The sequence below is a fragment of the Strongylocentrotus purpuratus genome, unplaced genomic scaffold (genome assembly GCF_000002235.5).
Source record: "Strongylocentrotus purpuratus isolate Spur 01 unplaced genomic scaffold, Spur_5.0 spur5_scaffold_20, whole genome shotgun sequence".
Lineage (NCBI taxonomy): Eukaryota > Metazoa > Echinodermata > Echinoidea > Camarodonta > Strongylocentrotidae > Strongylocentrotus > Strongylocentrotus purpuratus.
Window position 1 is genome coordinate 31,430,012 of NW_022145606.1, and position 72,089 is coordinate 31,502,100.

A 72,089-nucleotide genomic window follows, 5' to 3' on the forward strand; every position below is an offset into this window, starting at 1 on the left:
TATGGAAATAAATAAAGGCTTAATGGGAGTTGGTGCTAGATGGATGGAGTTGGTGCTAGGCTGGACGGGGTTGTTGCTAGGCTGGAACATAACCAACACGAAAATGCCAACAAAAAAGCCAACATCGGCATTGGCTGAAATACGACGTAAGAAGCGCTGTTTATTTTTTGTTTATATCGACTTTTTCAAATTATGTAATATTTGTGGTGGTACACAAGTATTATAAATCGGTATATTTATGGATATTTCATACTTTAAAGTCATATACAGTTCCTTATAATATGTTGGTATTATGCTGGTGCCATGGTGGCGCGAAAATAATGAAAGATAAATTTACGAAATGGCGCGTATTTACTTACGAAATTGATGAGTAAGTACATGTGGGACTGCTACATTAGTATAACTCCCACTGTCCATTGGTTTGCATTTGCGCCTTCATAAGTTTCCGTATGTATGGTTCTCTATGTACCGTGCAGGACGCAAAATGAGCTACATAATGAAATATTCGATTAAATAGCTAAACTAACAGATATTTAGCTTACCTGATAAAGCGAGACAGACTCCTACAGTTACTGGGTTTTTGAAGAAAGCGCTGGCAATAATACATGATCCACACAACACTCCGCCTAACATAGCGACAAGACGATGGTTGATCTTTTGCAGAACGAGTGTTACAAAAGGACCTAATATGTTCACAAATAAGGAGAAAGATACTTAATTAAAGTTACACATATGCAAACACATGAGGTAATTACGTGCAACAGTAAACACTGTTTTTAGAAACGTTTACGAATTCCCCATCATCCAAATGTCACAGTATTACTTACATGAAAAAAAATGATTATACCATATTGCTGCCCGAATATGAGGTGACGATTAAACAGATAAATAAGGAATTCCATTCAAGGTGGAGGAGAAGGATGACTACTAGGACGAAGAGCAAGAGGAATGGGGATGGGGTGGGTGGGCGTATATCCTACCTCTTGCATTGTCCCCGGTAATGTCCTTTGGCAAGATATCAATTTACATTTGCCACGTTCTACGCAGGTAATGTTAGTGGGTACCCTGTTAGGGAATTCGAACAAGTGCAATTCGTCATGCTTTGTCTTACTTGCAATCGCCATTTTAATTCATTATTACAGGCCTACCACTAATGTTCAACAAGAAGAGCAATAACAAGTAATAATACTTTTCACCAATAATAACGATGATGATTATCGTGATGACTGTTATTATCACGATAAATATTTAACTTGTTGATGTTGCTGTTAGTATTTTCATAGTTTGTTATCATTTTATTCTCCTAAATATCATCATCAATTTTATTATTATTATTATTGTTATTAATGGTAATAATACTATTTTAATTATGAAGATGATGATGATGGTGATGATGATGATGATCATCATACGTAGAAGTATTCTTATCGTTTCCATCATTACTTCTACATCTACTGCTACCTACCAATATCAACAGTTTGTACAAACACATTTTACTTACTTAAGAGGTACATAACTGTTCCAGGCAAGCTACATATCAATCCGACAGTAGCATAATCTGACTCCAGACGCTCGACCATTGTAGGAATAAAAACACCGAAAGACTTCGCGATGCCATTTTCAAGAAAAAGTACGACGAATTTGCAAACAACAATCCCATATCCCCAATACCACATACTGAAGCTTGATATTACTATTTGTACCCTAAATGCATAAGTATGATTAATCCAATCCAATCAAATCCAAAAAGTATTTGATTTGGGCCTGGCACCCCTTTTACGTCACGTTAACAAAGCGCTGCAAATGTCGATTCACATGATATGGTCACCAAAACAAGATTTCACTTAAAAACAGGGCCAATTAGGCCAAAAAAATCCGGTGTTGTATAGCAAACTAGATAGGATTTCAGAAATTCATTGAACTGGACAGTTGAAGCTGACTTCCAAACAGGTATAAAGCTCGTTTCACAACTTTTCAGCAAACGAGAGATCATTCTCCTGCGAACAAACGTCCGTCAAAGTTGCTTTTTGAGCCGATGATTATTTAAAAATTAGGTTCACGTTGAGTTTACGTTATTCAGTGTGTACAAAGAATAGTGACGCGTACGTTACTCTTTTGAAACAGCCATGAGCAGGGGAGAAGTCAAATAAGGTTATTCAGACGGTTCTTCTACTGTATTCTTACAGCACACCGTCTCGTGGCAAAGTGCAGGTTGTTCCTTAAAATTCCCATCAGCTTCTCTTCAAACAGGTTTTCATTAATGTGGATCTAAATGAACATTAGAAAATAGTCGTATACATATCAACAACTTGGGAGGAACCTAAACAAGAAACCGACATTTGGGCTACAATCGATTTTAAAGTTAAAAGCAGTAGGTCTGTATTGCGAAAATTGACGACGAACTTGCAATATCAACAACATGCAAATACAAGTCAATAGAAATAGGATGCATGAATGCCTATGGGACACATAATGCGTAGTCCTGGCTTCATCATTATCTATGTAAGGCCCCATCTATTCAAAGATCGTTTATATACGACTGCATTGCAATACAATCGAAAGAGTTATCGGAATTTTGAAGTTGCAGGAAACTAAATTACAGAAAACTACATTCGTTCTAAGATTAATCCTAAAGCATTTATCCCCCCCCCCCCCCAAAAAAAAAAAAAAAAAAACTTTGGCCGTGCCGTTCATAGCGTAGTATACAGTAGGACTGGCTTGTCGACAAACCTAGGTTTGTTATTTGTCACTGATGACAAGTTTTGTGAAACACCCCCATATGGCATCTCACGTAAGGTCGAATATTTGAGCTCATACTTGTCAGCTCTCAGCTCTAACAAATGGTGCCCTAAAAGGCGTCTCTCATTAAAAGTCATGGAATAATCTTTGAAGAAAAAAAAAACGTCTGGTTAAAGTTGATCGTAACAGACATGAACTTAGAACGTCATTTGCATAATGAAGAAGAATTCCCATAAACTTCGTGTTATTATAAAAATGTGCTTGTCTGCATGGTCATGACTAACATCTAAACGAAATGTGGGCGCAATTTGGTTGATTAGTTATTGAAATATGAAAATCCCGACGCACAACAGCGAATGACGGTGAACGCATACACACTTAAAATAGTTGGGCAAAAAAATGCCCAACTTTTAACCAACACTGAGCAACATACGGTCCACACAACTATTGGTTAAAATCTGCCCAACTGATGTTGGGTAATCAGTTTGCTATGTGGTTGGGCAAATTGAATTGCCCATCAGTTGGTGACCCATCATATTTTACCCAACTCTACAATTGCCTAACAGTTGGTTATATTTTCAGTTGGGTAATTTCTTGCCCAACCAATTTTACCCAGTTAGATATTGCCCAACCTTCTATTTGCCCAACTTTTGAGTAAGTTTAATGTTGGTTAATTAAATGCCCAACCAGTTTTTACCCAACTCCCAGTCTGCCCAACTATCAAAACACCCATCTATTGGGTAATAATTGCTCAACAATTTCTCTGCAACATCCATTTGCCCAACTCTCAAAACACCCATCTATTGAGTAATAATTGCTCAACAATTTCTCCACAATATCCATTTGCCCAACTATCAAAACACCCATCTATTGGGTAATAATTGCTCAACTATTTCTCCACAATATCCATTTGCCCAACTATCAAAACACCCATCTATTGGGTAATAATTGCTCAACTATTTCTCCACAATATCCATTTGCCCAACTCCCAAAACACCCATCTATTGGGTAATAATTGCTCAACAATTTCTTCGCAATATCCAGTTGCCCAACTCTCAAAACACCCATCTATTGGGTAATAATTGCTCAACAATTTCTCCGCAATATCCATTTGCCCAACTCTCAAAACACCCATCTATTGGGTAATAATTGCTCAACAATTTCTCCGCAATATCCATTTGCCCAACTCTCAAAACACCCATCTATTGGGTAATAATTGCTCAACTATTTCTCCACAATATCCATTTGCCCAACTCTCAAAACACCCATCTATTGGGTAATAATTGCTCAACTATTTCTCCACAATATCCATTTGCCCAACTATCAAAACACCCATCTATTGGGTAATAATTGCTCAACTATTTCTCCACAATATCCATTTGCCCAACTATCAAAACAACCATCTATTGGGTAATAATTGCTCAACTATTTCTCCACAATATCCATTTGCCCAACTCTTTAATTCGTCTGTTGGATAATCATTGCTCAACATTTTTTCCATAACATCTATTGGCTCAACTCTTTTTCTCATCTAAAGGGTAATAATTGCTTAACTGAAACACAAATAACATACACAGTAAACACATGTTGTTGTTTTCATCAGAAACGTAAAAACAAAACTTGTTAACATCAACTACAACATTACAATTTTTGGTGAAAAAAATACAACCTTTTAAAAAAAGTAAATGCAAATATAGCCCCTGTTTGGTGCAGCATGACAACTTTGATGTACACTGTATGTATTCCATGTACTCTGATTTCATACATGAATATGTGCATCATATATATTTTGTGGGTGTGGCATAGTGTTCATTTATCCTGACACACCAATACTCTGCCTTAGAGTGTTACACATGAACACATTTTTTTGAAGTAAAAAAAAAGAGGAAATAAATTCAAATCCCTCTAGATTATTTGACATGTGCAGAAGTACCACATGAAAGTTTGGCTATCTGTGATGGTGAACAGGTACTGATCAAATAACAAGGATACACACTGCCTACTATAACTTTTTGATTAGATTAAAGACAACAAAAATCAATTGACCCTACCTGCTATACTCAGTTTGATTGATTTTATTGATATTATCAATAATATCAATACAATTTTGCAAAATGTAGATAAAAATGTTGACTTCTCTACTTCTGCTTTGCGCGATGTAAATTAATGCATGCAGTCCATTCAGCAGAGAGTTCAGCGTAGGGTCAATGGACGATACACATTACATGAAAATTAATGGTATATGTAATTTACAATCATATACCCCACTTGCTTTTTTAAACGCAGAAAATATCATAGCTCATGTTTTATGAAGAAATATATCATTTTGATGTACGAGTTATGAAACAGTACTCTTGGGATTAAGACCAAACACGATAAGCATTTGTATACGCCAGTGCAAAAGATTTATAGCCAATAATATGTTTTGTATTTATACTTGGCATATATTCATTTGTTTTCTTAAACTTTCAAGGTGGGGATGTTAAGCAATGATTGGGATAAAACAATTAGGCCTTTATCATTTTTAAAATGTACACAAAGACTTCTGCTGTGTATAAATTCACTCTTTTTTTTAATATTATTCAGCGATCCTCACCCCACCCTCAAATCTTCAGTCTTACACAAACATGTCTAAATTATGTAAAATAATGTGCTGAATCCAACTCATAACAGTTTGTCTTTAAGGTTATTTTGTCCAAAATAATACTTTTTTCCAGTTTTTTTTCTCCCAAAATAAACTGGTTCAAGTAGCCAAAATGTGCTAAACGATGATGTGTCAGTTTCATCTGTAGGAAATATATCACCAGTAATCATCCTTGGCGTGAACACATCATGATGGCTTATGGCATGTTCATGAAGGCTCGGACCTCCCGCAGCTTTGGTGTAAGATGCTCCCCATCGGTAAACTGGAACACCACAATCTGGAGAAATTTCCAAACAGAACAGCTTTGCGGCTGATATTCGATATCCATCACATAAAGTGCCTTAAAGCACAAGTCGACTGCTTTAAGCAGTGTTGCGGCAGGAAGTATCCTCCTCTCTACTACGACGTACGCCTGTATTGGTGTGAGAATGTTCCCACGCACAACAACAAATGGCTGTGACCTGACTGCTTCATCAATGTTATCAACATAAGTCTGGATGTCGAGAACCTCCTGTAGTCCAAAGAGAAATCAAGAAGAAATCATTTGTAATTATATGGATTGATATATATATATTTGATGCTTGTCGAATGCTTCTGCTTATGAATCCACAATCACCTACAGGACACCCAAATTTGTTTATGCATGTTCATCCCTGTCCCATCAAAACATTACTGGGTATTCTTAAATATCCCTGCGGCAAAGGTCAACTGTACCCAAACTGGTCACGTTCAGAGCATTACATCAACTAAGCTGGAAGGCATATACAGCCTGTTAATATAAGCATGCATTTTTCACATGTCATTTGCAGGTTAAAGGACTTGCTTGCATTCATGAGTGAAATGCGATGTGATGACAAATCTGAGGCCATTTGTAGTTGTACCACAGATAATGACGAACTGACTTATTAAGATTAAAGCGCCTAGTGTTGCCCCTGCAGGGCCTCCTTGGGGACCAGCGTGCCCATTACTAGGAACTTGAAAATGGTTGCTTTTCAAGTTTTACACAAATAAAATGTTATGGCAATGCCTTATCTGGTAAGAACATAGGTATTGCATTTCAACCTCAATTTCATCAGTTGTCCTAGGTTTGAAACTCTTAACAAATTAACTATTGAATTTGTTTGTAATGAAATATGATTACTATGGCAAGATTTTAAACGCAAACCAAAATATATGCCTTACATGTCATTACTTTACCACCTCCCCAGCACATATACTTACTGGTTGAACGTCAATGAAGGACGACAATGTTTCTGCAGTGGTGTACGTTCCTCTCTTGGAATCTTTCCTTCCTCGGAACAAGACTGGGAGCATGTAGAATCCAAGATTGCTCTTTTCCTCTAAAAAGAGGGAAACAATGAAAGAGTTAAGTAATTAAGTCCCAATTACATATGAAGAAAAGGTGCAACAGCAAACAGGTCAATTATGGAACATCTTACAAAATGTACAGTTATATACAGCAAATTAAAAATAACGGTCGAATACAACAATTATTTTCTACAAATATGGGTAAAATCACTCAACGTAAATGTCAGTCAGTAATTTGGAGCTCAGCTTTCTGAGTAAAGAAAATCAAAATTGCACAAACTTCAGCATAGCCTTCCCAATGAGCTTTAAACCACCATCCCCACCCCAAAAAGCAAACAAACAAAACAAGCAAGTAAAAGTATGCTAAACCTTTGTCATGGAATCATGTTTTTATCATATGTTGTACATGTATTATATGTTTCAGAGCACTTTTATTTATTTCAGTTCAATTCCTTACAGGGGGGATATTAGACTCAATGTTTGGTCCTGGCCACAAAAATAAACATCATATAGTGTAATTGAAATAAATTCTTTTGACTTTCTCTCAAGTCATTTTCACTAATACTGTCAAATGTGTGTTCTGACACCACATACCAAGACTGAGTTTCCCAGGGTCATGAATGTTTTCGAATTCGGCTCTTGCACTTCTCCAGTTGCCAGTTTTCTCGGTGAAGTCCACTACTTTGTTACAGAATGTGGGCCACTTCTGGTACAGTGCGTTTGCTTTCTCTGGGAACAATTCTGCAAAATCTCCTTCAATCTGTAATTGTTAGGATAGTTATAGAAGCCAGATGAAAGGTAGGATATCTTTCATTTGCATCTTCTCTTTACCATTTTGCAAGGATTTGAATGGTACACACTAACAATTATCGGTTCAATAGGGATGCACGATTTCTGTAGGACCGTGTATCTCAGATTGTTAAACGATCCCTTTAAGGAGACTGCTAAAGTAAACCTGCCCATGCAACCAAAAAACAAAAAAGTTACTTCTCAAAACATGCGACTCTAGTTTAATTTAATGTCCTTTCTTGTCACATGCAGAAGAAAAATCAAGGTCCACATACCATTCCAGCATCGAGAAGTCTGGGATATGTGGTAAGAATGTTCTTCACACAACAGTCACTTCTCTTGATCCAGTCATGTCTTTTTGTTGCTGTTTGTTTCATGTAGTCCTTCACCATGTCCTCTGGCTCCTTGTTGTTACGCAGCCATTCTTCCATTGTCGTGATGTTATCATCGTTCACAGACTCAAGATCGGTATCTCCTGGATATAATGCAACAGAACAATCAACAATTAGCATGTATCAACAAGTTTTTGATGATTGTATTGGAAGGGGGGTTTTAGTTGGCATTGCTCATGCCCCACCAGTTTGTTATGGCACAGCATGACTTCATCAGACGGATCTGAATAACTCAAAACTTTAACTATATGAAAAAGTAGCCAGAATACCTTGCTTTTGAGACTCTGCCTCGTCTTCAGCTACTGGTACCCTCAGGGACTTCTCCTTTTTTCTGACATACCTCAGATGCTCCTCCAGGTAGCCTGTTGCTGGCCGTCCCTTGGCCCCCACGCAGTACCAGGCCTCCTGCTCAAATAAATTAAAATTCCTTCATAATTCAACTTCAAAAACAGTAATGCTCAACAACATTTGTTAAACATTAATAATAATCAAATAAAAGCACAATAAAATTCCAGTGTAAACTGTACATTTACATATTTTGTTACATATGTCAGTGTTTGCAATAACAAGGTTTGTCCTCTTAAGTACCTATTTCTAACTGCACACTGTTATATTCCAGCAATGTCATCAAGTCATTGCAAAAACAAAGTGAATGATGGATAATTCTGTGAATATCCATTACTCAATGGCATGCAGACAAAAGTCTAAATATTAAGAGATGTGTCATTACTGGATAATATAACTTATAAACAAGTGGTAAAAATAAACAAAAATATTGCACGATTTAGTGATTGATGCCATATTAGCTTTTCATTATTTGTAAGCTTTTCAGGCCTGTCTACTGTCAAATTTACTATTGCCAGAGATGCTCTTACAATGCTTGTGATAATGTGATACAACATGCAATTGATTGAGCATCTCCAATATAATAAATACAAGAATAACAAAATTGAGGAAGCTTCATAGCAAGTTACACAAAATAATATGATCCAGTATTCCAAAAGTTATTGCATAAACACATAATTTATTTGATTTAGACCTTAAAGTAGCTTATTGCTTCTGGCTCAAACAGAAACTTCTCATAAAATTTCACTTTCTTGTAAATGGGGTCTGTGGGGTAGGGACAGATGGAGGTATGGATGGACAACCTAAGAATTAAGGCACCTCCAAGTAATAAATGCCCGCTGTGGTAAGAATCAATCCATAAATCAGTCCAGAAAAAAGTGGTGATCTGAGCCATACCTGAGGTCACATTAAGGAAAGCAATTCATGGACAGGACTTACATAGCCAAGTGGAGATTCTGGATCTTTTAAGAAAGGAAAGCTTGTCACAATGGCATGGGCCATTGATGCCTTCACAAATGAGCTTGGCTTGGTACCATACTCCCGTATCAGGTACTGAGTCAACATATCCACAACAGTATGCCGGTCCCTTTTGCTGCAGAGATTTGTAGCATTGATGTTCCTTAATGCTGCTCTTCCCATGGTGGTCTCTCTCAATATACAAGCAATGTTCTGCAACAGATAAAGGATTTTTTGTTTAAAGATCAGTAAATTCAGAATAAACAAGTGAAATGTGACAGCATGCAGTCGGTGGGTATATCTCTGGCTGTCCGACCTCCTACAATAAGCCCATCATAAATCACTCACTGGGCATTCCTTGCAAACTTTGTTCTGATAAAAAATTTCAATGAAACCTTGAAACTGACCTTAGACTAGCTTAAAACCCATAACCCCAACCAAACATTTTCCATAACATTCCTTTATTCATTCATACCAAAATGTACCTACCAAATCATATCACTAGCCATTCTGCAGATGTAGAAATAAAATGGTATTTTTAGTAAAAACTTGAATAACCTTTGAACTGACCTTTCACCTTTGAGCCCTGCTGCTTGTCAGAAATACTGACAGACAGATAACTCCAAGACATAATGCCTCTGGCACCCTTATGTGTTGGAGGCATAAAAACTGATGAATGATGGTGACTCGACATGCCCACGCTTCAATTGTATCAGCCCACTATATACATAAACTTACGAAATGCACTTTCTTGACCCGTTTCAGGGGAGGATGTTGATCAGGACTCTTGGATTCTGGGGAGTCGTAAAGTGGCGTATCCAAACTGGGCTGGGAAGGGCTTTGTCTGGGACTCCACTCACTTCCTGTTACACAAGAGAGATCTGAGCAGTCATCTAAGGAGAACACTGATGGGCTTCTTGTCGACGTTGATGCTTGTTCCATGCTTTGTTGATTTGCAGCATGATACTACAATAAATAAATGAAAAATAATTGAACTTTCAATGTACATGTAAATGACTGATTATTCTTTACATTATTAATGACACAAACAGCCCCAGGTTAGACTTTAGTATCAAGTTTATTCCTTGAAGGGGAAAATCATTCTCACTGTTTCTGTACCCTTGTCCTATTTAAAGCAAACCCATAATTGAAAAGTGGTCACTCATGAGCCGAAGCTTCTTCAGTACATCTATAATATAATAATATCCAGTTAGGAACTTTCACTTTAGGCAGGAACATGCATTGGTAAAAAATAGCACATTTCCGGGGCCTCAATGAAGTACATATGCTAGAAAAACTTGGCATGAGTCATGGTACATTTAAGAAATTACAACATAATATGAATGAATGCAAATATAACAGACACATTTTCAGATACAGAAACAATGAAGTTAATAACGAGTTAAAAAATTCAAACCAGATATTTACTGTAAAAATTGTCATTGGAATAATCAAATTTGTTAGCAAGTCAGTACAGATCGATCAAGGTTAGCTTCTTAGCTATTTTTTCAATCAAAATGTGTAGAATGATACACTAAGAACTGATTCATAGATATAATTGTAATTGGAATAACAGTTTCTTTCTTTTGCTTTGTTTTGGTTCTGTTCTCTAAGACAAAATTTGCAAGTGCACCTGTAATGTCTAGTTGTAAAAATATATCACTTGCTTGCAACGGGTTGCCTACACGTACCTTCTTGTTCCTAGATGAATGAATGGTGCACCACAATATACAAGCAGCGCCCTCTTCCACTATAGGACTGGACAGCATTGACTGGCCTGTGATCAAACAGGTCACACCATTCAACAGCAGCTTGTGATTCCTCTCTGCCCACCTGTACTGCAAATGCTTCAACATGTCTGTTGAAGTACAAGGTCTGATACAGCCGAAGGAGCAGATACAACTTTTCTTGCACCACTACAATATGCTGAACACGTCCAAACGTGGGTCCATCATCATCAGTCCAATATAGAAGTACATCAACACCTGCCCGGAACTCATATCCATGAATGTCCACTTTCCCAGCAACTGTAACTTCGGTTCCCCTTCCACAGTTAATTTTTTTGCAAAGTGCCTCATCATCAAGTAGATCACCAAGCATTGCTGCAGCTTGCTGTGACACATTGATATCTTGGCTATCCAGTGACTGATTTGATACTGACCTGTAGCACCGTGCCATTTGGTATCTGTTAGCCAATGTTTTGACAATGTTTTGGTAGTTGCAAGATACACTGGCAATCTGCTTGAAAGGTCTGTGCATTGCTTCAAAACGCAATGCTGAATACTGGGTCAGTGGCCCAAGGTGTTTCAGTGCACGTGGGTAATGCACAAGAAAGTGCTGCTTCGGAGTTAGACTAGCTTCAGGGAAGAGCTGCATGAAGAGCCTGTGGTGATCATCAATCATTGCCTTCAGGACATAGATGGCAGACTTACTGATACTGGGACTCATAATGATTTTGAAGATGTCAATGATTGACAGTAAGAGTTCCCACTCATCACACATCTCATCAATCTTGTCTCCTAACATGAGAGGGATGTTGTATGCAAGGCACGTCATCTGTGCTGATGTCTGTCCACTGGCAGAATATGGATTCTTCAGTGATGCCTGCCTGATTGGGCTTGGTCTGTTTTTGCGGTCCACAAAGCCAAAATTGAATGAGGATATTCTACTGTTCACCTCATCCAGTGTTATGAAACCCTTCTGAACAAGTTTACTCAAAACAAGGTGCATTTCCAGGGGCAAGACTCCCTCTGTAAAATCATGCATTACATCTGGACATAAGTTTTGGGTGGAATGGTAGTAAGGCAATTCATTCAAAACTGTTGCATGCTTCAAGCCAGATTCTGACAAGGGCTTTTGAAGATCTGTATCATAGTTTATTTCATCACGGAGATATTGGGCATCCTCTTTTGGCTGTTTCTGAAGCAACGAGCGATGGCCTCTACAGAATCTACAGTAATAGTTGGCACGGAAACAGGTTGTACATCCCAGCATGGCATGAATGCCAAGATTGTCCCCTACAACTTGGAATAAGTAGGGTTTGACCCTACCCTCAAACTCTTTGCACTTGATAGTGAGTCCATCAGTCCACATCTGCTGCAGATCATCCTTGATTACCTTCAAAACTTCTGAGATGCCATATTTACTCAAAAGCGGAGATGTGATCATAGCTGTGAGCATGATATTTTCTAGCCTAGCCTGGTATTTCCTGGGAAGGGATAACACACTTGTATAAAAGGCACTTACCTTGTGTTTGCCGCGTTTTGACCCAAGCGGATTGGCTGTCTCAAACTCATCATTGTACAACAACAGAGGCACTAAGAATTCACAGTCTTGTCTAGCAGTAGCTTCCTGCCTTTTATAATAGTGACCATCTTTGAATGAATACAAAACATCATTATCTTTTGATCCTTTTTGAGACAGTATGGCGTTCATTACTCCTGGTCGCTCTAAGTATTGTTTAATAGTGTCAGCTAGTGGTATATATTGAAAGGTTTCTTTTTGTGTGCTTTGCAGTGGATCACCTGTCTTTTGATCAATTTTTGGTTTTAAGCAAGTTCCCAACAACACCTCACAAGGCTGAATGAAATCACCTTTCTCAGAGAAATATTTTTTCTGTTGAGTATCTGACATGAGCTCTGAAAATGGATTCTTTGAATTCTCGAATACATCTTGTATATCAGATCTCAGCTCACTGTTAGCTGCATATTGTGGCTCACTTAAGATATCCATCACATCCTGTTGCACAGTTTGTAACACAGAAATAACCAAATCTTGTGCGGTTTGAATGACCTTGTTGGTGTGTGAAGCAGGCACATTAGTCCTTGCCCTGAGTTCTGCTACAAACTTTGCTGCAATATCAGGTAGTCTCTCTGTTTGCGTTTCAAAAGAGACATCTTCCTGCTCACTGCTTTCTCCAACAAACAATGCCTTTTCCTGGTGCAGTTGTTCCAAATTCCCTTCAGTGTTGTTATTCTTTCCTAGAACAGATCCTTCATAACAGGTTTCACTTTGGTGATCTGGAACTGCTTTTGTAGTTGTGCTTGACGTCTTTATCCGTGCAGCGTGCTTTGAAATGAGATGTTTTCTATATCCCGATAATGTACGAAATGTTAGTCTACATGCCCCTTGCATGCATGTTATACTTACATTTTTCCCCCTGGTTGTTGTATGTGTGTATTTTAAATGATGGAATAGGCAAGAAATATCCCCCCTAATTAAATCAAGACACTGAAAGCATCTGTAACTATCCATAGTGAGATATTGTGCCACATCTAGGGCCTACCTCTGCACGCCACCCAGCGAGAAACTTCAATCGAGGTCCAATCTTGGGTATGAAGGATGTGATTATACTTTCACTTAGAAGGGGAAGGGTTTCCACATCAACTTCATTTTCTGGAGAAGAAGAGGGAGAGATTGATAAATAAGGCTTAGTGCAGCATAAACTGATTGTTTTCATATAATACCACAAACACACGTATGGTTGCGCAAATTAAACAAAAGTATATGTTTTAGATAATGATAAGCTGTAAACATTTGCTCATGTTCCAGCTAAAATATCTTCCATTTTGAATAAATCGCATAATCAATGTTTTTTGTTATTCCACAAGAGTCTATGAAAATCTGAATTTTCAAATGCGATTTTCTCGAAAATTTGGTCTTCGTATAGAAAACTTACTTTTAGATCATACTAGCGAATTGTATCAACTAATTGCTATTTATTTTCAGGTGATGTTACTAACATCCACACAATCAAATTAAGAATGGAAACCTTTTCTAAAGTCATACTAGTAATCACCTTAGTTTAGTCAAATTGTGCCTAATTTTTAACAATGTAGGGGCCTATTTAAAGTATAAAGATTAGTTGCATCAGCAATGAATTTGATTTCAAAGAAAGTCATTCAACTTACCAAATGAATCAGAATGATTTGAGAGTTAGCATAGCGGTCAATATATGCTGATTGGTTAATTAACATTACTAATTCATTGATAATCATATGTGTCTTCTCCATGTGCACTGTCATGCCTATTACTTCAACTTTAAACTGCCATACCGGTAATTGTTTTGTTCAACCTTTTGCGGCTGCCATGATATTGTCTGCATTAGTAGCCATGTTTCTCAGCTTTAGTATGACAAATAACCTAGCTTTATCTGACCAGGGTTTCTCAAAAAGTCTAGCACTCAAGCCTTTCACAGGCCACTTACAGTACCATACAACCATATATAAATTATAGTGTGTTACCTTGAATAGAGGCAACTGACAATTGTTTATCCTAGAAAAGATAATTTGTGGTGTTTAATAATTCTTTTGTACAGCTTATTGTTCAGTGGTGTGAAACATTAAAAAAAATGCATGTGCTGGAACATTTCACTGATATGAAGCAAAATAGGACAGTTAATCCTGTACTAACGAATGTCCTTCCTCCATGTGCACCTCCATCCCAAAATCGAATCAGTTCGTTGGCTTTGCAACTTGCAAGATACTGTACATGTACATGTCCCAAGTTTGGATGGTAATCCGTCCATCGGTTCTAATGATTTCATTGAAATCTGGACATGTAGTAAAATAGTGTACAATTTTGTGGGCATAATTTGGTGGCTTAAGCATCTGTAATTTTTCCATATTTAAAAATTATTTTCAGAAAAAGATTTTTTTAAATGAGAAAAAATGTACCCATGTTAAAAATTGTGCCCATTCGTGTACTACAGCGAGGTCACTGCAATTTCGAAAACCACCACAGCCTCTTGGTTTTGAATTAGGCTATTAATATGGGCTAAAATGTGGGTCAACTGCCTTTTAGTTATGACAAGGAATATCGCAATAGCACATAATTAATAGCCCCATTTAAAACCAAGAGGATGTAGAGTCTATGCTCTGTAAAACAAAGTTAGGCAGATGTTACTGGGCAAATCAAAGTTTGGCGCGTTTTTGTCAAATAATTTCTCCCAACCATTTACTGTATGAAGTTACCTAATAAAAGGTCAGAAATAAGTTGGGTAGGTGTTACTTGGTAAAACTGATGTTGGGCAAATTTTGTCCAACAATTGGGTTATTTTCTACCAACCATGTAGTTACCGATGAAATAATTGGGTAATATTTTTGGGCAAATTAAAGTTGGTCATTTTTGTCCAATAATTGGGTTATTTTCTACCAACCATGTTACTGATGAAATAATTTGCCCAACTAGTGTCGAATATACTACACATTATGGTGAGAATTGGGTGAATTTCCTATTGGGGTAAATTTTGTTGGTTAAAAGTTGGGTATTTTCTTTTCATCCAACACTGGGTAAATCATGCAAAATCTTTAATTTACCCAATAGTTAGTCGGACACATAAGTGCCCTCATGTTGGGTAAAAATTGGGCACTTGCCCAACATTTTTTTAGAGTGTTTGAATTTCAAAGTCCTGTAGAAAATGAAAGGGCAAAATCCTTAACATGGCAATGGGCAAGACAAATTGTCTCACTTTTTGAAATCTAGACTTCTAGATCTACAGGAAAATGAAAGATGATCTTCCACAAAATAATGTTCATAAAATTGTACATTATTTGACAACTTCAATTTTCTGATGAATCATTCAGTTCAGTGTTGATTATTAAATATAAGTAGGCCTAGATCTAGATCTAGACCTAGACTAGATCTAGTATAGTAGGTCTAATACCAATTTCAGATAACAGAGATAATTGTTCAAAATTACACCAGTCCCACGTACTGTATTACTATCTGGGTACACACCTACAAGTATGTGGTCCAATGTATTGGACCCACAGAACTCTTAAATACGTATTAAAGAGTTCTGTGATTGGACCCCATACAACCCATGATCCATAGAAAATGGAGGGTATTGTGTTATGTATGTATTGTAGCAGGTTTTGGCCTTTGGGTTTTGTAAAATCTTGAACAAAATATTTTTAAATATTCATTTGTGATCTAAAATTCATGGAAACAGTACAATTTGAATTTGATATCTAGACCTATATCAATCAAATATTAGTTTGGATTAGTAACACATGCATTAAAAGAGCAAATTTGAGGCAAAGTTTAATAGACCAATTGAATTGAAGCGTATTCATTAACCATTGCTGAGGCATATAGAACTAGTCTACATGTTGCTCATGTGTTATGGATATGGGAACAAGTCTACAGCAAGTACCTGTTGATCATGTTCTAAACTTCTAATCTCAATAAGATGTGAACGTACCTTCTAGTATCTTTAACACTGACGGACATCCCCACCTTTGAACGATTTTGGTGAGAGGGTCTATGAACCCATCTTCACTTGAACTATCTCCGCAGCAGTTGTCGAGCTCCATTTTTAGACCCTCAGGCTCTAGCATGCAAGACTCCGATATGATGCGTATATACGTACGTACGTACGTACAGTACAGGCTGCTAGTTACGTTGGTGCATCATATAGCTCGAGCTCCCGGGCCGGGACGGCCGCGCCGGCTATACCGAGTAAATAGAAATAGTACTGCGCATGGCATGCTGATCGCGAGCGACCAGGCCATGTGCGCGCTACCCCAAGACCAATACCAGGCAAACTTTACCCAAGTCTGGTTAAACGTAAGTCTAGTCCCCATCGAAGGTTTCCACTGCCATTTACGCATGCGCGTAATTGACGATGATAGCGTGTACGTTCCATGATCATTACTTACGTAGATTATGTAACTCTATAGGCCTACATGGTTAAGATGGCTCAGTTTTCACAAAAGATAAATCTTGGACTCTTTCAGCATCAAACTCGCACAAATTCATCGTCGCTTCAACACTCTGTTATTATAATTTTAAAATAGTCTAGAAGTAAATGGTTACAATTACAGGAGAGATAATTTCAATTTTTCATAGCAATATTTACACAGCATATTGTGAGCTAAAGAAAATTGAGCTAAATATATTTGGTAAAAGGCGGTGGTCAATTACTACCCTATATAAGCAAACAAAAAAAGGCGCAAAGTGAAATTGGGTAAGTGGTGATGGGTAATTATTACTCAGCATATGAGCAAACACAAATATGGGCAAAATAAATTGGGTAAGGGGCGGTGGTCAAATAGTACTCAATGTATGAGCAAACAAAAATTGAGCAAAGTAAAATTCGGTAAGTGGTGATGGGTAATTATTACTCAGCATATGAGCAAACACAAATATGGGCAAAATAAATTGGGTAAGGGGCGGTGGTCAATTATTACCCAATTATGAGCAAACAAAAATTTGAGCAAAGTAAAATCGGGTAAGTGGTGATGGGTAATTATTACTCAGCATATGAGCAAACAAAAATTTGGGCAAAGTAAAATTGGGTAAGAGGCGGTGGTCATTTATTACCCAATATATGAGCAAACAAAAATTTGAGCAAAGTAAAATTGGGTAAGTGGTGATGGGTAAATATTACTCAGCATATGAGCAAACACAAATTTGAGCAAAGTAAAATTGGGTAAGAGGCGGTGGTCAATTATTACCCAATTATGCGCAAACACAATTTGAGCAAAGTAAAATTGGGTAAGTGGTGATGGGTAATTATTACTCAGCATATGAGCAAACAAAAATTTGGGCAAAGTAAAATTGGGTAAGAGGCGGTGGTCATTTATTACCCAATATATGAGCAAACAAAAATTTGAGCAAAGTAAAATCGGGTAAGTGGTGATGGGTAATTATTACTCAGCATAAGAGCAAACACAAATATGGGCAAAGTAAAATTGGGTAAGAGGCGGTGGTCATTTATTACCCAATATATGAGCAAACAAAAATTTGAGCAAAGTAAAATTGGGTAAGTGGTGATGGGTAATTATTACTCAGCATAATTATGAGCAAACAAAAATTTGAGCAAAGTAAAATTGGGTAAGAGGCGGTGGTCAATTATTACCCAATATATGAGCAAACAAAAATTTGAGCAAAGTAAAATTGGATAAGAGGCGGTGGTCATTTATTACCCAATATATGAGCAAACAAAAATTTGAGCAAAGTAAAATTGGGTAAGAGGCGGTGGTCAATTATTACCCAAATATGAGCAAACAAAATTTGAGCAAAGTCAAATTGGGTAAGTGGTGATGAGTAATATTCCTCAGCATCTAACAATTACCCAACTACTTGGTAAATTGCTCTCAACTCCTTGGAACGATGTTGTTGCTAAATGTATAATAATTTGGTAAATATAATGCCCTGAAACAGATTGGGATAAAAATTACCCAACTTTGGAAACGATTTCTCGACCAACCATCAGTTGCCCAACGAAATTTACCCAACTCGCAGTGGGAATGTGCCAAAATTACACAACTACAGGCAAAAATTACTCAATCCTAATTTGCAAAATAATGTTGGTAAATTTCTAGGCGAATTTCTACCCAACCATCAGTTGCCCAACAAAATTTACCCAACTCGCAAAGGAAATGTGGCAAAATTACACAACTACGGGGCAACTGGTTCCCAACCCTCATTTACCAATACTGTTGGTAAATATCCGCCCAATAATTAAGTAAAAATAATTGCCCAATATTGGTTAAAACACTTAAATGCTTAAATGGGTAATAATAGCCCAGAATAACGAATTTTTTTAACCAACCAACAATTACCCAACTAAATTTACCCAACATTTTAAGAGTGTAGCGTTGGTCCAGCGCGCTCGACGAACGAGTAACGAGTGATGACGCACGCCTAGCGAACGACAACGCACTCTCCAAAATTGCAAATTTTCAATGCGCCGGCCGTGCGTCCCCCATGCGTCGTCTGTGTGTGACCGGGCCTTAACAGGCAACAAGTAGGTCATATTATACAATGGATGAATGGGAGTGCAAGTCAAGTTATGTCACGAAACCGTACATGTATTTACATCCAGAGAGCGAATTACTCGAAAAATCACTCGATCACTCGATAAATATCCAACTTGATATAAATGTAAAACTGAATGAATGTAGAATGTAAATATAAAGGTATAACAAGTATTTACCCTTTTATTATTTCACACAATTAAATTAGAACCTCTTTTTCCGCACCCCTCCAAAGTAAGGGTCAACAGGGGTCGAATTTGCCGAAGTTACAATGACGGCATAACATCCTCCACCTTATTCTCCTTTTCCTGGCCCTCCTCTTCCCTGCCCTCATTTTCCTCCACCGTAAATTTCCAATAATTTACTTGGGTAATCGTTACCTTATATTCGGGCAACAATGAGGTGTAATCGTATTTTCATGTAAGCATACTTCTGACATTTAGATGATGGGGAATTCGTTAACGTTTCTGAAAATATTGTTTACTTTTACAAGTGCTTACCTTATTTGTTTTCATATTTGTATTTTTAAATTTAGTATTTTGTAATTTAGTATTTGTTCTCATTATTTGTCAATATCAGGTCCAGTTGTAACACTCGTTCTGACGAAGATCAACCATCGTTTTGTCGCTATGTTAGGCGGAGTGTTGTGTGGATCATGTATTATTGCCAGCGCTTTCTTCAAAAACATAGTTACTGTAGGAGTTTGTCTCGCGATATCAGGTAATATAATATATTGCAGTTTAGCTATATAATCGAATATTACGATGCAGCTCATTTTGTGCCATACCAGGTAGGTAAAAAGCCATATTATGGCTTTGTACCTACCATGTATGCCCTACATACACAGCGTTTGCGCAACAAAAGCAGTATTATGTATATCGAGAACTTTATAGGGTTACCTATTGAGATGAGCGAATATGACAATGGCGTACTCCGATCCGCTCCCTGTATTATGTACGGTTTCCATTATATGTCCTATTTGTCAAAACTATCTGACCAACTCCCCCACTTTAATGTAAACAATTTAGGTGAAGCTGATGTTATAAGGCGTCAATGGCGTAATGGAACGTTGTCGCCTGTTACAAATTCTGTATATTCAGGGGGCTAGGCCTAAATCAAAACCCTTTTTGGAATTGGATTGGATTAATCATAAGATTGACTTAGCAAGTTCTAGTGTGTGGTCTTGGGCTTTGTTATTGTTATTATAAATTGGTGGTACTTTTGATTGACACTGGCATCACAAAAATGGCGGTGTTCTCATTCATACAAGGGTTGAGCGTCTGGAGTCTGATTAGTGACTAGTCGCGAGGGGTTCCGTTCACCATGATCGTCGCGCGCTTCAACATTGTGCGTTTCCCTAATTATTCCTTTTTGTAGGGTTACACTGATTTTGGGCAACACATTGACCTAAAGGGGGCGCTATAGCAATAGAGGATTTGGGTTGAGTTGATCAATTGTACGGTTATTAGTTAGACTTTGTATACATCTAAAAGTTGAATAGCATTAATTATGTTCCCGATATTATGTCGGGAATGGGTAAACAACTCCTGGTCCTGAATTCCTGCATTACACAACAGGTGTTCATTTCCGATAAATACGTTAGACAATAGACAGTTTTTCCGGGGACCTCACATTCTCGAGAAGCTATAGACTCCTCCCATTTTCGTCGATGCCTAGTCCAAGTCACTCTATCTATTATGCTTTGTCATTGGTTATATTTAATTAAATGTATAACTCCTCTCTTAATTGGTGGATGGAACTGATCTAGAGGTCGGATGACCTAAAGGTCTTGTTATATATCCTATCTTGTAATTGGTTGTCTTCGTAAGGGTCCTCCTGATTGGCTAATAATATCATATGATATTTAAAGATAAAGGTGAGTTCTGGGTGTTTTTTTTTAAAATCTCAGAGAACCAAGCGAAACTTACACTGAATGTTCAAGATTGCAAATAAATGTAATTTGCCAAACAATTTTGGTAGAAAATGTATACTGGCTGAGTAATGAGCATAGAAAGATTAGGAAATCAAGATTGGTAGCCCCGACACCATTTGTGTAGTGCCATATACATCTTTCTGTGTACAGTGCTTGTTACTTTACCAAGACTGGGCCAAATTTATTATGAATTTGATGACTCCAGGACTTTGCAGTACACACCAATACTTACATACTACATTATCAACTTTTTCTGATCCATTCCCACCTTTCTTTTCACAATGCAATCGGATGACCAGAACTCACCTTTATCTTTAAGCCTCGTCGGGTGCCGGAGTATTTAAATGCCATGTGCGGAATTCTGTAGTTGAGTTATGATACTATGTTAAGGATGTGCTGTAAGTTTCACTCAATCTAAAGGGTGGCCCAGCCTCTGAGAGAAAAAGCTATTTTAAAATGTCCTTAAATAAATAATCTTCGTTTAAACTAGTGGAGCTTCGGCTGACTGGACTTCAACTGTACCGTGTGAGTCAAAAAAAAGTTTACACCTAGATAAATTGCTAATTATTTTTAAAATCATCTATGAACAGTAAATTATTATAAGTCTTATGAAAGAGTGTTTTATCCCAAATCATTTGGTATAATTTGTGTGTGATATGTGTTCACGCTTGGATGCGCAGGAGGCATTGTTTGCAAGAGTGCAAAAATCGACTTTCGCCAAAGTGATGCCTATTGCATGTATTATGTTGGGATTAGCGGAGTGAGAGAATGAATTGAATGTATCAAATGAAATGCATTGCATATGCTTTTTGTAGAAGCAGAGTCGCACACGCACACACACACGCACACACGTGATCGTTGATATTTGATATTTAATTATGTGTGGCATGATTAATTTTGTAAGGGATGTTATTTGGATCTGCAAAAACCGATTTAATAACCAAATCCCAATTGCTTTATTTACACATCACATAAGCAACTTTGGCGCAAGTCGATTTTTGCACAATCGCAAACAATGCCCCCTATTCATCCAAGCTTAAACACATACCTCACAAAAACGATACCAAATGATTTGGAATAAAACATTTTTTCATAAGATTTATAATAATTTACTGTTCATAGATGATTATTAAAATAATTAGCAATTTTCTAGGTGTAAACTTTTGTTTTGTACTCACACTGTATATCCGAGCTTCTTTCGTTTTCATTTTGTTTCTGAACTTGTCGTCACCGACCAATTACGGGCCCATTACATTTGTATTAAACACTATTGACTGACTTTTCAATCCCGTCAGACTTCAGCGTGACTTCTTTGTTGTTGTTGTAGTTTTGCAAAGCCTGCACGTAATACATGTTTATACAGGTAATGAAAATGTATTTAAATAAATTAAGTTCGTTACATTATCACGAAGAAAGTTACGCTATCAACTTTATTTTGTTCGGGGGGGGGGGAGGGGGGGAGTGGTGGAATACGATTGCTATTTCTGTGATTGACATCAATAGCTCGATCCTACTATGTTTAAAGACTGCTACACAATTCACTACCCTACGGGGCCTTAGGCTGACAAGCATGGCTTCCACCATATGTCCTTGAATATTTCACTCTTATTTTTTACCATCTACTTTGTGGAATCATGAACAAATGTTAAAATGATGTATGAAAATTATGAAGACAAACATTACTAAAACTAATAATTATTAAAAGTATTGTTAATATCATTATCATCATCACTATTTTTCCGCAGGTGCTGGCTTGTCAATGACCTACCTGCCCACCGTTTTTGCACTGAATGATATATTCCGGGAAAAATTAGTTTTTGTGAACACATTCACGTTATATGGCTACACCGCCGGATCCATGCTGCTCCCTATGGTAACGGAAAGCTCCTTTGAGGCATATGGCTATGTAGGGGCGTTTATTATCCTTGGTGGTATCGCTCTGAACCTCGTCGTGGGCGGTGCAACGATACGCAAGTCATCAAGAAACGGCGCTACGAATGAATGCGAAATTCATGATGAAGTGAAGGATAAAGGAAAGTGCCATTGTGAAAAGGAATTATTAGAGAGAAAGGAAGACAGGATTTATATTCAGGAGGAGGGGGAAGAGAAGGAGGAGGTGGAGGAGAAAGGAGATGAATAGGAGGAGGACGATAGTGGAGAGTGCATTTCGGAGCAAACAGGTTTGATTCAAAACGAGAGCCGTTGCAAAAGTAAGTATGAAACATCAACGAATGCACGCTCAACCTTGACCACACCCTTCTTTCAGACCTGTAAAGGATCTGGCGGAATACTGAACGAAGGTATCTTTCTTTTCTCATTGCCTATTAACTTTTTGGAATATTACACCATGTATGCATGGATGCTTTTTCTGGTCCCCCACGCTGAACATATTGGCATCCCTCCTTCCAAAGCAATCTTCCTCTCTACAATCGGCGGTATAGGGGGCATCATCAGTCGAACCATGTTCATCATCCTCGTATACAAAGGGATCAACGTCTTTGTTGTCTACATTGCCATAGGTGTCATATGCACAATATCCTTTCTGTTAGACTTCACCAGTTCTGTATACGAGGTGCGTGCTACATTGGCCTTTGTCCAAGGGTTCTCCTTTTTCATCGAGGATGCAATTTCGGCGACTTTATTCAAGGAAGCAGTCTTTGACGATAGAAATGTTAATATGGCCATTGCTCTCAGTTCCTTCATGGGAGGACTAGGGGCAACATGCGCAGGAACATTTACAGGTGTGTAAATTTCAGTCCACTTGTTATTTTCAAACATGATCGCAAGAACCTTTGCAAAAAGAACTCAAGGACAATACACCATTAGAAAAGAGAAGGGCAAGTGTTAATATAGAAGGGGCACTTATTAGATATGAAAAAAGGAGCTCATTACAACGTTGAATGTGTCACCTCTCAAATATATAATGAGGGCACTCACCGTAGATGGAGAGAGGCACTTGAAAATGTCACTTATAAATCATCTGTACGACCATGCATTATGGCTCAAGGCAGGATCAAAACCGTGTCGATGTGCTATATTAGTGCCCTTTTGTGGGGCAATAATCCTCATTACTGTCATTCACGACTTAAGGGCGTAAGTCCCCTAGTTGATAAGCATAGTAGCATACACATGCTTTAGCAGTCACGCAAAACAAACACTGGCAAATTATTATTCAATAAATCATTGTCAAAATATTTCCATGAATTGAGGTTAAACAAAAATATTCCAACAATATGAGCGACAGTGTACAAGTATATACGCACCCCTATACGCATGCTTTAATAGGTTATTATCTAACTGTAACTTAGTACGCTTTGTCTACAACTCCCTGACTGATCATTCTAATAATGTTATGATCGTTTTCTAGGTTATCTGTTTGATGTCACCCAGTCGTTTACGAAGGTGTTCATCATCGTCGGCTTCATCCACGCCGTCATGACCGTCCATCTCTTCATCGTAGCGATCCTCATCAAGAGACGACGGATAAGAAACAAGCTTTCAGTTTAAAAACAAGTGCGATTTAGGGGAGGGGGTTCAACCTCCCCACCTTCCCCGTTTTGGAAACCCACGATTTAGGACACAAGTTTAAACATTAATTTGTTTCCTTCTAGGTATTGGTTTTTATTCTTTTTTTATTTATTCATTTTTATATTGATTATTCTAGTACCTAGACAATTGTATTTTTTTTATTATTCTTTTTGGTTGGCTTTGCTTGCATGTCTTCAAGTTGTATCAATTCGTCTGCGCCGATCTTTTGCAAAATCCTACATCCGCCTCTGCTTTAAACGTCTTTTTAAAATGTAATTTGCTTTTTTTGTTGGATGAACAATCTTTACTCTGTCATCTTCCAAACAAATCTTAATTTCATTTTATTTACTCTTTTGTCCTGGCACTCTTTGTATTGTATATAATTTCGAAAGTGCATTTTCTATTCGTCATTTAGTGTAGATGTTGGAAACCGGTACCCCTAATCACAATCTTGAGTATCTGTAATGATATCAGGAATCATGCCTCCAACATTTGTACCTGAATGTTGTTTTTTCCTTCTCATTTGTGATAGAGAATACGGAAATGGCAGGAGGGGTATTTACACTTTGGGATTAACCACCCCCCACTTAAGTTTGTTTATGTGTGTATTATGTGTGTATGTTTTAGCACCCCCCCCCCCCCTTGTGGATGTTTTTTTTTTGTTCAAAAGAGTAAACAAAATTATGCCAATGGCTGACCTAAACAAAAGTGACCTTACCTTTCCCTACGTAGCAAAATGTCAAATTTTCAAATTTCGAGACCAAAAAAAATAATAATAACCACCACCATCAATAGGCATTGTATAATTTATGGTTATTTTCCACTTTATTTTTTTTCTCGATATATATCATGGAATTTAGTTTTGTTCAATTTGAGCGAGAATCAAAGTGTCTAGTAATACTGTTTCCGGTAATTGTTCTTTTGTATTACTGATTAAAATGAAGTTTGTCTGGTTTTGATTAAGTGACAAATTGTTTGAATGGAACTAGTTTTACTGTATTCAGAACGATTTTGTGTTTTTTATTTGGAAAGAAAAGGTTTGATTCACCGGAAAAAAAAAGAAAAAGACAGATTTTTCGAACAACCTTGAGTCGTTGATGAAAACATTTATCATCACAGTTGTATATTTGAAATTTTCTGGGAAATCTCTCTTTTAGCTGCTCGTAAGTGGGATGTAACGGTGTTACGGTAAATAGAGTATTTTTGTTTTCATTCGGATTCCGTTTGTTTGAGATTCGCAATAAAGAATTTGTAATCCTTGGAGATGTAAAGACTTTTTTTGTAATTTATTCGAGTAGATTGTTAAGGGATGAGGATAGTATACATATATAGTATATTGAATGCTACATTAGCACTATTACTGACATTGTTGTACCCCTTGCACCTGTCAGTATGTGCTAAGCATTCTCTGAAACTATCGACATTGTTTTCTGAAAATTGGCGGGTCTTTGTTCAGGCAGAGCGTTCTATAGGAGGGGTAAAAGTGAACATACATATCACATATTATTATCCCTGAGTTAACCTCTTGTTCAAGGAAGTTGGTGAAAATATTGTCAATAAGGGTTGATGAATCAGTGAATATTGGGTCTTTTTTTTTTTTTTTTTGGGGGGGGGGGGTACAAATGTTTTTGAGAGCAATAGAGCATGAAATTATTGACATATATTACACGTATTACATTTTCAAATATTTAGGTTGTAGTCTCCCATAATGAAACCAGTTTTATTTACAAGAGAAGGTGCAGATAATATACTTTCCAGTAAATCTAGAAATTTATTAGGATCGGCTCGGGGTGGTTAGTAAATGTCTCCGATAACAATGTTTCTTTTACACATAATACATTTATCATTGTGTCATTGTTTTAACATCGAGACGAAATTCATACTACAGAAAGTATCTTTTTTTTTAATTATTATTTTACTACAGAAAGTATCTTCCTTTTACCCTCGTTTACTTCACTTCTCACAAATTGATAAATCGGGATGATTTCTGTCAATGACATGACCACATATAACATTTCAGATGTTAAATTTAGTTCATATTAATGACTAAATAACTTTTATGCCAGAATTAGAGTAGCTTTTTGTTTCTCTCAAGAGCCACAAGGCCCTCTTGGCGACGGCGTAAGCTTGCGCCCCATCGTCGGGGTTCCATGGGGCGAAACCTCTAGACTGAATAATAATAATATATACATCTGTGAAGCGCTTTGAGAGGGCCTCCGGTCCTGAAAAGCGCTATATAAGAACTAGCTATTATTATTATTATTAAGCTGTAACAGTTCAGAACCCTCAGGAAGCCTTTCTGAGCGGTAACACCTCTTATACATGCCATTGAAATTTGCACTGCCCCCATTGCATTATTTCGTGAGAAATCAATACTCTCCAACACACGCACTCTCCCTCCTGAAAATAATCTGATATAACAAAGGGTTGTCTTGGATGGGGTTGCTTTAGAACCCCTGTTGAGGTCCAGGGGGGGGGGGGAGAAGTTCCATGACGCTCTCGAGTTATAGCAACTCAGAGCCGTGAGCAGAAGTAAGTCTCATCTATGCTCTGAAAAATTCTCTCCTTCTGTCACGCTCTCGCGTACACACTTTTGTTTTTGTTTTTGGTCAATAGTTGTTGTAAATTGATTCCAAAACAATACAAATCATTTTTTAGAAATAAAGTTGTTTTTCATATTGACATGATTCAATACATTTTCAACACATAGATTGTACGATCGATGAACAAAATAAATGAAATCAGTTGTAACATAAAACAATAACCACATCCAACCAATAACAATACTACCGCCACCATGCGACACACGACACACACAAACACAATTTGGTATTTCAATTTGGGGGCCCCTTTTTATAAGCTCTGCTTTCTCCGGGGTCACCAAACCATTAATGTGTTTTTCTCAAGTATTAATGTAACTTATTTTGATTGTATATATATATATATATATTGATGGTTGAACAAATAAATGAATTGAACTGAATTGAAACACACACCACCCGACCACACTCCTACACATATACGTGGCACTGTTGCTAGCCACCCCAGAATACCCCCAAATTGGAGCGACATAATAATATAAATAATCTATTAAAACAAATAATAATAAAACGAGGCTATAATATGTAACTGCAGTGTTAATAATCCATTAAAATATTCAGTTGTTCCCACTTCTGTACCTCCCTGAAAGATTTCAAAGGAAAGTTAGGGAGATGTTTCTGCCTCCTCCTCTAAATCCTGAATGGTCAAAATGAGAGCTGACATCTTGTCGTCGTTTCTTGATGAGGATCCATACGATGAAGAGATGAACGACCATGACGGCGTGAATGAAGCCGACGATGATGAACACTTTCGTGAATGACTTGGTGACATTAAACAGATAACCTAAGAAATGATCATAACATTATAAGAGGCATTTGTCAAGGATTTGATACAGTTTAGATCATTACCGATGTAAACATTCGTATGGGGGCGTGATCATAACTTATATCATGTAACTCCTATGTATTTCATTGTTTTTTTTAACTTATGCATTTCATTTTTTTTTTTTTTTTATTTATTTTTTTCTTACTACAATTCAATTATTTTGACTCCCATAACAGCCACCTAAACTTTAAACAAGACCCAATAACCCATGTTTGATCTGTTTTTAGGAAAAACGACTTTTCCATATATTTTGTACACAAATCACGAAAATGAGCGATTTTCGAGCTGACATGCAAAGACAAAAGGTCACGTGACCTTGTAACCGTAGGTCCGATTTTCAAAACAAAAAAATCTAAAGTTGCGCAAGACTCGAAAGAAAAAAAGTCAGCGAGCGGCGGGGCGCCATCCATATGCGTTCCCGAGCAATCGAAAAAATCGTGGAGGGGGGGGGGGGGTCACAATGCCCCCCCCCCCGGCCTTATTAGGGTTAAAGTGCGAAAATAACGAGTATTAGTTGTCGACTTAAGAGCTAAATACCCAGAAAGTAATAGTATGATTTTTTTCAGACCATTGTACCGAATGGTCGTACGTTGTTTGCTGCGATTCAATCAATATGATTTTGGCCATTACAAAAAGTGGTTTATTGATGTAGAAAAATGTTCATGTACCCTTCACAGCTCATTTTATGTATGTTATTATCAAAGAAGAAAATAGGCCCGTCAGTCACTCAATAGTGTCTGACAATGACGTCTTGCAAATAAACGGTTTCCCTTGCATAATTTGGATATTAGGACACTGCTAATGTTTAAATTTCACAGATAGGACATACATGACAAATTCAAAATACCTGCAAAGTTCTACATATTTTGATGTTGGCTGTAAAAGGGACATAGTATCTTTCCTGTTAAATGATACTTTATGACTAAGCAGCTGCCATTTTTAATATGATTGTTAAAATCACATTGTACAAAGTCGCCCGACCCATTGATTTTATAAAGAAAACGAAATGAAAATAACAGTAAATTTACTTCTTTAAATATGAAAAACGAAAGTAATTCATTATTAATTGTAATTGGTTTGTTTTACTTGAAACACATATTTTTGTCGTATTATACCAGTCAAGCTTGGCAAAATATGTGGTACTTTTAGCAGAATGGAGATGAATGTAACGATAGACGTGTTTTCCCGTCATTCTCCTTAGAACATATTTTGCTAAAAATAAAAGAGGCACTGTCCAGTGACTTAAGTTTTGATAGGGTGCTGAATGATAGTTCTATGGGATGGTGCATAGGCCTATATAATGATAAGTAAATACAACAAAGCGACAACACGATGGTTGATCTTCGGCAGAACGAGTGTTTCAACAGGACCTTATATGTTGACAAATAATGATAGAAGGTACTTAACTAAGAATTACAAATAAGAAAACATATCAGGTATTCACGTGTAAAATTAAACACTGTTTTCAGAATTCCTTGAACTAGGCAGTTGAAGCTGACTTGCAAAGAGGTATATAGCTCATTCCGCAACTTCGCAGCACCCGGCATATTCTCCTGCGTTCAAACTTCCCTTAAAATGATTATCGAACCGATGATAATTTCCGAAATTAGGTTTGCGTTGATTTAACGTTATTCAGTTTTTACAAAGAAAAGAGACGCATTCCTCTTTCGAAATAGTAGTAGGCAGGAGAGAAGTGTAATAGTATAATTTGGACGGTTCTTCAGATGTATTTTCAGAGCACACAGTCTCGTGGCAAATTAGTTCCTAAATATTTCATGAGCTACCCTTCAAACAGGCCTACATGAAATATCCTCATGTTCCTTTAAATCATTACTAAACAAATTGAAGTATAAATATGAAAGAATATTAGTAGAAAACTAAACAAACAATAAAAGACACTTTCATCTGGAATCCCTCTCAATTTATGACATTAGGGACTTTTTGCACGGCGACGCAAGTTCTACTACGGGGTACTTAAATGAGATGTGACCGTCTCCGTACTGGCTACCGTCGCGATCTAATTTGCTTTAGGGAGCTTTCGCAACTGGTGTCGTGGCGTTATGTGCCTTAGCGAAATCGCGTCTTCACCGGTGATATGTGTCTCCTAGATCGGCGAGATGAGTCTTCGATTGGCGAATAGTGTCCACTCAATTTTAATATTGACAATCATTTTCAGAAAACCTTAAATTAAAATGTTTCTCGCAATATTTGTATGTTTTAATGTTTGAAGTGTTATTTTTTTATGGTGAGGCGTTGCAAGAAAGTTGAGTTTCAATCGATTGCAAATATTATCAGTTGCAAATTTTGCAACTGATTTATCAAACGCAACTTTCTGTTGCAAGAAGCAAACTGATTGGCGTTATTTTTTTTCATGAAAAAGACTGGATGGCCGAGCCTAACGATTTCTCAATTTTAAGAGCAATTCGCAAGCCCTAGCACTTGTCTGTGATCTTTGTGATTATGAGCAGAGTAAGTGGAAAAAATATTCACTTTCGATCGTATTTTCGCTTCATTGCGTATGCTTTATACAAAACTAAAAATATGTTTTGGTTGTTTCTGGAATGAATGTGTCTTGAAACATAGAAGAATATTCTGTATATCGCTGGTCGAATTTCGAAGTCGCGAATACTCTTCTGATACACATTTCCGTAATTATTGTCCCACATTTAGCTATTTGTGTTAAGCTTAGATCAAGTATTTTGTTCTATTGATTCTGAAAGTTTCATTTCATTCTGCCAAATAAACATTCTCTGCTTTCTGAGTTTTTAACAAATGCAACAGCTGTGTCCCTGGCTTTGGCATGTGCAAGTCGCTCCCTATATGGACCTGGCACAACATGACTTGGTTCAATCTCTCCTGCTTCATGGTATTTCTGAGCCATGTTTTTACACTTCTCTTAGGGCACTGAAAGATCTCTCTGCTTGGCAAGAACTTGCTGGTAAAACAAGCAGGAGTCTCAGAAGTTGCTCAACATTTGGGAACATCCCCCTAACTTCCGGAATCATGCCCTGAAATTCCTTCCTGCATTCTTCCACAGAAGAATATTTGAACTGATGTTGGAGGAAGACCATTTCATACCTAAGACCATCCCACAATTCAAACTTGTCAATTAGATCATCCTCTATTGATCCACATAGTAGAATCGATGCCAGTCTTGTTTTTTTCTTCTATGTCAGTTGAGGTGAAGTAGATCCTGAAATTGGAAAGGCACTGTCTATTAGCTTGAAGAACTCTACACGATACTTTTCTTCTTGTGATTCTGAAACATATTGCTGCGATCCCTCAGTATATCTAGCTGGACTTCTTTCTTTGCGTGACATTAGGGGAGCCAGCTTCCACCGCTCGATTTTCTTCATTGCTTCTTCAAACAGTGCGTCCCAGAAAAAACAAAACCGAGAATTATCGATGTTTTATCATGACTTAATCACAATTATAAATAACAAATGACACATATTTGAAAAGCTTAGATACTCCTCTTTCATTTGATGCATTTCTTATGACGCATGAGTGATTACAAACAATTTGAAGAGAGGAAACCAAAAAGTCATATGGCGGACGGTATCTGCATTTTGAAAAGAAAATCACATTTGTATAAGATTCAATTTCTCGCCTTTCATATGACACCTCAATCAGGAAAAATGGGCCAAGAATAACAAAGTTCTGTTTGTTTAAAGTAATGCTTGCCTTTCCATAATTTGGTTAAACGAGTTCGTTTTCACTGGCTCCCTGCCGTAGCAACAAACGGAGTTGACAAAACACTTAACTCCGTTTCGTTGACGATTAGCCATTCACAAACAAGACAATCGAGGAATCAAATGAATTAAAATCCACACTTGACTAGTGATTACTATTAATGCATTTATCTTTTAATTATTGGCATCAATTCAGAATGGTTTGGGTTACATTTGGGTCAAATTTGGGTTACATGTTAATGTGAGCGTTCAGTGAGTTAAATTAAATGGTGCTTTGTGCGGGGATTAGTTTATGGATATTTCCAAGTACAATGCAAGAGACGTGTCTATCTTTATTGTAATTCAGGATGTCAATTGCAATAAAGATGGCTGGTTTGTAAGGGATTTATGTTTGAATGGCATGGGCAGTGGCGTGAATAAGACTAAAATGAATAGGACACAACTTCATTTTTAACATGTTATTTATAAAGTACCAAATACCCATGCTAAATTCGAGCCAGATGCATATAATGGTAAGCTTAAAGACAATGATTCCTGACATATTGTCATAAGTTTATTCAATAGACGTGCTGCAAAAGATAATAAGGATAAAAATTATCAGAAAAAATGCACCCAGAAATGGGAAAATCGCGTCGACCAATATTTCGCTCAATGAGGAGGGAGGGGGGGGGGGGGGGGATTAAGGAGCATTCAGTTGTTTTTCTCTCCACTCAGCACCCCCCCCCCCCCCCCAAGTAAAAATAAAGATTTTTTTTTTTTTTTTTTTGGGGGGGGGGGGTTAATTCAGATACCGCCCGCCAAATGTCTTTTTGGTTTCCTTCCTTCAAATTGCTTTTAATCATTCATGCGTAAAATATGCATCATCTGAGTAGCATCAACTGAAAGAAGAGACTCTAAGCTTTCCAAAGATGTATCATTCATTAATTATGGTTGTGATTAAGTTATGATAAAACATCGATATTTCTCGGTTTCGCTTTTTCTGGGACGCACTGTACAACGTGAAACGAGCAAAAATAGCAAATAGAGCAAACAAATTATTTGTTAACAAAGAAATATGACGCGATAGTCACTTTAAAATATTGAGGTCATTGAACACGACTCGGTGGTCACTCGAACGAGACTGTAGACATGAACAATCATGATACAGTAACGTATACAATAATAGCAGGCCAGACACAACTCAGTTTACAACATGCATTGTAACCCACGCACGCCTGCTGCCAGAGATCCCTAAGGCAAGATAAAACCCATCATCATAATTTACAGAGCGCAACAAAACATTTCTTTAAATAACAACAATTGAAATTCCGTTCAGGGAGCCTAACAATAAAAGCTGTTTTTGATTCACAGAGCATCGTAGAGACGACGAACAAATAGGAACAGTAATACAACGTTAAGCGTGAGACCGTTTCCTTCTATCTCTAACCGAGGATAATCAACTGTTAAAAGATTTTATCATGAGTCCTTGAAAAATTAATTAATACTGCTTCTCATATTATTATTGAATAGCAGCAAAGGCGAACGATTGTTGCTACTATTCTGAAATCGTTGCTTGGTTTGCCTTTTCTTCAAAATTACCATGAGATATCAAGCTACATAGAAATATGATCGACAAAAGAGATTGAGAATTTTCAACCTATCCGCTCCGTAGCTGCAAATATATTATGTACGGTTTTCGTTACGTGGTCCTATCTGGCTTCATCACTTGAACCAGGGAAGTGAAAGAAAGAAGTGGAAACTATTCAAACGCATTCGTGAGTTTGAAAGCGTAACAATGGGATGTGTAACATTCCACCTGGCTTTGAAGTTCCTTGCACCAGACCGCGCTTCCACTGCGGGGAATTTCGGAGGCCAGGCACCAGTTTTACATTTATAACAACATATTAAATTACCGGCAAAATTTAAGTGTAAATTATTAACTTAGCTACGGATTCAAATGAAAATGGTACCTAAATGTACTGGGAGGATAACTCTATCAAGACATATCATTAAATCCCTAATTAAATATTCATACTTCAAACAATACAACTTTTAAAAAATGGGACATTCTTTCTCACTCACCCTGTATATATATATATATATATATATATATATATATATTGATGGTTGAACAAATAAATGCATTGAACTGAATTGAAACACACACCACCCGACCACACTTCCACACATATACCACACACTGTTCCTAGCCACCCCAGAATACCCCAAATGGGAGCGACAGAATAATAGAAATAATCTATTAAAAAAAATGAATAAATAATTAAAACGAGGCTATAATATTTAACTACAGTGTTAACAATTCATTAAATGATTCACTTGTTTCCACTTTTGTATCTCACTGAAAGATTTCAAAAGGAAAGTTAGGGAGACGTTTCTGCCTCCTCTAAATCCTCAGTCGTCAACATCACAGATGGTATCTTGTCGTCGTTTCTTGATGAGGATCGCTACGATGAAGAGATGAACGACCATAACGGCGTGAATGAAGCCGATGATGATGAACACCCTTGTGAACGACTTGGTGACATCAAACAGATAACCTAGGAAATGATCATAACATTATAAGAGGCATTTGTCTAGGATTTGATACAGTTTAGATCATTACCGATGTAAACATTCGTATGGGGTCGTGATCATAACTTATATCATGAAACTCTGTAACTATTTAAGGCTTTATGATATGCCTGACTAAGTAGGAGCAACTTCCATTGACGCATCATTCTCAGTCTATTGTCTAACAATAATTTATAACGGCAATACATACAATGGGGTATTTAACTTAAGTTGATTTATCAAATGTTCATTATGTTTGAAAAGAAAAAGCTGGCTATGAATTACGCACCTGTAAATGTTCCGGCACATATCGCCCCTAGTCCTCCCGCGAAAACACTGAGAGCCACGGCCATGTTGAAATTCCGATCATCAAAGACTGCATCTTTGTATAAGCTGGACATGATAGCATCCTCGATGAAGAAGGAGAAACCTTGGACAAAAGCCAAGGTAACACGCACCGCGTAAGCAGCACTGATAAAGTCCAGTAGAAATGATGCCGTGCCGATGAGGCCTATAACGATGTAGACGACATAGACATTGATGCCTTTACCGACTAGGATGATGAAGATGGTCCGACCGATGATGCCACCTGTGCCGCCAATTGTAGATAGGAAGATTGCTTTGGAAGAAGGGATTCCCAGATGTTCAGCATGGGGGACCAGAAACAGCATCCACGAATAAATGTTGAAACCTGTTAAGAAATGAATCGGGATGGTGAAGAGATAAAGTGGTTCGTTTAATAATCCACAGAACCGTTTGCTGGTTTGAAAAACGGCGCTTGTCGAAGATGAGCGCACATTCCGTGATGTCTCCTGCTTAATTACATTACGTCTCTCGGTTTGAATCAAACGCCTTTCCTCCGAGACGCACTCTTCAATATCCTCTTCTTGTTCCTCCTGCTCCTCTTTTTCCTCATCTTCCTCCTCCTCACGATAACGGTTACCTTCTGTTTGTTTTGCGGACTCTCCTTTAGGAAGACACTTCTGTTTCTCTTTCACTTTATCATGAATGTTGTCTTTATTTGTAGCGGCGTTTAATAGTGTCTTGCGTATCGTTGCACCGCACGCGACAAGGTTAAGAGCGATACCTCCAAGGATAAGAAACGCCCCTGCATAGCCATACGCTTCGAAGGACCATTCCATTACAACAGGGAGCAGCATTGACCCGGCGGTGTAGCCATATGACGCGATTGTGTTCATCAAAACGAATTGTTCTCCAAAGAAATCATTCAGTGCAAGGATGGTTGGCATGAAGGACATTGACAAGCCAACACCTGTGAAAAGAAAAATGATAACAAAGATATTGATTACTACTGCACAAGAAGCGTAGTACGGCACTGCCCCATTTCCATTAAATTTTTGTGTCCATGATCTTTAGGAGTTTCCTGCCCTGGGTATACAAGTTTATGTCTGTTTCTAAGTGCTGTTCAACCTCTGGCACGTTTGTCCGTTGAAGGCTTCCAGAAGAGCATTTGAAGAACTCCGTTTTAAAAGGTACTTCATCCATAAATCCAACTTCAGAGAAAAACACCATTATTTAATTATCAAAGTTAGCCATGTCAGTTTGCAATCATACTTTGGCTGATTTTACTATTGTATGAACAAATTTGAAACCACTCTTTAAACAAATCTAAATCTGCACAGATATTTGTTATGAAGTTATGAGTTTGTTAATTGTTGTGGAGGTAGTACCTTTTGGAACCGGAACTCATGCATACTGTTTGTAACTTACAATGCAGAACTTGAATGGATATAGTACACTTTGGAACCGAACTGATTTGTAAATTCCATTTTTTCTCTTTTGGGAAGTGTCCGTGCATGAGGCTACTGGAAATGTGTACATTAAAGGTCCTATGTCCCATTTGCAGGTCAAAAAATGAAAAAGTTAAGTTCCAACGGCATTCGAAAGATAATACTAATTTAGAACTTCCTTAAAAAGGGGGGCTTGAAAATGTCTTTAAGTGCGGAGTATTAGTTGCCGAATGAACTTACGAGCTAAATAGCCAGTAAGTAAAAGTCTGATTTGTTCAGACCATTGTACCGAATGGTCGTACGTTGTACGCTGCGATTCAATCCGTTTAATTTTGGCCATTACAAAAAGTGGATTATTGATGTAGAAAAATGCTCATGTACCCTTTACCGCTCATTTTATGTATATTATAATCAAAGTAGAAAAAAGCCAGTCAGTCACTCAATAGTGTCTGATAGTGAAGTCTTGCAAATAAACGGTTTTCCTTGCATAATTTGGATATTAGGACACTGCTAACGTTTAAATTTAACAGATAGGGCAAACATGACATATTCAAAAGCTACCGTATGTATGGCTCTCTACCTACACCCTTCAGGACACAACATGAGCTACATAGCTAAACTACAAGATATTTAGCTTACCTGATAATGCGAGACAGAATCCAACAGTTACTCTGTTTTTGATGAAAGCGCATGCAATAATACCTGATCCACACAACACTCCGCCTAACATAGCGACAACACGATGGTTAATCTTCGGCAAGAAGAGTGCTACAACAGGACCTAATATATTGACAAATAACGAGATAAGATACTAAATTAAAATTGACAAATAAGAAAACACATCAGGTAATCACGTGTAAAAGTAAACACTGTTTTCAGAAACGTTTACGAATTCCCCATTATTGAAATGTCAGAGTTATACTTACATGAAACACGATTATATTCTAGTGCTGCCCGAAAATTAGGGCGACGATTACCCAAACAAATCAGGAGTAATATCAAGGTGGAGGAGAAGGGATACGACGAGGACGACGAGGACGACGAGGACAAAAAATGAGAGGCATGTGGGGGAGGGGAGGTGGGTGGTTGCAGCTCCGACCCCCTGCATTACCCCGGTTATGTTTTTGGCAAGATATCAATTTACATTCGCCACTTTCTAAGCAGGTAAAGTTATTGGGTACCCTGTAGTTTGAGAATTAGAAGAACAAAATTATTCGTCATGTTTTATTTTACTTGACTTAACCATTAGGTCTATAATTACAGTCCAACCAGAAATCAGGGAACAACAGGAACAGCAATAAAAAATACTACTACTGTTGAGTTGACCTGTGATGATTATGATGTTTATGATGTTGATATTATTACGATTATCATTTGAGTTGTTGAAGTTGTTGTTAGTATTGCCATCGTTTGTATCATTTTATTACCCTTATTATCCTTATTATCATTACTATTATTATCATTATTGTTTAATTAATACTGATACTAAAATTATGGAGATGATGATGATCATTATCATGATAGTTACGTAGAAGTACAATTATCGTTAATACCATTACTTCTACATCTACCACTAGTACTACTACTACCAACAATGTGTATATATAACATTTTACTTACATCCGAGATACATCAATGCAGCAGGCAAGCTACATATCAATCCGACAGTAGCATAATCTGACTCAAGACGCTCGACCATTGTCGGAATAAAAACACCGAAAGATTTCGCGATGCCAGTTTCAATAAAAAGTACAACGAATTTGCCAACAACAATCTCGTAGCCTGAAGACCACATACTGAATCTTGCTATAACTATTGTACCCTCAATGCAGAAGTGTGATTTCAAGTGTTTCAAAGTTACAAGCAGTATACGCCTGTATTGCGAAAATTGACGATGAACTTGCAATATCAACAACATGCAAATACAAGTCAATACAAAGAGGATGCATGAAAGCATATCGGTCAAATGATATGCACTACTGGCTTCATCATTGTAAGGCCCCATTTATTGAATAGTCAGATCATAAATTTGCATCAAAGGTTTTTTGTAACGGTTTCAAGTAGTATTCGACCTCAGAAATAACATACTTAAAATTATACCCAAATCGAAGGTTCAGAAAGCTGAAGAATTTGCTAACAATGATAACATAGCCCCAAGACCACATCCTGAAGCTAGCTATAACAATTTTACCTTCAATGCAGAAGTATGATTAATCCAATCCAATCCAATCCAAAAAAGTATTTGATTTTAGGCCTAGTGCCCTTTTTTTGTAATTACAAAGCGCTGCAAATATCGCTTCACATGCTTGGGCCACTAACACAAGATGTCGCTTTAAAAGCACCAGTTCAGCAAATACAATCCATTGTTTTTTGGCAAAATGAGTAGGACTTCAGAAGCTCCTTGAACTAGGCAGTTAAAGCTGACTTACAAAGAGGTATATACAGTGCGTCCCAAAAAAAACTATACACTTTTGAAATGGCTGCTGAATAAAAAATATATATAATTCTGGGGAACTCAAGTGCTAAAATGACTGGTTGGTTGGTTGATAGATTGAGTGATTGACTGAGTTATTGATTAATTATGATTGATTTATTGAATGATTAAATTGATTGAAATACTGAACGGTGATTGAATGCTTGATTGATTAATGGATTGACCGATTGACTGATACCGTACATTGTTGATTAAGTGATGTAAGCTGAATGTTGATTGTCTAATGAATTATCAAGATATGCAAAAGCACACCCAGGCAGAGAGAGAGAGAGAGAGAGAGAGAGAGAGGGGTAGGGGAAAACGTGTCCTCTTGACCCTTATCCCATCTACCCAACAAAGTCCTACCCTACATTTCACCTCCCCTGCACCATGTACCATCACCCCGTCCTGACTCCCATTAACACACCACTGAGTCTACGGTAATACCAAATGCAATTCCTGTTCACTCATGCATAAAATGTTAATCCCATTAACCACAAATTTCACCCAAACCCAAAATCACCACAATTGATCATAAATTGGTCATATCATCCTCAATTCCGTAAGCTCCAAAGGATTTACCTCTCACAAATTGGAAGGCCAATTCCTGCGCAACCTAGTTTCCATATCATTTACGAAAGTGACCAGTGCTCACTCAAGCATAAATTATGTTCAGACCTTTTGGTGTCATATGAAAGTTGAGTTTATGAGCTTTCCATACATATCAAAATCTTCCCCCAGAATCATATATTTTTTTATTCGGCAGCCATTTCAAAAGTGTATAGTTTTTTTTGGGACGCACTGTAGTTCATTCCACAACTTTGCAGCAACCGAGATCAAATTCTCCTGCGTACAAACGTCCGCCAAAAATGATTATCGAACCGATAATTATTTTCAAAATCTGGTTAACGTAGTAAGCAGGAGAAAAGTCTGACATTATCATTACGACGGTTCTTCAGATGTATTTTCACACCACACAGTCTCTTTGCAAAGTAGTTCTTTAATATTTCATCAGCTTCCCTTCAAGCAGGCCTACATGAAATATATACATGTTCCTCTAAATCAATACTAAACAAATTGAAATATAAATAAAAAAGAACATTAGCAGGAAGGTGAATAAAAGAAAACGACATTTGTACTAAATCAGCCCCGAAGTATAAAGCGGTAGGCCTTATTGCGGAAAGGATGGTGAACTTGCCGTGCAGAGCGTAGTATAAAGTATGCCTAGTTTTACCGTAACGTCAACGAAATGCAAAAAGAAACATAATGCTTGAATGCATTTATTGGACAACTTTTGTGAATCATGAGCAAGCTATCGTAAGTCACAGTAGATATTTCTGTGTTATTTTTTAATCTTAAATAAGAATCAGTGTAATATTGGAGCCAAAGTGGACATATGAAGACGTACAGAGTGAATAACTCGTTGCATTTCTCATTCATCGTGGTCCGGCCGAACCGAACCCTTCCTCCCGTACAGTCCCAATAGGATGATCTTCAGTCTATGTATAGAGGCGGTCAGAGGGGCCAGTCTCAATCTCAGCGGAACAACCACGTATCAGAGATCTTACTTTTGTATACAAGCATTTCTATGTACAAATATTATCATAATCAACTAAAGTTTTCAAGAGAAGGTTGAATTCTGGGAAGAGATGAAAAATAATTAGAAAGCGTTATCATTGTTACATGGAAGAACACACTGGAAAACTGGTGGGGGGGGGGGCAAATAAAATTAAACCATGACTTATTTTCAATTAAAAACAAATGACTTATACATTTTCGTGATATCACACGATTCTTAACAAAATGCGCGTTTCTTAATTTCTGTTGCAAACTGACACATTCCCAAACAGCCTGGAAGAGCATATGTTTTTTTTAAAGTCACTAATGGGCCTTAGTGGCCATTAACAGTAAAGCCATGCCCTGACACTTGCGCGAATTGTTCCCGCATTGCCCCGCATTGAGGCGTGCCAGTGCTTGACATTAGAGACTTTTAGATTTACACGGCGAAAACGTGGACCGCCACGTGTGCCATCCTGTAATGTGACATCCTTCCTTAACACAATGTCACACGCGGCAGTCCACGCTCTCGTCGTGTAAATCTAAAAGCCCCTATTTAGTTGCACGAATACCGTGCATCGTTCGTGCAATGTTTAACATCATGAATGACATGTATTGTCCCGTCACGTTTACGACATACTGACGTCATACTTATGCCATAATTACGCCTTACTTTTGTATTGTTCACGCCAATATTCCCCGGCCCCCTACTCGGTGTTATTTAGGGTACGCATATGCATGTTCCCCAGAGGCTGCAGAGCGACTTCCAAAGTGGGGGGACACCAACAAAAACAAAAAAGGGCACTTTCTGGGAAAAAAGGGCACCTACAAAAGGAAATCTCAAAGCGAAAATAAACAATTTTTAGACATTAGTATATACCCCTCAAATTCGATTACATTATCAGGGATGATTTCAATATTTGTTTCTCTTTATATATCGTATAAAATATTGCTTTTTAAAGCATCATACCTTGCAGTTGGGTGTGATGGTCGAAAAAATCATTTGCGAGCGAGGAAAAATATAAGATTTGTGAGGTCACAGTGCGAAAACTACATCTTATAAAGAGGAAAAAACCAATCCTCTTCGGGTTATAAATAAGCACATTTTCATGACAGCAAACTGAAAAGACCTTTGATAAGTAACATAATTATAACATCTATAAATGTGAGCGAGCGTAGCGAGCGAGCTTTGGGAGAGATTGCTCTTAGTCGCTTGAAATTAGGGGCACGTTTAATGATGAGAGGAAAGGGGGACACTTATCGAAGGGATAAGACACTTATTAGAAAATAAAAGGAGCACGTGTCAAAGTACAAAGGGTTATTATCAGAGGTGAAAATGGGGCACTCACCAGGGATGAAAAGGCACTTATGAGCATGGAAATTGGGCATTTGTCGACGGAAAAGAGGCAGCCATCAGATTTTGATAGGGGCATTTATGAAAAAGGGATAGGTTCCTCATAAGAAATGAAAAGGGGCACGTATCATTGTTAAACAAGGTTAATTATCAGAGGTGAAAAGGAGCAAACACCATATATGAAAGAGGCACTTATGAGAATGAAAAAGGGGCACTAATAATAAAGGGAAATGTGCATTTGTTGAAAGAAAAGGAGCACCGATCAGATTTTGATAGGGGCATTTATTGGAGGTGAAAGGGGGCTGTTATGAAAAGCGGAAATTATGAAGGAAAAAGAGCACTTATAAGGAAGGAAAAGGGGCACGTGTCAAAATAAAAGGGGTGTTATTAGAGATGAAAAGAGCACTAATATTAGGAGGAAGAGGGGACACTTATCAAAATAAAACGATTGTCTCTCAGAATTGAATAGGGTCATTTACGAAACATGAAAAGGAGCACTAGTAGGAGAATGAAAAAGGACTATTTTCATCGGTGAAAAGGAGCATTTATGAAAAGGCGAAGGGCTCTTTGTTAAATGGGGGCACTTATCATAAGGAAAAGGGACACTTATTATAAAGGAAAGGGGGCACATGTGAAAATATAAGGTGCGCTTATCCGAGTTGAAAAATAAATAGTTATTAAAAGGGAAAGGGGCACTTCTTACAAAGGAAAAGGGGCAATTGTCAAAGGAAAAGGGGCAATTGTCAAAGTAAAAGGGGCTCCTCTAAGATTTGAATAGGGCAGTTATCAGAGGTGAAGGAAGCGCTTAACAAAAGTGAAAAGGGGCGCTTCTCGTATTCGAAAAGAGGCACTTACTAAAGATTAAAAAGGGCACTTATCAGAATGGAAATTAGACACTTATTGCAAAGGAAACTGGGAACTGGTCTGGGAAAAGAGGTACGTGTCAAAATAAAAGGGGCACATATCAGAGGTGGAAAGGAGAGGGGGTACTTTGAAAATTAACAGGGGCACAAATCAAAGTAATAGGGGCACTTTTATGTAAAAAGGGGCGCTTCTTACAAAGTTAAAGGGTCACTTTTTGGGGTACTTGAAAAAGTGGGAGGGGGGGGGGGCACTGTGCCCCCCTTGCCCCCCCCCCCCGGGTCCGCCGCCTCTGATGTTCCCTCCTTTTGAAAACATCCCCCTAAGTGTAAAGTCAGTACGGGCCGGATTGTTTGTGTACTACGAGCTAGACTGTGGTGCGTGAAAAGTACCCCTTTACTGGACATTTTGGGAACACGCATGGTATCCCTCCGTTCACGGAGTTGGGGAGGGGGGGCACAACTTATTGGCATGGACTTTGTTATTGAAAACAAGATCAAACACGTCATCATAATATACAGAGCGCGATCAAAAATTTCTTAACAACAGTTATAAATTCCGTTCAGGAAGCCTAACAATAAAAGCTGTTTTTGATTTTAAGAGCTTCGTAGAGACAATGAACACATAAGATTAATAATACAAAATCGTTAAGCATGAGACCGTTCACTTCTATCTCTTCCCGCAAAAATAATCAAAAGAATCAATCGAGGGGAATCAACTGTTAAACGAATTTATCACGACTCCTGGAAATATTAATTAACACTGCTTGCTTACCAAACTTTGCAGACACTGTTGTCACCTGTATGGATACATGTGTCTGCAAAGTTTCATTGACGTAGGTATAAGGATCCTCATTTTAGGGCAAGTTGAAGTCATTTCGCAATTGTCTTGAAATCTGCATATTTGGAGGACAATTTTCGCAATGTCGGTCAGAGTTAGGTATATTATTTGTTTGCGGGTTGAAAAGGGGAATATCTGTTAGCCTCTATATCAAAAAAAGGGTACGGGTTTGGCCAGAAACGATGAAGATACGGCCTCTGAAAGAAAGCCAATTCCCAGAACTTCAGAGGGCGCTATTTTTTTTTTTGCATAGACATTGGAGCGTTTAATTCAGCATGGCTTTGTGCAATTATAAGATAAAGATACTTCCAGAAATTGAGACAAAATGGAAATTATATGAGAAATTTGTGGCTGTTTTAGAATTTTAGGGGTAAATTTTTCAAGAGTTGTAGATTTTTGACGGAATAGGAGTTAAGATTTAGAGGACTGTGTTAGAAGTCTGTGCGATCTAGGATAGTGGAGATAGGAAGGAAGAAAGAAATAAATGCCTTAAAACAGACGAGAAACCTAAAAAATAGCGCATGGACGAAGACGAAGAAATCAGTGACCTTAAAATGATGCTTGAGACTACGCCTACGAAGTTTGAAAGAAATGAGGGACCTACGAAGGGCTCACAGGCACTGCGTGCCAAACCATGCAATGGGATTTGGGTGCATGATGAACACGTCATGACGCGTGCTGTGGAACAAACAGCCGTACGTACTAACACAATCACATCCGCTCATACAAACACAAACACAGAAGTGGGAACAAGTGAAGTTTTAATGAACTTTTAACACTGGGCTTTTGTGTCTATTGTAGCCTCGTTTAAACGATTTTAAACAAATGTTTAAATAGATTGTTTATGTTTGTCTGTCGCTCCAATTAATTTGGGGGTATTCTGAGGAGGCTAGGAACAGTGTGTGGTGGAAGTGCGGTCGGGTGGTGTGTGTGTGTGTGTGTGTGTCGCATGGTAGGGAGGGATGGGGGGGGGGGAGGGATCGAGTAGTAGTGTGTTTGGTTGGATGGCATGCCATGTATTTTATTTCTAAGATTGATTTGTATTGTTTGAAATCAATAAAAAAAAACATTGAAGAAAACAAATCATGCAGAGTATAAAATGGCGTCTAAAATGGCCATCTTGACAGGTTTTAACAATCTGGCTCACTCGGAATCGCACTGCAAGATTTCAAGGGGAAAAAAGAGACACAAAGGGGGTGAATGGCGTTCTGAAAAATGACGTCATAGCTGTTATAATTTTGTGGGAACCAGACATACAGATGCTCATTACATGTACAAGGTGGCTTAAAAAAGGAATTTGTCAAGGGGGGGGGGTTCAATTTTTTTTTTGTCCCGAAATTGTTTAGGTCACCATTAACAGAATTCTAGCCTATGGCCCGGGTTCAAATTCAGTTTGCTTTAATTTATTAGACCCGGCACCTCATATTTATTGGCATGGACTTTGTTATTGAAAACAAGATCAAACACATCATCCTAATATACAGAGTGCAACCAACAGTTGGAATTCCGTTCAGGAAGCCTAATAATAAAAGCTGTGTTTGATTTAAAGAGCTTCGTAGAGACAATGAACACAAAATAATAATAATACAAAGTCGTTAAGCATGAGACCGTTCACTTCTATCTCTCCCCGCAAAATAATCCAAACAAAAGAATCAACTGAGGGGAATCAACTGTAAACGAATCTATAATGAGTCCTGAAAAAAATTAATTAATACTGCCTGTCATATCAGTATTTAAGAGCAGCAAAGGCCAATGACTGTCGCTACAGTTGAAAAATTGTTGCTTTAATGGATTGCTTTTTCCTCAAAATCACCGTGAGATATCAAGCTACATAGAAATAGGGTCGACACAAAAGATATTGTTTTGAAAACAGTCAGAAAACATTAGAACTACAATGAATAAAACATAATGCAAATAAAAATAAGACTAGAATAAATAAGAAACAAGTCCTTCTTACCATGTTAATCATCCAGTACCAAAATACACAAGCAAAACAAATTCGAGCCAGATGCATATAATGGTAAGCTTAAATACAATTAGTCATGAAAAATTGTCAATCTCTAAATGTATTGCAGAAGATAATCAGGATAATAAGGATCAGAATGATACCGCTACTACTAGGCCTACTTCTACATGTAGCATACTACACTACTGCCATTAATGACGATGCTGATGATGATAGTAATGATGTAATAATAATTGTAATAATACTATTAATATTAATCATCATCATAACCATGATGTTCATATTCATCATAACGATAATAATAATAATGACAATAATGTTAATAATATTAACGATTATAATAATGCTAATGATAATGATGAAAATGACGATTATAAAAGTAATGATCATGTTAACAATAACAGTTATAATAATTACAAAAATAACATTAGTATTAAACACCACGAACAATAATAATATTCATAATAATAATTATTAGTGTTATAATGATACTGCTGCTAATACTACTCCCACTACATGTACTAGGAAGAACACGGATGGGAAAGGATAAATCAATTCAGCGGTATTATTGTTTATTTTCTGTAATTACGAGGAATGCAAATGCACAGTGAAGTAAGAGAGGGACAAGTAAGGCGATGAAGAAGAGAGAGAGAGAGAGAGAAAGAGAGACGGAGAGAGAGAGAGAGAGAGAGGGGTAGTATATTGCCCGGTTTCAAATTCAGTTTTTTTTTAATTTATCAGACCCTTACTGACTATACCAACAGACCAGTTCACGGTTAGCATATCTCTGCGATGACCTCGAATATCAAAACATGAAAAGGTCCCACTATGTACATTTTGAAATAATAGCTTTTGTTTCCCTTTTTCAAACAATACTTCCATGCACCTGTGTATCATGCTACGCACTGTTTGTACATGAATGAATAGTGTTTACATAGCTTTCATGAGCACGTATCCAGTATTTCGTTTCCGTGTATATAAAGTTTGTTCTGCAATGACCTTTATCTAGGCGATGTGGCGTGCGCCTGTAATCCAGCTAAAAAGTGGAAGTTACAAACTGATTCAGCCGAGGACGCAGGTTCGAAACTGAGTCACGTCTTTCGGATGGTGACGTTTAAAGGTCGGTCCCAGACGTAAATAATCATATCTGATTGATACACGTCTGTAAAAAACCCAATACACACACACACACACACACACACACACACGACCTTTATCTGCTCAGGCTCAGACTGCAACCGTGAACTAGCTTTATTGATTGACACGTGTACGCCGCATCGAATATCACCTCATTGTTATTTATTGTTGTAAATAACTTATTGGCTTGCATTTAGTAAACTATCAGTTTTCATTTTCTTTCACATATGTTGGCTTGTCAATGACCTACATGCCCACAGTCTTTGAACATTAAAATAAATTATTTCTTCAATGAAAACCTTGCTTTGATGAACACAATCGCGACATATACGGCTACACTACCGGATGCATGCTGCTCATTGAAAGGTCATCTCTCCGAGCATGTGGACATGCACTGCAGGAGCATGTATCATCCTAGGTGGTATGGCTCTTAAAGATAAACTTGAGTTCTGGTAAAAAAAAAAGAAATGAATTCTCACAGAATCTAACGAAGCTTACACTGAATGTTCAAGATTACAAATAAATGTCATGTGCCAAACAATTTTGGAAGAAAATGTTTACTGGCTGAGTAATGAGCATAGAAAAATAAGGAAATCAGGGTAGTACTAGCCCCGACACCATGTGTGTTGTCCCATATACATCTTTCTGTGTAAGTGATTGTTACTTTACCAAGACTCTGCCAAATTTATGATGATGTTGTTGACTCCAGAACCTTGCATTACCCACCATTACTTACTTGCTATATGATCAACTTTTCTGATCCATTCCACACCTTTTCTTTCACAATACAATCGCATTACCAGTACTAAAGTTTATCTTTAATCGTGTGCGGTGTAGCGGTTCGCAGGGCACCGACCATGGTCCTACTAGTAGGTCAATGCACCAACTAACGGCGGTACTAATGAGAGCAAAATTGATTTGAAGTGAAGGGCAAACGGTGTCACTCTGGGGAGGAATCATTAGAGACTTTTAGATTTACACAAGGACAACGTGGATTGTTACGATCGACGTCCTTGTAATGCACTGCCTTGAATGGACGTCACACGTATCAGTCCACGCAAATCTAAAAGTCCCTATTAGAGAAACGGGAAGACAGGTTCTACCAACAGGGGGGCGTTTCACAAAACTTGTCATCAGTGACAAATGACAGATTTGTATTTGTCTTTGTATTAACATTTATTTCCTTCTCAACAGCACAATATAAAACACAATGTATATATACATGATATATGTAACAATTATTTCAACATAGAGTATACAGTAAATAATTCAGATACGGAAGGAGGCGAAAACCCGGAAAGCATAGCTTGAGTTGGGAACGCCCATAATAAATTAACACAGTTACCGAAAGAACTTATTAGATATTATTATGAAAATTACATTGTATATAACAGAACGTTGATAGGAAAGAAAAAATAGTGAAAGGAAGAGAGGAGAGAATTAAGTATAGGAAGGCATGTTCACTTATAAAGAGAAAGTTACATTAATTTGGCTCTATGTTTCTGCGATTACATCATAAAGATAACGAAGTACAATTGTAAAATAGACAGCGGGTACATATCATTATTTACAATAGCTACTGAAATCCTTGCTTCGGATTGGTTATCAACACATTTGTCACTGATTGTTGTCATTTGTCATTGAAAAAAGGCTTTGTGAAACGGGTCCCAGGAATATGAGGACAAGAAGGAGGAGGAGAAGGAATACGAGGAGAAAGGGAAGGAAGAAGACAGTGAACAAACTTTTACAACACCATGTCTCTCAAAAAACTGTTTTTCCCTCTTCCTTCACCTTTTGAACATGACAATAAGCCAGGTTATAGTTTCAATCTCATAACAGTAATTGAAGAAAAATTGTGAAATACACGGAGATAAAATACTTGATACGTGCTCATTAACGTTATATAATCATTATTCATTTATGCCCAAGCAGTGCATTCCATGATAAACAGGTGAAAGTATTCTTTGAAAAGAGGAAACAAAGGCTCTCACTATGAACATGAAGGACAAAGAAAGAGGACAAAATATACAGTTCCTCATTCTACCCTCAACAATTGCTGTGGTAGACAAAGGAACGTCCCTTCACTGCTATTATGTAAACATGTGTAGATTAGGTGTTACATGCATATTCACCTGTTCTACACATTTTTACACAATAACAGTGAATATGTTCCTTTGTCTACCACAGCAATTGTTGAGGGTAGAATGAGGAACTGTATTTTTTGTCCTCTTTCTTTGTCCGTCATATTCATAGTGACAGGATGAAGTTCTGCTTGAAGCAGGTGATTGTGATGTCACAAGTGTCGCTTTATAGAAAGGGTTAGGATTTGGCCGCTTGAGGGGATAGTGAAATGTGGGTGTTGCTAGTTCTCAATATACAATAAAAACGGATCAGAATTAAGTCTGCTTGAACAGCTCGAGAGGTTATGCTCAGTAGGTTCTCCTACAGACATGTACACAATTAATAAGCTGAAATAGTTTTTATTATTGTTATGTTCTTTTGGGTTAAAAATACAAACCATCTTTACTCCATTACTGTTTTTTTTTTAAGGAAAAGGGATGTTTTTGGTTGGGGGGGGGGGGGCAACTGCACCCCCTGCCACCCCACTTCCGGCGCCTATGAAGGTATTTATTATTGTTTATGTTTTATTTGTTCATAAACAGATTGAACCACACTTGATGTTTACTTCACGTCACTTTGCTTCAGAAGTTCAGTCATTGTGCATTGCTTCGCGCTTTGTGCATTAAACGTCGTGGTATCATAACTCGGCATTGGCAGGACTCCTTTGTTTAAATAGACAATTGGTTGATGAGGGTGTTTGTGCTGAATTAACGTCAACCTTAGTTCAATAACAGGCTTTGTTTGCGAGCTGTGTTAACTGTCACCTGGTCACCAAGCTCCTTAGGTACTGAAATTGCGAGTGAGGCCAAGCCAATTTATTTCAAAATGTACAAGGTGAGACCTCTTCATGTTCTGAAGATCTGTGGATATTCGCGGTCATTTGGGACATGTGCTATCGGTGAACTGGTCTATTGCCTACTCTGAACACGATATCTACGGGATATACAATGGGGTATTAAAATTTCCCTTAATTAATTAATGTCATGGCACCGTGATCATTTTATATATTAAGACAATTTCATTTGACTTCTGGTTCCAACACGCCTCAGGAGTACTTTTTTTTCGATAGCGAACAATGGCTGATATGGCTCTACTAGTCTTTTGAAATGACATCTGACATTTGATTTGGTGGCTGTATCACGTGGCGCGATTTCTGCAGCCTCATTCAAATACCTGTTGTTGATTGGATTAGATTAATCATACATTATACTTCTGTTTTGGGTGTAAAATGGCCAAAGAAAGTTCTAGTGGGTGGTCTTGGGGCTGGGTGATTGTTGTTAGCAAATTCGTGGTAGTTTTTCTTGATAGTGGCATCGCGAAATCTTTCGGTGTTCTTATTCCTACAATGGTTGAGCGTCTGGAGTCAGATTATGCTACCGTCGGATTGATATGTAGCCTGCCTGCAACGCTGATGTACCTATTATGTAAGTGAAAACGTGATATATACAAACTATCGGTAGTAATATTAGTAGTGGTAGAAGTAGTTAGCGGTATATGTAGTAGTAATGATGATGATGATGTTAATACTAATGATAACAATAATAACAATAATGATAATAATACTATACATATAAAAAAAAAAAATAACAGCGACAATTATTGATCATAGTGATGATAATCATCGTTATTGATGATAATAATAACAATCATTGGCATCATCATTGGTGAACATCAACGGTAGAATCATAGTCCTGGTTGATGTTGTATAGAAGTAAGTAGAAGAAGTAGAAGTAGTTAGCGGTATATGTAGTAGTAATGATGATAATGATAGTAATTCTAATGATTACAATAATAACAATAATGATAATAATACTATTCATAAAAAAAATAAAAATAACAGCGACAATTATTGATCATAGTGATAACAATCATCGTTATTGATGATAATAATAACAATCATTGGCATCATCATTAGTGAACATTAACGGTAGCATCATAGTATTGGTTGATGTTGTATAGAAGTAAGTAGTAGAAGTAGAGGTAGTAGTAGTAGTAGTAGAGTAGTAGTAGTAGTAGTAGTAGTGCGCATGCGCAGGTTTCCCTCGCGAGCTCAATCAGGGCTCGCCGTGGTACGAACAAATAAGACGCATCCAGGCCGGATAGATGTGATAATTGACTAAATATACAGTGCATCCCCAAAAAACGAAACCGAGAATTATCGATGTTTTATTATAACTTAATCACAATTATAATTAATGAATTACACATATCTGTAAAACTAAGATCCTCCTCTTTCATTTGATGCAACTCATATGCTGCAATTTTCTCCGTTTCGTTGACGATCAGCCATGCATCAAGTCTTTCGTCTTTTTTGTGCATGGCTGGTCGTGAACGGAACGGTCTTTCGTCAACTCTGTTTGTTTGTTCGTACGTGCAGGCAGCCAATGAAAACAAATTAGTTTAACCGAATTATGGATATGCAAGCGTCACTTTATTAAAACAAACAGAACTTTGTTAAATCTAGCTCATTTTTGCTGATTGAGGTGTCATATCAAAAGGCAGAAAATGAACTTTCTAGAAATGTGATTTTCTCTTTGAAATTCAGATACCGTCCACCAAATGACTCTTTTAGTTTCCTCTCTTCAAATTACTATTAATCACTCATGGGGGAAATATGCATCATATGAGTTGCATCACAAAAAAGAGGAGTATCTAAGCTTTACAAATATGTGCCATTTATTAATTATAATCTTGCTGAAGTTATGGTAAACCATCGATAATTCTCGTTTTCGTTTTTTCTGGGACGCACTGTATATCAATTAGTAGGCGGTTTCCCGGCAAAATTTGTATCATCACGAATTAGTCAAAACCTATAATTTCACATGATTGGTAATACGAGCTTCCATTTCATTTTATGAGAGGGGGGCGTTTCCAAAACTGGTCTATAACTTTAAGGCCACCTAAGGCAAACTAAAAAAGTGGCCACTTTTGAGAGGTGGCCACAAAGACAGGTTTGACTGTAAATTAAAAAGAAAAATCAATAAATAATAGTACACTGCGTACAGAAAAGGTGTTGGTAAAACATGTTTTCTCATATTCTTAAGTAGGAACAACTGTTTTTATTTTGTTTATTTGACCTACATGTATATATGACATCACTCCCTTTTTGTTTTGCATTCTAATTTAAAAAAAAAAATCATTTTAAGGTTCTACCATTATAAAGAAGTGTAAAATAGCATAACGAAATTGCAATCAGAGCCACAATTTTTCATCTTTTTCAGAGTAAAAAAGGCGTTAACTCTTTGTTAAAAGATACCCTATATGAGGAAACGCGCTTCTGGCTTTTTTTTTTAAAGAATAGTTGAGAATAGTAACTATAAAATGATATAAAAGAAATATGCGAAACAAAAAGGTAGTCAGGTCATACACACATGTAGGTCAAATAAACAAAACAAGAACAGTTTCTAATATTATATATATATATATATATATATATATCTATCTAGTATTATTATTGATATACTCTTTTTGCAAATATAAGTTTTTATAGGGGGTTGCAATCTACAAGCCCTTGCTTTTCAGCAGTCCCCTTTGCTCCATGACCAACCTGTTTTATATGCCCTTTGTACACTGTGGAGCAATTATAGTTAACTTTTCATTGTTAAGTTTCATTGTTGTATTGTGTACAATGCAATCCCATGTATCATATTTTATTTTGTTGGAAATGGAAATTAACGAAATGAAATGAGAAGCATATAATACATTCCATTTCTTTCCATTTCTGCATGCAAGCTACAAGCTAATTAAGATAGAGAATTGAAAACCTGTAGTGTCTTCTCTACGTCTTCAGTGTTGAGATTTCATTACAGACATTAAGAAGTTTCATTAGTTTTTATGCAGGCTAGTTATTTATTTTTTTTGAAGCATATTTTCTCATATTTTTAAATATGAGAAACTTTTTTTTATTTTGTTTATTTGACCTACATATATGTATGACCTCACTTCCCTTTTTCGTATTCTACGTTTTTATCATTTTATAGTTTTACCAATATAAAGAAGTGTAAAATAGCGTAACGAAATTGCAATCAGAGCCACAATTTTCATCTTTTCAGAGTCAAAAAGGCGTTAACTCTTTGTTAAATGATACCCCATATGAGAAAACGCGCTTCTGGCTTCAAAATGATTGTTTTTAAAAGAATAGTTGAGATGTATAACTATAAAATGATAAAAAAGTAGAATATGAAACAAAAAGGGAGTCAGGTCATTCAAACATGTAGGTCAAATAAACAAAATAAAAACAGTTTCTCATATTTAAAATATATGAGCATACCCTATATGAGGAAACGCGCTTCTGGCTCCAAAAAAAAATTGTTTTTAAAAGATTAGTTGAGATGTATAACTATAAAATGATGAAAGTATGGAAGGGGATTGTTGAATATATCTCTTTTTTACCACTTTGTAAGGCTATAGTAGAGTAGAAGCCGAAATTATTCTGTTACTCTTCTACTCCTTCCTATTTTTTGTAATATATTGCTTTATTGTTTTTTATTCCTCCTATTATTATGCAATTCAATATTATAGTTATTATCATTATAATCAATATTATTATTGTTAATATTGTTTTATTATTATCATTTTCATCATCATCATCATTATTATTACTACTACTACTACTAGTAGTAGTATTAGAAGTATATTAGTAATAATGATATATAATTACTACCACTTTAAAGCTAAAGACCAGTTATGGTCATGCAATTGCATAGTGAAAGAAACGTTGTGAAATCGATCAGAAAAGGTTGATCATCTAGCATAGATGTACTGCAAGGTTCTGGAATCATAAAAATTATAAGAAATTTGACCAAGTCTTCATAAAGTTAGAAGCACTGTACACAGAAAGATGTTTATGGGACTACACACACGTGCGTGACACGTGCATTTGTATCTGTCAACAGGCAAGAGATATACTAATTTACCAAATATATCAATTAGTAGGCGGTTTCCCGTTAAAACTTTTATCGTCATGTAATATTCAAAACATATTCAATGCAATTCAATTTTATTTTTTCTCATTTCCAGCAAAAGAATACAGTATTCATAGAAATATCATTACAATAAACAATCAAAGTAGTAACCATGCAATACAAAATATGAATTTAACAGAATTACATATTTGAATATCAAGAAATATTGCTGCTTAAAATAATTTATTAATGTTAAGCTGGAAACGGAGAGGTCCACTGTGAAGCGATGCTTGTAAATCGTGGACCCCTCGGGTGGTAGTATTCAATAATAGTAAGTTACATGAGTAAAATAAGGATAATTGCCAACAGAGAGGACACAAAAGGAGAAACAAAACAATACGCATAACACGAACAATGTACAAAGAAAACAAGGAGAGTGTGAGAGGAGAAGGGATACAGTAAAGAGAAAAGGTTTGCATGTGGACTACAGAAATAGATGAAAGGTGATAACAGAATGAAGGTTGCGCGCAAGATCAAATTTTCAAAAAAAGAAGAACAGTTCAATGAGAGGAAGTACTTGGTAAACGAGTGGTGACGAGTTCTCTGGAGAACATAATACAATCTCAACAATAATGATCATAATTAAAATAATGACAATAGTAATAATCATGAAAATTCCTGCATATAATATACACAGGCAATATAACAAGGAGCTAGGTTTTGTACGGGGCCAGTAAAGATTTCTTTAGATTTCTTTTAAAGACTGAGAGAGAAGGGGAGTTTTTCAAATCAACACGCAAAGTATTCCAAAATTTAGGGCCTTCAAAGATGAATGTTTTTTGTGCGAAAAATGTTCTCAAAAAAGGTAAATGAAATTCTTCTGACTGTCTTGTGGGATAATTATGAAATGTACGATTTTGTTTAAACATATCGTGAAACGCAAATGGAAGAGTACCAGAATTGAATTTATACATAAATTCACCTAGATGTAATAAGTATAGATCGTTAATTTTTAGGATATTATGTTCAAGGAACAGCGGATCCGTATGGGCAAGAAAAGGAGCATTACATATGATACGAATGACTTTCTTTTGTAGTAATAAAACTTTTTCCACCAATGTTTGGTACGTGTTTCCCCAAAGCAGAAGTCCATAATTTAAGTATGGTAAAATAAGAGAAGAATAAAGCATAAGCAAAGATCGTTGTGGAAGGTGTGATTTAAGTCTGTTAATGATACCAACATTGCGAGATATAGTTTTACAAATATTTTCAACGTGGAGTTTCCAGGATAGTTTACTATCAACCACAACACCTAAAAATTTTGTATGAGAAACTTGCTCAAGAGGGGTGTTGTCAAGAATAATATCAGTGGGTAATGATGTTAAGGAGTTACTGAACAATATGTAGTTCGTCTTCAAGAGATTCAATGACAATTTATTAGCTCTAATCCATTCTAATATTTTTCGCAACTCTGCGTTAATTACATCAACAATAATATTTGGATCACTGTGTGAAAAAAATAAATTAGTATCATCAGCAAATAAAATGAATGACAAAGCATTGGATGATTTATGAAAATCATTTATATAAATAATAAACAAAAGCGGGCCTAAAAGACTCCCTTGCGGAACACCACAAGTAATATTTTTAAAATCAGATGCCTGCTCATTTAAAAACACAAATTGTCTTCTGTTAGAAAGGTAGCTCCTGAACCACTCCAAGGCCTTTCCACGGACACCAATATTGGCGAGTTTGTAAAGTAAAATTTCGTGATTTATCGTATCAAAGGCCTTGGAGAAGTCCAGGAAAATACCAACTGTGTGAGAAGACGAGTCAATTGAATGGGCAATTTTTTCAACAAAAGACATTAAAGCATGAACAGTACTATGTTTTTCCCTGAAACCAAACTGAAAGTTGGATAAAATATCATATTTCTTCAGGAAAGCAATCATTCGAGTAAATACTATTTTTTCCAAGATTTTGGAAAATGAAGATAACAAGGAGATTGGCCTGTAATTACCTATTTCAAGTTTATCACCTTTTTTGAATAGGGGAATAATTTTTGCTAGTTTCATGGAATCAGGAAATTCACCATGCAGTAATGATAAATTGAATATATGGACTAATGGGTCGACAATAAAAGGAATAATGGCTTTCAAAATAACATTACTAATTCCATCGAAGCCAGAACTTGTTTTATTTTGTAGATTAGAGACGATATTGAGGACTTCTTGTCTATTTGTCGGAAAGAAAAAAATAGAATTCGGATTAGCGGGGCCTAAAAAGTCAGTATAATTTTTGTTTGATGGGGGGATATTTTCGGCGAGATTGTTACCGATTGAGGAAAAGTAATTATTAAAAATGTTCGCAATATCTTTGGAATTTTCAACAGTTTCATTGTTACACTTGATTTTATTTATGTCAGATCTTCCTTTAGTCAAATTCATCGCTTGTTTAATAACTTTCCAGGTATTTTGCATGTCGTGTTTAAACATTTCCAAACGATTTACAAAGTATTTTCTCTTTTCTAGGCGAATGATTTTAGTCAATGTGTTTTTATAGGATGTATATTTCAGTTTAGATTTCTCAGTACCTTTTATTTTGTATTTATAAAAGATATTATTTTTCCGATTAATTGAGCGTAGAAGAGACTTTGAAATCCATGGAAGTTTAGGTGTTTTTTTATAACTAGTTTTGACTTTTTGTTTCGGCATATTGATGTCCAACTGATTGTTTAATATATGGACAAAATTTTCATATGAACTATTAATGTCTTTATTAGTATGCACACACAACCAATCATAATTTTCCAGATTAATTCCAAGGTGTGCCAGACTTTCTTCATTAACTTTACGTCTGTAAGTTGAAGAATTATTAGTATTAATCGATTGACCCAGTTGATAATGCAGTGCAATAGGATAGTGATCAGTTATGTCCGAAAGAATTATATAGGAATCTGGATGCGGAATGACATTAGAAAAAATATTGTCAATTAAAGTAGCAGATGTATTTGTAACACGCGTTGGCTTAGATACAAGTGGTAAGCAAGAGGCGGATAAAATTAATTCCAGAAATTCTTGAGAAGCCCTGTTATGTTCATGGTTCAATAAGTCTATATTAAAATCTCCCATCAAGAAGAAGTCTTTATTGTCAAAGTTGACATTTCTTAACAAATTTGACAAATATTGTAAAAATTCTAGAGTATTTGAGCTAGGACACCTATAAATAACACCGGCGATGATATTCTTATTACCAGGAATCACAATTTCAATAAAAAGGGATTCAACAATAGCATTACAAACTGAGATTTCATTCAAAATAGTGTATTTAAGTGATTTACGAATGTAGAGTGCAACTCCACCACCAACTCTGTTTTGTCTATTTTTATTAATGAATTCATAATCATTGATATGAAATGGGTGGTTTGAATCGTAATTTAACCAAGTTTCTGTGAGGCCAATCAGGGAAAGTGGGTTTGACATGGGTTTATCTATTAGTGAAAGAAGGTCATCGAAGTGCTTATTCAAACTTCTGATATTTAAATGAAGTAGGGAAAATGAATTATTTTGAAAATCTTTCGAAACATTACAAAATTGATTGATGGTTATGTAGTTAGTAATTCCACGTTGGGCAGGGTCATCAAAATCGAAATCGAACTCTAAATTTGCAGATGAAACGTTAGTGTTATCCCTTATAAAATTATCATACGAATTAACAGAAGTATGCGACGCATCGTCAGATTGAGAAGGTCGATGTAAATCAATGAAATCGTCATCACCAAGCATTTGAAAAGGCATCGATTGCCTATTATCGAAATTAGACATCATCATGGGTTTAGAAATACTCTCTCTTTGTTGACATTAGGCAATACGAAGTAATACTGTTGAGAGAAAATAAAGGCGTTATCAACGTGAACAAGGAGACATAATAGAGGAGTAAGGAAATAGTAGCGTCCGAATGTAGAAGGAAGAGAGAAGACACATAATGATAATGATGATGATGAAAAAGAAAAAAATGGATACAAACACGTACTATGAATCTCTGTTGGCATAACATGTGTGAAGGATGGGCTGGGCTGGCTCTGGTTATACTGCATAGAGAGTGTTTGGAAAAATATTGGGGAAGAGATCGGCATTATTAGGACAACTAGTCATATACGCAGTATACAACTACAAACCAAATCAAACAGAAGCAATTCGTTCAGTATGGAAAAACAAATCTGGGGCGGTTTATTGCTTTAACAAATGAGAAGCAATAGCAGTGCAAGGACGGTTGCATTTCATGATTAAATTGAGCATTTTTGTCTGGTTAAACATTATACGAACATAATGGTGGGCTTACATTATACATGAACAGATCTTTAAATTTTTCTAAACAACGAGACTCGATCAACCTGAATGGAACACAGCACCCGGAATGCGGGCAGCACACATCGGTCGCCGCCACGTCAGTCAAGCAAATTAATTGTCCGACATAGCAACAGCCATAGCATGCAAACCGGACCTCCAAATACTGCAGCCCACTCCCTAATAACATGCAACCCGAACATCACACTACTATGCCCAACGTTGAAAATCCATGAATTACAAAAAGGGTATAGGTATTCATGTATACATAATATTTTAGTCAATATAAATGACTACACAATCATAATGCATAAAAACCGAGACAGTGAGGGAAAAATAACTGAGATTGCATTTAGATATTGGGGAAAAGAATGTTTCGCCGTTGACGGAAAGGATGGGAGACAACATCACATGATTGGTAATACGAGCTTCCATTTCATTTTGTGAGAGGGGGGCGTTTCCAAAACTGGTCTATAACTTTAAGGCCACCTAAGGCAAACTAAAAAAGTGGCCACTTTTGAGAGGTGGCCACAAAGACAGGTTTGACTGTAAATTAAAAAGAAAAAATCAATAAATAATAGTACACTGCGTACAGAAAAGGTGTTGGTAAAACATGTTTTCTCATATTCTTAAGTATGAACAACTGTTTTTATTTTGTTTATTTGACCTACATGTATATATGACCTCACTCCCTTTTTGTTTTTGCATTCTAATTTTTAAAAAAAATCATTTTATAGTTCTACCATTATAAAAGAAGTGTAAAATAGCATAACGAAATTGCGATCAGAGCCACAATTTTTCATCTTTTTCAGAGTAAAAAAGGCGTTAACTCTTTGTTAGAAGATACCCCATATGAGGAAACGCGCTTCTGGCTCTAAAAAGTTTTTTTTTAAAGAATAGTTGAGAATAGTAACTATAAAATGATATAAAGTAGAATGCGAAACAAAAAGGGAGTCAGGTCATACACACATGTAGGTCAAATAAACAATACAAGAACAGTTTCTAATATTATGTATATATAAGTGCATAATAATAGTGTTGGCTCAGTCAGTAGAGCGTCCGCCTCACAACCGGGAGGTCGTGGGTTCGAACCCCGGCCGCGTCATACCAAAAGACGTTAAAAGATGGGAGTTGTTGCTACCTTGTTTGGCGTTCAACAATAAGGGATAGAGCAACGTCGATCTGGCGCTGCTCAGTGGCTGCCGGGCTCACGATCAATTGGGCAAAAAGAATTTCCGTTTCGGTTTAATAAAATTTGGAGTGGACTATTAGGCTATTATTATTATTATTATTATTATTATTAATATTATATATCTATCTATTAATATTATTGATATACTCTTTTTGCAAATATAAGCAATTATAATTAACTTTTCATTGTTAAGTTTCATTGTTTTATTGTGTAAAATGCAATCCCATGTATCATATTTTATTTTGTTGGAAATGGAAATTAACGAAATGAAATGAGAAGCATATAATACATTCCATTTCTTTCCATTTCTGCATGCAAGCTACAAGCTAATTAAGATAGAGAATTGAAATCCTGTAGTGTCTTCTCTACGTCTTCAGTGTTGAGATTTCATTACAGAAATTAAGAAGTTTCATTAGTTTTTATGCAGGCTAGTTATTTTTTTTTTTTGAAGCATATTTTCTCATATTTTTAAATATGAGAAACTTTTTTTATTTTGTTTATTTGACCTACATATATGTATGACCTTACTTCCCTTTTTTTCGTATTCTACGTTTTTATCATTTTATAGTTTTAATATTATAAAGAAGTGTAAAATAGCGTAACGAAATTGCAATCAGAGCCACAATTTTCATCTTTTCAGAGTCAAAAAGGCGTTAACTCTTTGTTAAATGATACCCCATATGAGAAAACGCGCTTCTGGCTCCGAAATGATGGTTTTTTGAAAGAATAGTTGAGATGTATAACTATAAAATGACACAAAAGTAGAATATGAAACAAAAAGGGAGTCAGATCATTCAAACATGTAGGTCAAATAAACAAAATAAAAACAGTTTTTCATATTTAAAATATATGAGCATACCCTGTATGAGGAAACGCGCTTCTGGCTCCAAAAAAGATTGTTTTTAAAAGGCTAGTTGAGAATAGTTGAGAATAGTAACTATAAAATGATATAAAAGTAGAATGCGAAACAAAAAGGTAGTCAGGTCATACACACATGTAGGTCAAATAAACAAAAAAAGAACAGTTTCTTATATTATATATATATCTATATAGCATTATTATTGATATACTCTTTTTGCAAATATAAGTTTTTATAGGGGGTTGCAATCTACAAGCCCTTGCTTTTTAGCAGTCCCCTTTGCTCCATAACCAACCTGTTTTATATGCCTTTTGTACACTGTGGAGCAATTACAATTAACTTTTCATTGTTAAGTTTCATTGTTGTATTGTGTACAATGCAATCCCATGTATCATATTTTATTTTGTTGGAAATGGAAATTAACGAAATGAAATGAGAAGCATATAATACATTCCATTTCTTTCCATTTCTGCATGCAAGCTACAAGCTAATTAAGATAGAGAATTGAAATCCTGTAGTGTCTTCTCTACGTCTTCAGTGTTGAGATTTCGTTACAGAAATTAAGAAGTTTCATTAGTTTTTATGCGGTCTAGTTTTTTTTTTTTTTTTTTGAAGCATATTTTCTCATATTTTTAAATAATGAGAAACTTTTTTTATTTTGTTTATTTGACCTACATATATGTATGACCTCACTTCCTCTTTTTCGTATTCTACGTTTTTATTATTTTATATTTTTACAATTATAAAGAAGTGTAAAATAGCGTAACGAAATTGCAATCAGAGCCACAATTTTCATCTTTTCAGAGTCAAAAAGGCGTTAACTCTTTGTTAAATGATACCCCATATGAGAAAACGCGCTTCTGGCTCCAAAATGATTGTTTTTAAAAGAATAGTTGAGATGTATAACTATAAAATGATAAAAAAGTAGAATATGAAACAAAAAGGGAGTCAGGTCATTCAAACATGTAGGTCAAATAAACAAAATAAAAACAGTTTCTCATTTTAAAATATATGAGCATACCCTAAGTGAGGAAACGCGCTTCTGGTTTCAAAAAGATTGTTTTTAAAAGATTAGTTGAGATGTATAACTATAAAATGATGAAAGTATGGAAGGGGGATTGTTGAATATATCTCTTTTTTACCACTTTGTAAGACTGTAGTAGAGTAAAGGCCGGAATTATTCTGTTACTCTTCTACTCCTTCCTATTTTTTTGTAATATATTGCTTCATTGTTTTTTATTCCTCCTATTATTATGCAATTCAATATTATAGTTATTATCATTATAATCAATATTATTATTGTTAATATTGTTTTATTATTATCATTTTCATCATCATCATCATTATTACTACTACTAGTAGTAGTACTAGTAGTAGTAGTAGTAGTATTAGAAGTATATTTGTAATAATAATATATAATTACTACCACTTTAAAGCCAAAGACCAGTTATGGTCATGCAATTGCATAGTGAAAGAAACGTTGTGAAATCTATCAGAAAAGGTTGATCATCTAGCATAGATGTACAGCAAGGTTCTGGAATCATAAAAATTATAAGAAATTTGACCAAGTCCTCATAAAGTTAGAAGCACTGAACAAACAAAGATGTATATGGGACTACACGCACGTGCGTGGCACGTGCATTTGTATCTCTCAACAGGCAAGAGATATACTAATTTACCAAATATATCAATTAGTATGCGGTTTCCCGTCAAAATTTGTATCATCACGAATTAGTCAAAACCTATAATTTCACATGATTGGTAATACGAGCTTCCATTTCTTTTTGTGAGAGGGGGGCGTTTCCAAAACTGGTCTATAACTTTAAGGCCACCTAAGGCAAACTAAAAAAGTGGCCACTTTTGAGAGGTGGCCACAAAGACAGGTTTGACTGTAAATTAAAAAGAAAAATTAATAAATAATAGTACACTGCGTACAGAAAAGGTGTTGGTAAAACATGTTTTCTCATATTCTTAAGTATGAACAACTGTTTTTATTTTGTTTATTTGACCTACATGTATATATGACCTCACTCCCGTTTTGTTTTACATTCTAATTTAAAAAAAAAAGATCATTGTATTGTTCTACCATTATAAAGAAGTGTAAAATAGCATAACGAAATTGCAATCAGAGCAACAATTTTTAATCTTTTTCAGAGTAAACAAGGCGTTAACTCTTTGTTAGAAGATACCCCATATGAGGAAACGCGGTTCTGGCTCCAAAAAGTTTTTTTTTTAAGAATAGTTGAGAATAGTAACTATAAAATGATATAAAAGTAGAATGCGAAACAAAAAGGTAGTCAGGTCATACACACATGTAGGTCAAATAAACAAAACAAGAACAGTTTCTAATATTATATATATATCTATCTAGTATTATTATTGATATACTCTTTTTGCAAATATAAGTTTTTATAGGGGGTTGCAATCTACAAGCCCTTGCTTTTCAGCGCTCCCCTCTGCTCCATGACCAACCTGTTTTATTTGACTTTTGTACACCGTGGAGCAATTACAATTAACTTTTCATTGTTAAGTTTCATTGTTTTATTGTGTACAATGCAATCCCATGTATCATATTTTATTTTGTTGGAAATGGAAATTAACGAAATAAAATGAGAAGCATATAATACATTCCATTTCTTTCCATTTCTGCATGCAAGCTACAAGCTAATTAAGATAGAGAATTGAAAACCTGTAGTGTCTTCTCTACGTCTTCAGTGTTGAGATTTCATTACAGAAATTAAGAAGTTTCCTTAATTTTTATGCGGGCTAGTTATTATTTTTTTTTTGAAGCATATTTTCTCATATTTTTAAATATGAGAAACTTTTTTTATTTTGTTTATTTGACCTACATATATGTATGACCTCACTTCCTTTTTTTTCGTATTCTACGTTTTTATCATTTTATAGTTTTAATATTATAAAGAAGTGTAAAATAGCGTAACGAAATTGCAATCAGAGCCACAATTTTCATCTTTTCAGAGTCAAAAAGGCGTTAACTCTTTGTTAAATGATACCCCATATGAGAAAACGCGCTTCTGGCTTCAAAATGATTGTTTTTAAAAGAATAGTTGAGATGTATAACTATAAAATGACACAAAAGTAGAATATGAAACAAAAAGGGAGTCAGGTCATTCAAACATGTAGGTCAAATAAACAAAATAAAAACAGTTTCTCATATTTAAAATATATGAGCATACCCTTTATGAGGAAACGCGCTTCTGGCTCAAAAAAAGATTGTTTTTAAAAGATTAGTTGAGATGTATAACTATAAAATGATGAAAGTATGGAAGGGGATTGTTGAATATATCTCTTTTTTACCACTTTGTAAGGCTATAGTAGAGTAAAGGCCGGAATTATTCTGTTACTCTTCTACTCCTTCCTATTTTTTGTAATATATTGCTTTATTGTTTTTTATTCCTCCTATTATTATGCAATTCAATATTATAGTTATTATCATTATAATCAATATTATTATTGTTAATATTGTTTTATTATTATCATTTTCATCATCATCATCATTATTACTACTACTACTACTACTAGTAGTAGTATTAGAAGTATATTAGTAATAATAATATATAATTACTACCACTTTAAAGCTAAAGACCAGTTATGGTCATGCAATTGCATAGTGAAAGAAACGTTGTGAAATCGATCAGAAAAGGTTGATCATCTAGCATAGATGTACTGCAAAGTTCTGGAATCATAAAAATTATAAGAAATTTGACCAAGTCTTCAAAAAGTTAGAAGCACTGTACACAGAAAGATGTTTATGGGACTACACACACGTGCGTGACACGTGCATTTGTATCTCTCAACAGGCCAGAGATATACTAATTTACCAAATATATCAATTAGTAGGCGGTTTCCCGTTAAAACTTTTATCGTCATGTAATATTCAAAACATATTCTTTCACATGATTGGTAATACGAGCTTCCATTTCATTTTGTGAGAGGGGGGCGTTTCCAAAACTGGTCTATAACTTTAAGGCCACCTAAGGCAAACTAAAAAAGTGGCCACTTTTGAGAGGTGGCCACAAAGACAGGTTTGACTGTAAATTAAAAAGAAAAATCAATAAATAATAGTACACTGCGTACAGAAAAGGTGTTGGTAAAACATGTTTTCTCATATTCTTAAGTATGAACAACTGTTTTTATTTTGTTTATTTGACCTACATGTATATATGACCTCACTCCCGTTTTGTTTTACATTCTAATTTAAAAAAAAAGATCATTGTATTGTTCTACCATTATAAAGAAGTGTAAAATAGCATAACGAAATTGCAATCAGAGCAACAATTTTTAATCTTTTTCAGAGTAAACAAGGCGTTAACTCTTTGTTAGAAGATACCCCATATGAGGAAACGCGGTTCTGGCTCCAAAAAGTTTTTTTTTTAAGAATAGTTGAGAATAGTAACTATAAAATGATATAAAAGTAGAATGCGAAACAAAAAGGTAGTCAGGTCATACACACATGTAGGTCAAATAAACAAAACAAGAACAGTTTCTAATATTATATATATATCTATCTAGTATTATTATTGATATACTCTTTTTGCAAATATAAGTTTTTATAGGGGGTTGCAATCTACAAGCCCTTGCTTTTCAGCGCTCCCCTCTGCTCCATGACCAACCTGTTTTATTTGACTTTTGTACACCGTGGAGCAATTACAATTAACTTTTCATTGTTAAGTTTCATTGTTTTATTGTGTACAATGCAATCCCATGTATCATATTTTATTTTGTTGGAAATGGAAATTAACGAAATAAAATGAGAAGCATATAATACATTCCATTTCTTTCCATTTCTGCATGCAAGCTACAAGCTAATTAAGATAGAGAATTGAAAACCTGTAGTGTCTTCTCTACGTCTTCAGTGTTGAGATTTCATTACAGAAATTAAGAAGTTTCCTTAATTTTTATGCGGGCTAGTTATTATTTTTTTTTTGAAGCATATTTTCTCATATTTTTAAATATGAGAAACTTTTTTTATTTTGTTTATTTGACCTACATATATGTATGACCTCACTTCCTTTTTTTTCGTATTCTACGTTTTTATCATTTTATAGTTTTAATATTATAAAGAAGTGTAAAATAGCGTAACGAAATTGCAATCAGAGCCACAATTTTCATCTTTTCAGAGTCAAAAAGGCGTTAACTCTTTGTTAAATGATACCCCATATGAGAAAACGCGCTTCTGGCTTCAAAATGATTGTTTTTAAAAGAATAGTTGAGATGTATAACTATAAAATGACACAAAAGTAGAATATGAAACAAAAAGGGAGTCAGGTCATTCAAACATGTAGGTCAAATAAACAAAATAAAAACAGTTTCTCATATTTAAAATATATGAGCATACCCTTTATGAGGAAACGCGCTTCTGGCTCAAAAAAAGATTGTTTTTAAAAGATTAGTTGAGATGTATAACTATAAAATGATGAAAGTATGGAAGGGGATTGTTGAATATATCTCTTTTTTACCACTTTGTAAGGCTATAGTAGAGTAAAGGCCGGAATTATTCTGTTACTCTTCTACTCCTTCCTATTTTTTGTAATATATTGCTTTATTGTTTTTTATTCCTCCTATTATTATGCAATTCAATATTATAGTTATTATCATTATAATCAATATTATTATTGTTAATATTGTTTTATTATTATCATTTTCATCATCATCATCATTATTACTACTACTACTACTACTAGTAGTAGTATTAGAAGTATATTAGTAATAATAATATATAATTACTACCACTTTAAAGCTAAAGACCAGTTATGGTCATGCAATTGCATAGTGAAAGAAACGTTGTGAAATCGATCAGAAAAGGTTGATCATCTAGCATAGATGTACTGCAAAGTTCTGGAATCATAAAAATTATAAGAAATTTGACCAAGTCTTCAAAAAGTTAGAAGCACTGTACACAGAAAGATGTTTATGGGACTACACACACGTGCGTGACACGTGCATTTGTATCTCTCAACAGGCCAGAGATATACTAATTTACCAAATATATCAATTAGTAGGCGGTTTCCCGTTAAAACTTTTATCGTCATGTAATATTCAAAACATATTCTTTCACATGATTGGTAATACGAGCTTCCATTTCATTTTGTGAGAGGGGGGCGTTTCCAAAACTGGTCTATAACTTTAAGGCCACCTAAGGCAAACTAAAAAAGTGGCCACTTTTGAGAGGTGGCCACAAAGACAGGTTTGACTGTAAATTAAAAAGAAAAATCAATAAATAATAGTACACTGCGTACAGAAAAGGTGTTGGTAAAACATGTTTTCTCATATTCTTAAGTATGAACAACTGTTTTTATTTTGTTTATTTGACCTACATGTATATATGACCTCACTCCCGTTTTGTTTTACATTCTAATTTAAAAAAAAAGATCATTGTATTGTTCTACCATTATAAAGAAGTGTAAAATAGCATAACGAAATTGCAATCAGAGCAACAATTTTTAATCTTTTTCAGAGTAAACAAGGCGTTAACTCTTTGTTAGAAGATACCCCATATGAGGAAACGCGGTTCTGGCTCCAAAAAGTTTTTTTTTTAAGAATAGTTGAGAATAGTAACTATAAAATGATATAAAAGTAGAATGCGAAACAAAAAGGTAGTCAGGTCATACACACATGTAGGTCAAATAAACAAAACAAGAACAGTTTCTAATATTATATATATATCTATCTAGTATTATTATTGATATACTCTTTTTGCAAATATAAGTTTTTATAGGGGGTTGCAATCTACAAGCCCTTGCTTTTCAGCGCTCCCCTCTGCTCCATGACCAACCTGTTTTATTTGACTTTTGTACACCGTGGAGCAATTACAATTAACTTTTCATTGTTAAGTTTCATTGTTTTATTGTGTACAATGCAATCCCATGTATCATATTTTATTTTGTTGGAAATGGAAATTAACGAAATAAAATGAGAAGCATATAATACATTCCATTTCTTTCCATTTCTGCATGCAAGCTACAAGCTAATTAAGATAGAGAATTGAAAACCTGTAGTGTCTTCTCTACGTCTTCAGTGTTGAGATTTCATTACAGAAATTAAGAAGTTTCCTTAATTTTTATGCGGGCTAGTTATTATTTTTTTTTTGAAGCATATTTTCTCATATTTTTAAATATGAGAAACTTTTTTTATTTTGTTTATTTGACCTACATATATGTATGACCTCACTTCCTTTTTTTTCGTATTCTACGTTTTTATCATTTTATAGTTTTAATATTATAAAGAAGTGTAAAATAGCGTAACGAAATTGCAATCAGAGCCACAATTTTCATCTTTTCAGAGTCAAAAAGGCGTTAACTCTTTGTTAAATGATACCCCATATGAGAAAACGCGCTTCTGGCTTCAAAATGATTGTTTTTAAAAGAATAGTTGAGATGTATAACTATAAAATGACACAAAAGTAGAATATGAAACAAAAAGGGAGTCAGGTCATTCAAACATGTAGGTCAAATAAACAAAATAAAAACAGTTTCTCATATTTAAAATATATGAGCATACCCTTTATGAGGAAACGCGCTTCTGGCTCAAAAAAGATTGTTTTTAAAAGATTAGTTGAGATGTATAACTATAAAATGATGAAAGTATGGAAGGGGATTGTTGAATATATCTCTTTTTTACCACTTTGTAAGGCTATAGTAGAGTAAAGGCCGGAATTATTCTGTTACTCTTCTACTCCTTCCTATTTTTTGTAATATATTGCTTTATTGTTTTTTATTCCTCCTATTATTATGCAATTCAATATTATAGTTATTATCATTATAATCAATATTATTATTGTTAATATTGTTTTATTATTATCATTTTCATCATCATCATCATTATTACTACTACTACTACTACTAGTAGTAGTATTAGAAGTATATTAGTAATAATAATATATAATTACTACCACTTTAAAGCTAAAGACCAGTTATGGTCATGCAATTGCATAGTGAAAGAAACGTTGTGAAATCGATCAGAAAAGGTTGATCATCTAGCATAGATGTACTGCAAAGTTCTGGAATCATAAAAATTATAAGAAATTTGACCAAGTCTTCAAAAAGTTAGAAGCACTGTACACAGAAAGATGTTTATGGGACTACACACACGTGCGTGACACGTGCATTTGTATCTCTCAACAGGCCAGAGATATACTAATTTACCAAATATATCAATTAGTAGGCGGTTTCCCGTTAAAACTTTTATCGTCATGTAATATTCAAAACATATTCTTTCACATGATTGGTAATACGAGCTTCCATTTCATTTTGTGAGAGGGGGGCGTTTCCAAAACTGGTCTATAACTTTAAGGCCACCTAAGGCAAACTAAAAAAGTGGCCACTTTTGAGAGGTGGCCACAAAGACAGGTTTGACTGTAAATTAAAAAGAAAAATCAATAAATAATAGTACACTGCGTACAGAAAAGGTGTTGGTAAAACATGTTTTCTCATATTCTTAAGTATGAACAACTGTTTTTATTTTGTTTATTTGACCTACATGTATATATGACCTCACTCCCTTTTTGTTTTTGCATTCTAATTTTAAAAAAAAAATCATTTTATAGTTCTACCATTATAAAGAAGTGTAAAATAGCATAACGAAATTGCGATCAGAGCCACAATTTTTCATCTTTTTCAGAGTAAAAAAGGCGTTAACTCTTTGTTAGAAGATACCCCATATGAGGAAACGTGCTTCTGGCTCTAAAAAGTTTTTTTTTAAAGAATAGTTGAGAATAGTAACTATAAAATGATATAAAGTAGAATGCGAAACAAAAAGGTAGTCAGGTCATACACACATGTAGGTCAAATAAACAAAACAAGAACAGTTTCTAATATTATGTATATATAAGTGTATAATAATAGTGTTGGCTCAGTCAGTAGAGCGTCCGCCTCACAACCGGGAGGTCGTGGGTTCGAACCCCGGCCGCGTCATACCAAAAGACGTTAAAAGATGGGAGTTGTTGCTACCTTGTTTGGCGTTCAACAATAAGGGATAGAGCAACGTCGATCTGGCGCTGCTCAGTGGCTGCCGGGCTCACGATCAATTGGGCAAAAAGAATTTCCGTTTCGGTTTAATAAAATTTGGAGTGGACTATTAGGCTATTATTATTATTATTATCATTATTATTATTATTATATATCTATCTATTATTATTATTGATATACTCTTTTTGCAAATATAAGCAATTATAATTAACTTTTCATTGTTAAGTTTCATTGTTGTATTGTGTACAATGCAATCCCATGTATCATATTTTATTTTGTTGGAAATGGAAATTAACGAAATGAAATGAGAAGCATATAATACATTCCATTTCTTTCCATTTCTGCATGCAAGCTACAAGCTAATTAAGATAGAGAATTGAAATCCTGTAGTGTCTTCTCTACGTCTTCAGTGTTGAGATTTCATTACAGAAATTAAGAAGTTTCATTAGTTTTTATGCGGCGGCCTAGGTATTATTTTTTTTTTTGAAGCATATTTTCTCATATTTTTAAATAATGAGAAACTTTTTTTATTTTGTTTATTTGACCTACATATATGTATGACCTCACTTCCGCATTTTCGTATTCTACGTTTTTATTATTTTATATTTTTACAATTATAAAGAAGTGTAAAATAGCGTAACGAAATTGCAATCAGAGCCACAATTTTCATCTTTTCAGAGTCAAAAAGGCGTTAACTCTTTGTTAAATGATACCCCATATGAGAAAACGCGCTTCTGGCTCCAAAATGATTGTTTTTAAAAGAATAGTTGAGATGTATAACTATAAAATTATACAAAAGTAGAATGCGAAACAAAAAGGGAGTCAGGTCATTCAAACATGTAGGTCAAATAAACAAAATAAAAACAGTTTCTCATATTTAAAATATATGAGCATACCCTATATGAGGAAACGCGCTTCTGGCTCCAAAAAAAATTGTTTTTAAAAGGCTAGTTGAGAATAGTTGAGAATAGTAACTATAAAATGATATAAAAGTAGAATGCGAAACAAAAAGGTAGTCAGGTCATACACACATGTAGGTCAAATAAACAAAACAAGAACAGTTTCTAATATTACATATATATATCTATCTAGCATTATTATTGATATACTCTTTTTGCAAATATAAGTTTTTATAGGGGGTTGCAATCTACAAGCCCTTGCTTTTTAGCAGTCCCCTTTGCTCCATAACCAACCTGTTTTATATGCCTCTTGTACACTGTGGAGCAATTACAATTAACTTTTCATTGTTAAGTTTCATTGTTGTATTGTGTACAATGCAATCCCATGTATCATATTTTATTTTGTTGGAAATGGAAATTAACGAAATGAAATGAGAAGCATATAATACATTCCATTTCTTTCCATTTCTGCATGCAAGCTACAAGCTAATTAAGATAGAGAATTGAAATCCTGTAGTGTCTTCTCTACGTCTTCAGTGTTGAGATTTCATTACAGAAATTAAGAAGTTTCATTAGTTTTTATGCGGTCTAGTTATTTTTTTTTTTTGAAGCATATTTTCTCATATTTTTAAATAATGAGAAACTTTTTTTATTTTGTTTATTTGACCTACATATATGTATGACCTCACTTCCTCTTTTTCGTATTCTACGTTTTTATTATTTTATATTTTTACAATTATAAAGAAGTGTAAAATAGCGTAACGAAATTGCAATCAGAGCCACAATTTTCATCTTTTCAGAGTCAAAAAGGCGTTAACTCTTTGTTAAATGATACCCCATATGAGAAAACGCTCTTCTGGCTCCAAAATGATTGTTTTTAAAAGAATAGTTGAGATGTATAACTATAAAATGATACAAAAGTAGAATGCGAAACAAAAAGGGAGTCAGGTCATTCAAACATGTAGGTCAAATAAACAAAATAAAAACAGTTTCTCATATTTAAAATATATGAGCATACCCTATATGAGGAAACGCGCTTCTGGCTCCAACAAAAAATTGTTTTTAAAAGATTAGTTGAGATGTATAACTATAAAATGATGAAAGTATGGAAGGGGATTGTTGAATATATCTCTTTTTTACCACTTTGTAAGGCTATAGTAGAGTAGAAGCCGAAATTATTCTGTTACTCTTCTACTCCTTCCTATTTTTTTGTAATATATTGCTTTATTGTTTTTTATTCCTCCTATTATTATGCAATTCAATATTATAGTTATTATCATTATAATCAATATTATTATTGTTAATATTGTTTTATTATTATCATTTTCATCATCATCATCATTATTACTACTACTACTACTACTACTACTACTAGTAGTAGTAGTAGTAGTATTAGAAGTATATTAGTAATAATAATATATATAATTACTACCACTTTAAAGCTAAAGACCAGTTATGGTCATGCAATTGCATAGTGAAAGAAACGTTGTGAAATCGATCAGAAAAGGTTGATCATCTAGCATAGATGTACTGCAAGGTTCTGGAATCATAAAAATTATAAGAAATTTGACCAAGTCTTCATAAAGTTAGAAGCACTGTACACAGAAAGATTTATATGGGACTACACACACGTGCGTGACACGTGCATTTGTATCTCTCAACAGGCAAGAGATATACTAATTTACCAAATATATCAATTAGTAGGAGGTTTCCCGTCAAAACTTTTATCGTCATGTAATATTCAAAACATATTCTTTCACATGATTGGTAATAAGAGCTTCCATTTCATTTTTTTTAAATTGGGGTGTTTCCAATACTGGTCTTTACCTTTAACTGTCATGAATTTGATTCTCATTTTGTTTGCTTATTTATTTCTTCGCTTGTTCACTTTCCCAACAGGACTGAATATTTTAGTCTCATGTTGTATACATTCATTTGTTTTCTATTCATTTTTTGCGGTCATTTATATAAATGAATTTAGGCCTATTGTCAGCATCAACATTGTCATCAACATTGTCAACATCAAAATTGTCATTATCAACATTGTCATCATCATCATTGTCATCAACATTGTCACCATCAACATTGTCATCAACAACATTGTCATCATCAACATTGTCATCATCAACATTGTCACCATCAACATTGTCATCATCAACATTGCCAACATCAACATTGTCATCATCAACATTGTCATCATCAACATTGCCAACATCAACATTGTCATCATCAACATTGTCATCATCAACATTGTCATCATCAACATTGTCATCATCAACATTGTCATCATCAACATTGTCATCATCAACATTGTCATCATCAAAATTTTCACTATCTTTCACATTGCCAACATCATTTTTACCATCATTTTTACCATTTTATCATCGTTCTCACTATCATCATCATTGTTATGATCAACATCATAAGTCATCATTAGTTTAAGCATCGTAATCCTCGATCCTCGATCCTCATCCTCATAATCTTTTTTATCATCATAATTATCTTGCAGCGTAAACATTCCCATGATATTAAAGGTCATCCCGGGAGAGGGCGCATGGCAATTAACTTTGGCATTAACAAAATATATTGTATTTATCCATATGGCCACTAACAAATGTTAAGCCTTATTTTCATTTTCAACTAATTGTACCCCACCTTCAACTCCTGGAAAAATGAATCATTGATCAACAACGGATTTGTATTTCACAAAGGATTGAGGATAATGCTATTTACACTAGCTTAGAAAGCAGTTTTGTAAAGTGTTTACTTAAAAGG

The 72,089-nt window shown here is 35.6% G+C and overlaps 3 protein-coding genes across 4 annotated transcripts; 1 reads left to right on the forward strand and 2 right to left on the reverse strand.

The window, feature by feature from the left end:
* Positions 1-4,180: 4,180 nt before the first annotated feature.
* On the reverse strand, positions 4,181-17,303 carry LOC115927399. 2 transcript variants are annotated; one of them, XM_030993195.1, is made up of 9 exons: positions 16,379-17,303; positions 13,460-13,569; positions 9,913-10,140; positions 9,157-9,387; positions 8,142-8,277; positions 7,756-7,955; positions 7,286-7,451; positions 6,605-6,723; positions 4,181-5,894 (listed from the first exon to the last, which is right to left on the reverse strand). In XM_030993195.1, the coding sequence occupies exons 1-9, from the start codon at positions 16,512-16,514 to the stop codon at positions 5,580-5,582; spliced, it is 1,641 nt and encodes a 546-aa protein (XP_030849055.1). In that variant the 5' UTR covers positions 16,515-17,303; the 3' UTR covers positions 4,181-5,579. The 2 variants fall into 2 exon arrangements, with proteins under 2 accessions (XP_030849055.1, XP_030849056.1); XM_030993196.1 differs by lacking the exon at positions 16,379-17,303 and having other exon boundaries at positions 10,866-14,651.
* A 5,817-nt stretch (positions 17,304-23,120) lies between these two features.
* On the forward strand, positions 23,121-24,378 carry LOC115927687. Its single transcript, XM_030993854.1, has 2 exons — positions 23,121-23,612; positions 24,239-24,378. Exons 1-2 carry the CDS (start codon positions 23,219-23,221, stop codon positions 24,376-24,378), a joined length of 534 nt encoding a protein of 177 aa, XP_030849714.1. The 5' UTR covers positions 23,121-23,218.
* Positions 24,379-33,908: 9,530 nt separating this feature from the next.
* Positions 33,909-37,517, reverse strand: LOC115927688 (monocarboxylate transporter 3-like). Its single transcript, XM_030993855.1, has 4 exons — positions 37,439-37,517; positions 36,458-36,598; positions 34,357-35,340; positions 33,909-34,054 (listed from the first exon to the last, which is right to left on the reverse strand). Exons 1-4 carry the CDS (start codon positions 37,515-37,517, stop codon positions 33,909-33,911), a joined length of 1,350 nt encoding a protein of 449 aa, XP_030849715.1.
* Positions 37,518-72,089: the final 34,572 nt, after the last annotated feature.

Coding starts and splice junctions, on each gene's coding strand:
- LOC115927399 (XM_030993195.1), bottom strand. CDS start 16,514: ATGCTAGAGCCTGAGGGTCTAAAAATGGAGCTCGACAACTGCTGCGGA. Junction 8,278..9,156: donor CAGAATCTCCACTTGGCTAT/GTAAGTCCTGTC, acceptor TTATTTGAGCAG/GAGGCCTGGTACTGCGTGGG. Junction 7,452..7,755: donor GACTTCTCGATGCTGGAATG/GTATGTGGACCT, acceptor TAACAATTACAG/ATTGAAGGAGATTTTGCAGA.
- LOC115927687 (XM_030993854.1), top strand. CDS start 23,219: ATGTATGCATGGATGCTTTTTCTGGTCCCCCACGCTGAACATATTGGC. Junction 23,613..24,238: donor ATGCGCAGGAACATTTACAG/GTGTGTAAATTT, acceptor ATCGTTTTCTAG/GTTATCTGTTTGATGTCACC.
- LOC115927688 (XM_030993855.1), bottom strand. CDS start 37,517: ATGGTCGAGCGTCTTGAGTCAGATTATGCTACTGTCGGATTGATATGT. Junction 36,599..37,438: donor TGCATTGATGTATCTCGGAT/GTAAGTAAAATG, acceptor TCAATATATTAG/GTCCTGTTGTAGCACTCTTC. Junction 34,055..34,356: donor ATGTGCCGGAACATTTACAG/GTGCGTAATTCA, acceptor ATCATTTCCTAG/GTTATCTGTTTGATGTCACC.